Here is a 71,537-nt window from a genome sequence, read left to right as displayed (position 1 = left end):
GGCTTCAGAATTCGTGTTAAAAGAAGTAACACCGACGGAAAAATTGTGTCCCATGAGAGAGGTCCCGGGAGGAAAATATGTCCATGTCCCTTGGTCCAGACAGGATATTGTGTCATTTACAAATGACTTCCCGAAATTACGGGAAAAACCTGTTGACTGGTACCGGCAGGTTGAACGCTTTATAAAAGTTCAGAAATGTCTTCTGAAAGACCTAGATGGGTTTTTCGACATTGTGGTCCCTGTAGATCTGTGGACCGAATGTAAAATAGAAATTGATTGGCCTAATGAAGAATATCCCAGAGATGAGAAAACAGGAGCTCCCTCGCCGGATGTAATGAGGAAGTATGATCAGGTCATACAGTACCTCAAGAAAAAGGTGCCCGCAAAAGAGACAGATTGGACCCGAATAGATAGAACCACCCAAGAACGTGATGAAACTGTACATTCCTTTTATGAAAGGTTACTGCAAGTATTCAAGACTTACAGTGGTATCGATAATGTGGACATGAAAGACATGACCCATTTCAGTTACAGATTCGTGCTAGGATTAAGGCCTGAAATATCTCAATGGATTCGAGACAATAAAATAAGTTGGCAGGGAAAGCCCATACATGATGTCCTGAAATACGCAAAATATTGCGAAGATGAAATCGAAAATAAAAAGAAAGCCCTCAAAGAAAAAGTGATGTGGGCACAGGTGAAATTGGCTGAACAGCAAGAAAAACAGTTAAGTAAATTGAATTCCAGTAATAATGCTCAGAATGCCAATGCTGGGGGAGGAGGGAAGCCCCGGGCAAAATTAAGTCGGGAAGAGGCTATGAAGAAGTTCCCCTGCCACGGGTGCGGCCAGTTAGGGCATTGGAGAGACGAGTGTCCACACCTGCAGGCCGGTAATGCCCCTATAAATGGTTTAACTCCACAGGTGCAGAAAGAGGGGACAAGAAAGAACCAGCAACAGGTAAAGCTACCTCCAGTACCTCGCGCTCCTAGACAGAATTATAAGAACCAGGGCCAGCAGAATGAGAGGGCGGAAATATGGGAGGGAGAGAATGGAAGCAATGCAGCAATTCCACAGTACCTGTTAAATGATTCTTTCCTCTGTGATGAGCAAGATTGACGGGGCCTGAGAGGGGAGGACAGGGAGTGCGTACTTGGCGCCTCCTTACCGGTAGACCAGACTGGACCATACATTGAAGGGAAGGTTGAGGGAAAAGACATCACCTTTCTGTTGGACACTGGTGCTACCCGGTCCACTGTGAGAACAGTGGATGTTCCTAACCTACCCCTCTCGGGAGAAGCAATCCAAGTAGTGGGTGTCTCCAATCAAATAATAAGTACTCCAGTAACTGAGCCTATGGAAATCTCCATAGGAAACTTTAAAGAAATGCACAGATTTGTGGTCTGTGATTCCAGTCCTGTGAACCTGTTAGGACGCGATTTGTTGTGCAAAATGAACTGCACCATCTTTTGCTCACCAAAAGGCGTCGAGGTTCAGACCCCCGATGAAGATGGCTTGTACAAACTAATGTTAGTAAGACCTGATGCTGACATTAAAACGTTGTCAATTGAAGGCTTGCCTGAAGAGCTTCAGTTAAGAGTAGTTCCAGAAGTGTGGGATTTCTCAGGAAAGGATGTAGGCTTAATGGCGAATGTGGACCCAGTTAAAATAGCAATAAAGACAAATGCAGTATATCCCAAAACAAGACAGTACAAAATGAGTGCAGAAGTAAAGGCCGGAGTCGCAACTGAAATTACCCGATTGCTCGAAGCAGAAATCATAGAAGAAGTAATGAGCAGTCCCTGCAATTCACCTATCATTGGGATTAAAAAGCCTAGTGGGAAATACCGAGTAGTGCAGGACCTGCGCAAGGTAAACCAAATTGTTGTACCTTGCTGTCCCATTGGGCCCAACCCTGCTGTGATCTTGTATCAGATTCCTTGGAATGCGGAATGGTTCACTGTCATTGACCTGTGCCATGCATTCTTTTCAATCCCATTGCATCCAGAAAGCAAGTTCCTTTTTAGTTTTGAATTTGACAGCCATATCTATGTCTGGAATCGTGTCCCCAAGGGGTACACTGAAAGTCCTTCGATTTTCAACCAGATATTAAAGAAATGTCTTGAGACCCTGATACTGCCCGGAGAGTCCGTTTTGGTACAGTACATAGATGACCTTCCAGTGGCATCTAAAACTCAAAATGACTGTGTCACCGACACCATCGCCTTGCTAAATCACCTAGGAAAAGGGGGACATAAAGTATCCCGACAAATTGCAGTTCTGTAAGAACTCAGTAAAATATCTGGGGCACCAGATAGAGAAAGGGATCCGAAAAGTCACCACAGAAAGGATCAAGATAATTAAAGCAATGGACCTACCCCGAACTCAGAAAGAGGTGAGGATGTTTCTAGGAGTTGTGGGGTACTGCAGACAATGGATTGTGGGCTTCGCAAATCTAGCCAAACCTTTGATAAAAATGACCAAGAAAGGAGTGGAAGACCCAGTCAGTTGGGACAGCGAAAGCATGTCCGCATGGGTAACATTGCGAAATTGTCTATGCACCGCACCTGCATTAGGTATGCCAGACTATTCCAAGCGTTTTGAACTATTCTGTGACACCAGAGAAAATTGTGCGCTCTCAGTCCTGACCCAGGAACATGGGCTGGTCAGACGTCCTGTAGCGTATTTCTCTGCCACTCTAGATCCGGTGGCTGCTGGATTACCCGGATGCCTAAAAGCAGTAGCTGCTACTTGCGTCAGTCTGGAGCAGAGTGAGAATATTGTCATGGGACATCCTGTCACCGTATATGTTCCACATTCTGTTGTAATCCTACTGACAAGAACCAAGACCCAGTATCTCACACCTAGTCGGCTGACTAAGTATGAGAGAATTTTGATTGGTGCTGAGAATGTAACCATTTCTCGGTGCAATATCCTAAACCCAGCAACTCTGTTACCTGTTCCCCTGGATGTAGACGACGAAGGTGAAATGGAACATAATTGCATTGATCTAACAGAATTCAGCACTAAGCCCCGTCCTGACATCAGAGAAGTAGCATTGCTTGATGGGGATCATACAATGTTCGTAGACGGCTCATGTTTAAGACATGAGAGTGGGGGTCTGTGTGCTGCCTATGCTGTTGTCACGTTGACAAACACCATAGAAGCCTCTTACCTATGCGAAGTGAAATCAGCCCAAGTAGCTGAGCTCATCGCCCTGACAAGAGCCTGTACGAGAGGAAAGAACAAAAGAATAACTGTTTACACCGACAGTCAGTACTGTTACGGGGTTGTTCATGACTTCGGCCAACTGTGGTTACAAAGAGAATTCATGACTTCCTCAGGTACCCCTATCAGAAACGGAAAGGTGGTACAGGAATTATTGGAAGCTATTCAATTGCCCAAAGAATTGGCTGTGGTCAAGTGTGCGGCTCACAGATCAGGAAATGATGATGTGACAGCCGGAAATAGATACGCTGACCAAATTGCCCAATTTTGCGCCCGACACCAAATGTCCCTCCAAATTGGGTTGTGGGGTGGACACAGCTGCCAACTGATGTTGTTTGATAATGTGTCAACGTGGGATGAATTGAAAGACTTACAACAGTCAACAGGCAGGGAAGAAAAAGCTAGATGGAGTGAAAATGACTGCAGAATGAGGAATGACGGTGTGGTGGTAGACAAAAGTGGAATGCCCGTGCTGCCCGACAGTCTGATAGATCCCACGGTCCGAATGATACATGAACCAACACATATGGGAAGGGATGCCATGTGTCGTGTGTTTGACAAGGTGTTCTATAATTCAAGGTTCAGGAACTAGGCGGAAAGGCTTTGCCACAGGTGCCTAGTGTGTCAGCAATTCAATGCAGGAAAGAGGACTGTAGTAGAGCAGAGTACCATCGGCAAGGCAGTAGGTCCCTTTGTCAGAATGCAGGCAGACTTTATAACAATGCCCCAATGCAAGGGATATAGATATATCCTGGTCATAGTTTGTCTGTTCTCCCGGTGGGTGGAGGCTTACCCAGCTAAGAAAAATGATGCCCTAACTACAGCCAAGCTATTGCTCAGGGAGTTGATACCTAGGTTTGGGATCCCTGAGACGATTGAAACGGACCAAGGTGGGCATTTTGCCAACGACGTCCTAGAAGAGCTCTGTAAGGCTTTTAAAATGAAGCAAAGACTGCACTGTGCCTACCATCCCGAGGCATCTGGGGTGGTGGAACAGATAAATGGCACGATAAAGTCCAGGCTGGCGAAGATGTGTGATTCCACAAAAATGAAATGGACAGACGCTTTGCCCCTTGTGCTGATGAGTCTGAGAAGTATTCCAAATCGAAAAACAGGCCTGAGCCCCCATGAAGTACTAATGGGGAGAGTGATGCGACAAGCATGGGTACCTGGACACAAACTGCTAAGCATTACTGATGATTTGGTGCTAGAATACTGCAAGCAGCTGGGTGATCAAGTACGTTCTATCTCCCACCAGATTGGAGAGACAGATACGAATGGCCCAAGACTCCAGCACATAAGCTACGACCAGGCGATTGGGTGGTGTTAAAGAAACACACCCGGAAGAGTTGCCTTGGACCAAAGTGGGGAAAGCCGAGACAAGTGATTCTTGTCACCACTACTGCTGTAAAGTGTGCTGGTGTGCCGAAGTGGATCCATGCCAGCCACACAAAGCGGGTAACCGGAGAAAACGCGACTGAAGCTGAAGGCAGCAACGCTGAGGAGACTCCCGAGGAGAGTCCGGATCTTGATGACATCGAACTGCCGAGCACAAGTCGAGACGTTGAGTGGTACCCCGCCGACGACCAGGTTCATGATCCAATACGAACCAGGAAATATTCCTACCTAGACAGTGAGTGGGATAGTCCAGGTGAGACAGAACTAGAAGAAGAAGGTCAGGTCAGCAAGACACGCATCACACCTGATCAGGAAATAGGCCAAGTAGGGACAGATCAAGACGCCGACACTCCACCTGAAACTCCGGAATCTGGAAAGGGACAGATAGTGGTCAGAGCTGAAGTTCATGCGGAAGACAGTGAAGAGAACGAAGTGCATGAACCAGAGCAGATAGAAATAGATGAACGTGTTCAGGAATCAGACTCCAGTTCACCTAACAGCAAAGAAAACCTGCAAAGCGAACCTGAACAGGACCAGTTTGAGGACCAGGCGGAAGAAATAGATATAAGACCTGGAACTAGTCAGACAGGGAGGGAAATAGACTCTGTCAAGCACAAGCAGAAAAAAAAGAGAGTGCACGAGGAAGGCCAAGTGTCCTCGACCACTGGAAGTCACAGAAACAAAAGTACACCCAGGAACGTCAAAAGGCTAAGACTCCGAATAAAAACAGTTGAGGAGAAACTGAAAGACCGCGAAAGGGCTGAAAGTGAAAGAAAACCAGCCCGAGGCAAGTTTCTGAGAAAAAGCGACAGATTGAAGAAACAGAACAAACTGTATCGGAGCCCCGAGTGGACATACCTGGTGCTGGAAGAAATTGATGAGCCCAATCACAGTGGGAAAAGTGACGAGGAGTCCGTCACTGATCGGAGTTCGGACGAAGACCCTCCTTGAGACAAATCAGAGCGAAGCCTTGCATAAAGAAAAGAAGAGGGATTGCAAAAGCCACCTGTAAGCTAAAATGTCTGATTCAAGCGTAGCTGGGAGATCCAGATTTGGGTGTTGTAAGACTTGCTGTAAGATATGCTTGTGTAGTATAGCAATGCTAATAGTAATGTGGATAGGATTAACCGACTTTTTACCTTTCATGATAAGTAAAAATCCTAACCTGTCCCCTACTGAGCCTGAAATATTAGACACAGACGTTGCACAGACTGCAGAAACACCACGAAGCTTAGGACGACATGACAATCCAGTTAAGCAAAGACACGCACGACAGAATTTAGAAGCATCAGATGAGGGTGAACTGCACTTTCACAAGATGAGAAACCGGACGCATTTAAATGTTTTTGCTAACTTGTTAGTGCATTATGTAGAAGCTATGGAAATAGAAGACTGTTATGTCTGCATGAAGCTACCCACATCTGTAGCTGAAGGTGTGACATATCACCACTTGCCCCTAACTTACGGAATTTCTTGCAGTATATTAGCTAGCTTGTTTTATAGAAGCACTTTGCAGTACTACTATTCAAATGCTGACGTAGTGTTTTCTGAACTTCCTATTAGAGGACATCTGAACCTTGTCCATATTAAAAGCGAGGTAACCCGTTATATGGGTGAATATTTCCTGACTATAGGTGACATAGACTTAGATGAAGCACGACAAGAAAATCTGACCTGTTCTTTACAAGAGCAGGAAAAGATGTTTATAAAAATGGCAGACCGAAGGAGGGAAAAGTTTCAGAAAAAGGCAAATGATGAAAAGGATAGAATCCCTAGGTGGGCTGAGCACTTGGATAACACCTCATAAGGCGAAGCTAATCCTGCTTTGTTGCTGGATTTTGAACGGAAAGGAAATCTTTGTCTCCATAGAGAAAGGACAGAATATTATAACAATGTATTCATTGGTTCCAGCGAGTGTGAACATAATTATAAGGTAATTGGAGGTTGGGGTTTCAAAAATGGGTCAGAACCTGTGTTTCCCGGAATATATTACATATGTGGGAACAAGGCTTATTTCAAATTGCCGGATCACTGGTATGGAAGCTGCTACTTTGGCATTGTTTTCCCGAAGATATACCATGTGAATAATGCTGCTGGAAGCAATGATGAAGATACTAATGGCTTAGTGCGTAGTAAACGTGAAAGTGTAGGAGAAATCATAGGTGATATTTTTAGTGCACTGATACCTGGAATGGGGGTAGTTCTGGATACTCACAGAATTTGCAAATTATCTACAGTAGTGGATCGGTTATCTACTGACACTGCTGCTGGATTCCTGCTGGTCAATACTGAAATGGTTGCGATCAGATCAATGGTTTTGCAAAATCGCCTTGCTCTTGATACCTTATTGGCAAAAGAGGGCGGAGTCTGTAGAATGCTGAAGGCGCAACATTGTTGCACCTACATTCCTGACAGAAGTATCGAATTAAAACAATATGTGAAGAACATAACTAATTTGGAAAAAGAGCTCAAACCATTAGAGGTTGACAGTGCCTGGACGAGACTGACTGGAGGTCTCTCCTCTATAGGTAGTTGGTTTTCTAACCTAGGTAGAAACATTCTGTGGAAAATACTGATGCCAATAATTGGAATAGGTATGATTGTGTTGATAATTTTCATCTGCTGTAAATGTCAAAAGTGCAAAAGAAAAACTGTAAACAAAAGAGGGGTGAAGAGAAACATTGATGAATTAGAATTAGAAGAATTAAGGAATGAAATCTACAAAAAGGTGAAGAATCACCACTCTCATAGAGAAGCTGAAAGAAAAATCAACAATACGTTCGTTGAGATAGAAATGAATGATATGGAAGAATGAAAGTTGGCATCTGTTTCCTTTGTAGTGATGATAGTAAATATCATCAAAGAGGGGATTGATGGAGCAAGGATTCGCACGTAAAGCGACTTGCTCTCATTCATGAACCTCGTCTAATGTATAATCATACTAATCCCACTGTCCGTCTTGAATTTAGCATTTTTCCCAACACACGGGTGTCCCCAAGAGGCTTGCCTATGTGTCTTTTTCATTCTCACAAAGCTTGCACTAAAGAAATGGCTGCTTCGCTGAAATTCAGTCTGCGCATGCGTCGGTCATACCCATGTGATGTGACGCACTTGCATTCTGGAGGGAATCTGTGCTCATGCGCACTGTTGCAAACATGGCCGCTTGTCTCTCACCACGCACTCTGCCTGCTACTGCTGCTTTCGCCTATCTGTCTTTTCGCACTAAACTTTAATACTATAGATGTTATAAAATAAGGGGTGTGTTTTTATATATCACGGTATACAGTGTGATCATTTTATGCATGATTCTAATTTGTTCTCGCTTACTTTTCATGTATCGCGTCTCTGGGGCTGGGAGAATCGGGAGCCGAGCCATACTTGAGGCTCTGCTGGGCACCGTCATGTGATCGGGGAGAAACTCTACTGCGCAGAAGCTGAAACAAGCCAGCTGGCTCCTGAAGCCCAATGCGCCTGGGAAGCATCTCCAAGAGACGGGATCTTACCTTGGAGCGAAGCAACACTGTTGCTACCTACTATGAACTGTATTGTCTTGCTGTATTCCTATGTATGGGAACGTGAACCCAAGGGGCGGGTAGGCAGAAATTATTCATAATGATGGGAACATTGAATTCTAGGAGGCGACAATGACCAGGTCACCTCTCCTGACCAATCATAATGTGCGAAACTGTCACTTGCAACATTGGTGGGTGGTCTAAGGGTCCCCAAACTGTATAATTACCCTAGTGTAGCTTAGGAAAATTGTCCGACTTGTCCGAGTAGCAGACCTGTCACTGACCCTACGAACTCTATAGGTGATCCAATCTTGAGTGCGGCGGAGCACTCTGTCCATACTTTCCACAAACTCCTAGGGGTGGAAATAGTCTTAAGTGCTGGCGAAGCACTTTGCTGGGAAATTCGAAAACCCAATCGGGGTTACTGGCGGATTACTTGCAGAGAGGGGTAACGCAGGCGTTGCTTCCGAAGCTGTGGGTGTTGGTCGTACCTTGGAGAGCCCAGTCCTGAGCTAAATCCTGAGGGGTATCCTGTCCTGAGTTTCCGTGAGCTGTACCTGCTCACACTCTGGTATTCCGTTCCCTGAGGGTCCTTGTCCCCGTCTTCCCAACTGACCCGTGGCCAGGGTTGGTCTTCATTCTGAATTAGGTAATTATTAGTCTGTGGGTTTGCGTCTCTCTCTCTCTCCTTTCTTGATAAAGCACTCTTGCCTGTGATATTGCCCTATCACCTTGAAATACCAAGTATATGCGATTGTTTCTTAGTTGTTCCACTTCTCTCCCCTCCTATAGGATATCATTGATTTATCATACGTATTAGTGTGTTCCCAATTTTTCCCTTTCCTTTAGTATGGTTGCAGTGAACTTAGCAGGATAGCATAATAGCCTAGTTAAATAAATGTTATAGGTCTCGTTCATATCCCATGTCCTAGTATAAACTTTCAGTGATTAGTTGGTTCTTAATATTCTTACCCAATAGTGTTCACGTATACTCAAATGGTCCTTGCCTTAATACATAGTTATCTCTTGGTTGTGATCTTAATGCTTGATGTGTTATTTTGTATTTTGCTAATTCTGACATATTCACTTTGAAAATTCCTATATAAACTCTCAAACTTATCAGGTGTCTGTGGTCATTTTTCGGTTCATAGTGTGGACAATGTATTTTGGGTTATAAAGTGTATTTTCTTCTAGGACCCCTGTCACCTTTTCCATGCTAGCTCCTGATCCGTCTGGAGTAATGTACCTGTGGTAAGTCAGGTACATGATCAGCAGTGGTGAGAAGTCAACCCCGGATTACTCATAGTAGCGTGTATAAACTCACCCGGTTCACGCCAAACGCGAGTCATTGGTTTGAATGTGCACGCCAGGGCCCAGTGCGTGTGAGAATCAGGAAACCCAGTGACCCGGGTGAACTGCGCGCTCTATCAGTAATTTTCTGGTAGCAGAGGTAATGGTTAGGACTAGTTAAACTAGGTAGACAGGATAATTGATAAATAAGGAGATGGTAGAGGTATGCTGAATGGGTGTACAAGAGTTAGAAATGCACCTCTACGTTTTTGTGATTATATAATGAATTAATGTTGTTTTCTCTTTCTTTTTGTTGTTTTTTTTTCGTTTTCTTTTCTTTCCCTTACTTTTCTGGAAAAAAGGGGGATGTGTAGTATGTGCTCATTCTGCTTTTAGGTTCATGTATATTTCCCCTTTAAAGAATGTTACCTTTTGCATGTTCTGAATGTCATAGCTATTCTAGAATCCTGGTTGAAAAAGGCATTCTAACTATTGAAGCCTTAGGAGTATGTCGTGGAATTCTTTCTTCTATGGAGTAAATGTACTATACTTCAATTTCCTGGTTCCTGACTATCCTTGGATCCTTTGGATAGTTGGAAAAGCTTACTATACAGTGTTTTGTGCCCACGCCTTGCTGGCTTTCCTCTGCCAGAAAGTGAATGGCCTTGTGGTAAACAGATGAATGTAGTCTTCTTTGATGATTAAGAAGAAGTTTATTCCGAAGTTATTCACCCACCCTATTACCTTGTCTACCTCATGTATTTTTGGTTTCTCACAATTTTTACTACCTCATGTATTCTTGGTTGCTCACAATTATCACTTTACCGTATGTAACGTAATGTATGCCTCTGCAATCTGTTGCTCGTGTAATGTTCTCAGTTTGTATCTTTTCTGTTCCTATTGTGAAGCGCTCTGACACCTTCGGGTAAAGTCCGCGCTATATAAAATTGCATAAATAAATAATAAATAAATAAACCCACGAAATACAAGTGTCCTGACCAGCCCGAGTTCGTTCAGGAACTGCTGTTACTGAACGAACCTCGGGCCCAGAACACTCCAAGGAATTCTAAATACAACACGCAAAGGCACACCTTAAAGAAACCATTTAACATTCAATTACATTCTATTACAGTCCTGGACTCATCCCGCATGCCTGGGGTCGTCTCGCCAGCGCCGGCTGAGGAGAAGACACCAGCTCTTCGTGATGCGCATCCCTCAACATAAACAAAGGAAAAGGCAGGGCTTGTGCAGACAGACAACGTCTTTAACCAATCAGATGACTGTATCTGCCACCTCACAGTAAAGCTAGCAAAGGAATGCCGACTGCCCTCCGATGTACAACGGTGGCAGCTCGATTAATACGTACATTAAGATACATTAAGTGACATGGTTAAAAAAGTAGTGTGTAAATAAGGTGCGCAACATTTTGATAATAATAAACATGTAATACATAAATCCATTACATCAAGTTTCAAAAAGACCACCCGGAGTCTTCTTACAAGTGTCCGTCCAGGTTCTGTTCTTAAAACGAAGATTGAAGTGGGATGGCCCAGAATGTGGCGGGTACACAGGAGAAACATTTCCAGTGACAATCAGAACTTTCCAGAAATTCATCGCATCGTGAACGAGTGAAAATCCCGAAGATGCCGGCTCCTCTTTTCTATTGGCTGGGTTAATACCAGGCTCACCAGGTTCGGGGCGTCTCCCGAAGCTTCTCTGAAAGCTAGCGCTCCGATTGGCCGCTTAGTTAGGAATAGATAAGAGGTTTCCAGAAGCTCCTCGGGTTGGACGGCTCTTCTGATTGGACGCTGAGCATTGAAACATCTGGAAAAGTACCGAAACGAAGCGACTTGAGGATTATGATTGGCTACGGGGCGTGGCTTGGTAGCGCGTGGCTACTTACTGTATGTGGGCGGATTTGTTGTTATAAAAACACGCTTCGAGGGTGGTGAGTGTGCGTAGGCAGAGCTGAGAAAAGCGTAGGCGGGAGAACCGGGTCTTTCGTACGCAGCTTCGAGGCCTGTCTGAGCAGAGAGACAGCACTGCAGCGACCGAGGCGTCACTGAAAGCATCTTTCGAGAACCGCAGCACCTGGCACGCTTTTCCCAGCATTTTGTGGAGAAAATAACGCAGACAACAATTCCAGCATCTTTCGAGGGAGAGACAGTTCGGAGCACTGAAACAAAATTTACCCGGTTTTGGATAATAAGTGGGAATATCATCCCCGAAACGGATTCCAGAGCTGAGAAATTGTCAAAAGAAGAAAAGGTTCCTATTTACATTCTCTAAGACTATTCATATCCGGGGTTCCTCTAGAAGCAGTGAACATGTCGGCATCGAAATCTGTAGCCATTGGCATCGACCTGGGCACCACCTACTCCTGTGTGGGGGTCTTCCAGCATGGCAAGGTGGAGATCATCGCCAACGACCAGGGCAACCGCACCACCCCCAGCTATGTGGCCTTCACAGACACTGAGAGGCTCATTGGAGACGCTGCCAAGAACCAGGTGGCCCTAAACCCCCAGAACACCGTCTTTGATGCCAAGAGACTGATTGGCAGGAAGTTTAATGACACAGTGGTGCAGGCTGACATGAAGCACTGGCCCTTCAAGGTGGTGAGCGATGGTGGGAAGCCCAAGGTGCAGGTAGAGTACAAAGGAGAGAACAAGACTTTCTCTCCTGAGGAGGTGTCTTCCATGGTGCTGACCAAGATGAAGGAGATCGCTGAGGCATACTTGGGCCACCCAGTCTCCAATTCTGTCATCACCGTGCCTGCTTACTTCAATGACTCCCAGAGGCAGGCCACTAAAGATGCTGGTGTTATTGCTGGCTTGAATGTACTACGAATTATCAATGAGCCCACAGCGGCAGCCATTGCCTATGGGCTGGACCAGAAAGGAAGTGGAGAGCGCAATGTTCTGATCTTTGACCTAGGCGGAGGTACCTTTGATGTGTCCATACTAACAATTGATGATGGCATCTTTGAAGTCAAGGCTACTGCTGGAGACACCCACTTGGGAGGAGAAGACTTTGACAATCGCATGGTTAGTCACTTTATTGAGGAATTCAAGAGAAAACAAAAGAAGGACATCACCCCGAACAAGAGGGCAGTCAGGAGGCTAAGAACAGCTTGTGAACGAGCTAAGAGAACCCTCTCTTCCAGCACTCAAGCCAGCATTGAGATTGACTCCTTGTACGAAGGCATTGATTTCTACACTTCCATCACCAGAGCTCGCTTTGAGGAGCTGTGTGCCGACCTTTTCAGGGGGACACTTGAGCCTGTGGAGAAAGCCTTAAGAGACGCTAAGCTGGACAAAGCTCAGATCCATGAAATTGTGCTGGTCGGTGGGTCCACTCGCATCCCCAAAATCCAAAAGCTGCTGCAGGACTTTTTCAATGGCAGAGAGCTAAACAAAAGCATCAACCCAGATGAAGCTGTGGCCTATGGGGCAGCTGTACAAGCAGCTATACTGATGGGGGACAAGTCTGAGAATGTGCAGGACCTTCTCCTCCTGGATGTAGCGCCTCTTTCACTGGGTCTTGAGACAGCAGGTGGTGTGATGACTGTCCTCATCAAGCGTAACACCACCATTCCAACCAAGCAAACCCAGATCTTTACCACCTACTCTGATAACCAACCCGGTGTCCTCATCCAAGTATATGAGGGTGAAAGAGCCATGACCAAGGACAACAATCTCCTGGGGAAATTTGATCTTAGTGGCATCCCACCTGCACCTCGGGGTGTACCACAGATCGAGGTGACCTTTGACATTGATGCCAATGGCATCCTGAATGTCTCTGCTATGGACAAGAGTTCAGGCAAACAGAACAAGATCACCATCACCAACGACAAGGGCCGGCTGAGCAAAGAGGATATCGAGAGGATGGTACAAGAGGCAGAGAGATACAAAGCAGATGATGAAGCCCAGAGAGAGAAAGTTGCTGCCAAGAACTCACTTGAGTCCTACGCCTTTAACATGAAAAGCACGGTGGAGGATGACAAACTTAAAGACAAGATTAGCGAAAATGAACGGAAATTGATTGTGGACAAATGCAACCAGATCATCTCCTGGCTGGAGAGCAACCAGCTGGCAGAGAAGGAGGAGTACGAGCACCAGCTGAAAGAGCTGGAGAAGGTCTGTAATCCCATCATCACCAAGCTGTACCAGGGCGGGATGCCTGGAGGAATGCACGGTGCTGACTTTGGTAATCGGGCTTCACAGGGTGATGCCAAGCCTGGCCCCACTATTGAGGAGGTGGATTAATCGAACAGACTTTTGCACTTTTGAATGACTAATTACCATGTTAACTCATTCTTGCTCAGTTCTCCTGCCCCAAATGACATTACAAATGTGATTTCAATAGTTTAATAATTCGTTTTTCCAGCGTTTGTTGACAATATATTATACATTAGTCCAACACATTCTGGTATCTCTTACACAAATACTTATTTTGATGACCGTTTTAAATCTCAAAGGTTGTGCTTACTACTTACAATTAAGTTATTATGTTGAATTGTCTATTAATATTGGTATCCTAAGTTTTGGCATGTTGGTGAATGCGTTTAAGTAGAGATGATCTTTCAAGTATATATTTTGTTATGAAAAATACTTCAATAAAACAGCGAGACATTATAATGTTTCCACTTTTCTTATTTCAGAGTGGGTGTCTCATGGCATTAAATTGCAAAGTAGGGGTAAATGCCAACTAAGGTGTTGGGTGGGTTAGATGGGGGTGGGGATCTGTAGCTGGTGGGGTCTATAGCTATTTATTCAAGACTACCTGCTGTTATTAGCCTATGTTATGTTGCTAATGGTCATGCATACATTCTTGGATATATTTTTCTTGTGATGCTTTCTTTCTCTTTGGTGCTGCCATTGTTTCATGGTATTTTGCAAGAGGCTACATCAAATGAAGTAGCAGAGCTCCATTTAAAATGCTTCGCTGTGTTTAATAAAAAAAGATAATGCGGTTTTAGGGATACTGGACACAGCAGTTTTGCTATACGCTTCAAGGGCCACCAGGGTCATCCACTGATTGTAATGGTTTGATTCTCCACTTTTAAAGCCTGCTTCCTTCAGGTGTCCATACATCTCCAGTTCTCGTGCCTGCTTCCATTGTCCAGACAAGGTGGCATTTCTGATACAACTGCAGTGGAGCCGCACCTCTACTGACACTGCACTGTGGAGGTGTTCAATCTCTGCATGGGTCAGATTCTAGAAGCAGACCTTGGTTTTTGGACGTGGCTCGATTGTAGACATTCTCATTCACTGTGATATTGGACAGATCAGCATAAGATTGTGTGTATATGCACCACACAATACCACTTCTAGAACAAATGCACTTTGTCTGATTGAGGAAAAGCACATAGTGAGTTGAACATCTACAGTTGATATCCCTGGCCCATTTAAAGTTCAGAGATTGGAACTCTGACACCTTTTTGCATTAGTAACGCATCCCTTACAGCATAATATTGCAATATTAAACACAGTAAAAAAAATGAAGCAAATACCCTAGAACAGAACTGCACGTTCCACAAGGCATGAGGTCAGTGCACATCTTTAAGACATCTGGGAGTCATAGATTGTCAGTCTGTAGAGGTTGAAAGCACCAAAATATATAACACGTAAGTTCTTGAACTGAAAATGCAAAGCACTTCGAACTAAAACCATGCTTGTTTTGAAGGTGTCCCCAAGGAGGGCATGTCGTGGGGTGTATTAAATAGAAACTCCAATAACTCTCTATATTAAACGGAACTTTCGGAAAAAATAACACTTTAAAAATCTCCCCGTTGCTAAACGTATACACGCTAAGTGCCATTTAACACCCTGGGGGGCTCTCACCCTCCTGGCGTTTATCCCCTTACTCCTCTCCATATACGCTCTTTCGCATCTGTCCTTTCCCTTACAGTCTCCTGCATTCAGCGCCCCCCCCCCCCCCCATACAGGCTCTACACCCCTCCCCACATACTTATTAACTTCTGTCCCTTCTCCATACATGTTCGTTCACCGGCTCTCGCCGTCCTGGTGTATATCCCGCTACTCCTCTCTATACAAGTTCCTTCGCCTCTGTCCTGTTCCTTACAGGCTCTTCCTGCCTTCAGGCTCCCCCCCCCTCCCCCCCTTTACAGGCTCTACACCCCTCCCCATATTCGCACCATCCTGGTTAATATCCAGCTGCTCCCCTCCATATAACAGACCCTCCAGGATATCGCGATTTCGCGATTTGCCGCGAAATCGGCACTTTTGTAAAATTGCAGCGATTTTTACTAAAGTGCCCGCGAAATCGGCACTTTCGTAGAAATCGCGGCATTTTTACAAAAGCCGCTATATCCTGGGGGGTCTGTAAACAGTCCAGCATCGCCCAAGCAGCGGAATGTGTGATGTGATCGTCGGCAGTCGTTAACTCCGGATTCAGACCTGTTGCAGAAAACAAAATGCAGCGCCCAGTTAGGATATCTGTGCATTTACACCACCCTCTGCCAGCCTCTTTTATAAACGCTGTTCCGCCTCCTCTCCACTCGGAAAGTTCATGATTTAACACACAACACAACACGCAGCGAGTTAACTCTCTCCTCCCCCTGATCCCGAAGCCATTACACAAAAGGAGAGTCAGGATTATCTGACAGGGGGCCTTGTTATCCCTGCAGGAGCTGAATGTGTCCAAGATCAGCCAGTGAAAGAAACTGCACGGCCGGCCTGGCCCCGGAGGCATGTCCAGGCACACAGTGCACGGGAAATAAAGACACCGCGCAGCAGGTCTGGACAGGGGAATCTGAGCCTCTGCACAGCTGTCCAGGGTCCAAGCCCAGGGACAGGCAGAAGAAAAGAAACGAAGACTGCAGGCCTGCCTCCGGAGGCATGTCCAAGGACAGGCTGGGAAAGGGAACTAAAGTCACTCCAAAGAGAGCCTGGCTCCGGAGGCATGTCCAAGGACAGGCTGGGAAAGGGAACTAAAGTCACTCCAAAGAGAGCCTGGCTCTGGAGGCATGCCCATGGACAAGCTGAGAAAGGGAACTAAAGTCACTCCAAAGAGAGCCTGGCTCTGGAGGCATGTCCAAGGACAGGCTGGGAAAGGGAACTAAAGTCACTCCAAAGAGAGCCTGGCTCTGGAGGCATGCCCATGGACAGGCTGGGAAAGGGAACTAAAGTCTCTCCAAAGAGAGCCTGGCTCTGGAGGCATGTCCAAGGACAGGCTGGGAAAGGGAACTAAAGTCACTCCAAAGAGAGCCTGTCTCTGGAGGCATGTCCAAGGACAGGCTGGGAAAGGGAACTAAAGTCACTCCAAAGAGAGCCTGGCTCCAGAGGCATGTCCAAGGACAGGCTGGGAAAGGGAACTAAAGTCACTCCAAAGAGAGCCTGGCTCCGGAGGCATGTCCAAGGACAGGCTGGGAAAGGGAACTAAAGTCACTCCAAAGAGAGCCTGGCTCTGGAGGCATGTCCAAGGACAGGCTGGGAAAGGGAACTAAAGTCACTCCAAAGAGAGCCTGGCTCTGGAGGCATGCCCATGGACAAGCTGAGAAAGGGAACTAAAGTCACTCCAAAGAGAGCCTGGCTCTGGAGGCATGTCCAAGGACAGGCTGGGAAAGGGAACTAAAGTCACTCCAAAGAGAGCCTGGCTCTGGAGGCATGTCCAAGGACAGGCTGGGAAAGGGAACTAAAGTCACTCCAAAGAGAGCCTGGCTCTGGAGGCATGCCCATGGACAAGCTGAGAAAGGGAACTAAAGTCACTCCAAAGAGAGCCTGGCTCTGGAGGCATGTCCAAGGACAGGCTGGGAAAGGGAACTAAAGTCACTCCAAAGAGAGCCTGGCTCCGGAGGCATGTCCAAGGACAGGCTGGGAAAGGGAACTAAAGTCACTCCAAAGAGAGCCTGGCTCCGGAGGCATGTCCAAGGACAGGCTGGGAAAGGGAACTAAAGTCACTCCAAAGAGAGCCTGGCTCCGGAGGCATGTCCAAGGACAGGCTGGGAAAGGGAACTAAAGTCACTCCAAAGAGAGCCTGGCTCCGGAGGCATGTCCAAGGACAGGCTGGGAAAGGGAACTAAAGTCACTCCAAAGAGAGCCTGGCTCCGGAGGCATGCCCATGGACAAGCTGAGAAAGGGAACTAAAGTCACTCCAAAGAGAGCCTGGCTCCGGAGGCATGTCCAAGGACAGGCTGGGAAAGGGAACTAAAGTCACTCCAAAGAGAGCCTGGCTCCGGAGGCATGTCCAAGGACAGGCTGGGAAAGGGAACTAAAGTCACTCCAAAGAGAGCCTGGCACCGGAGGCATGTCCAAGGACAGGCTGGGAAAGGGAACTAAAGTCACTCCAAAGAGAGCCTGGCACCGGAGGCATGTCCAAGGACAGGCTGGGAAAGGGAACTAAAGTCACTCCAAAGAGAGCCTGGCTCTGGAGGCATGTCCAAGGACAGGCTGGGAAAGGGAACTAAAGAGTTACATCTAACTTAGATGTAACTCAATGAAACTCGCAATTTATGATTTTGCATGACCGTGAATGAGTTGTTTTTGAGTAAGTCCCTTTCTTTCCATTATTTTATTTCTGGCGTGCTGCAGCCTTCTGCAGTGGATGCTTAACGCTGCCACAGCCTTGTTCCTGTTTATGTAACTTGTCTAGTTGGCCATCGGACTCAATGGGCTTTACATTTTCTTATCCCACGGGGACATCCACATGTCTTGGCCGTTTGGAGACATACATTCCACGTCGTTTGATTTTTCTCCTGACTCAAAACCTTGCACTTGAATTCCTTTCTCTGTGGTTGTGCATGAGGTTTGTTTGCACTTCGTAGTCCCAGCAAGCATTGCCTTGAAATATCGTTTTTTTTTTTTGCCAGGAGGTTGTGTTGTATGCTTGATTCCATTTCCTGCATGTAATGGAGAGAACAAAGTGAAATAGTTATGCAGCAGCATAACCATCCTCTGGATTCATCATAATCCTTGTTTGCTTTTTTCAGAACACACAGCTGCTCTCCAACGATTCTTTGCTTAATGGGAAGCCAGTGCAGGTTTTTTATATCCAGAGACACTGAGCAGAATTTGGGAATCTTTAGCAGAAATCAAGCTGAAGAATTTGGAGGACCTGCAGTTTGCTGATATTGTCAGGGCTTTAAGTGGGCCGGGCCTCATGGGTGATGAGCATTGGCCAGACCCTCCAGTCTTCAAAGATGTTGGTTACTTTACAAAATATTGTGTTTTCCCTCACCTTTAACAATCATGCGCAAAATGCAGCAGTGCTAGCCAAATCATGTTGGCTGATACAACAACTCTGCTTCTCATTTAGCGCTTAAAAGATCAGAGAGCATGCAGATTACATCAGTCTAAAATGATGAACTCCAAACAGTAGTGATATCATAAAACATTTTTCCAGTATAGATGATGAAATGCCTTCCCACAAGTCATGAAACAAATGCTGTTGTAGTAAGTGATACCAATTACAGTGGCGGCTCCTCTGCTATGCGGACTACTTTCTAGGCAGATATAGACATGTGCTGGAGCAAAATGCCATCACTGATAACGCAGCCAGGCAATGGTTAAAAGGGCAGTGTCTCAGGCCATATTCTATAGGTGGGCGGGGCCGAAACGTGAATGACATTTGAAAAGATCACTAGATGGAGACGGCCTGAAAGTCACTCTTTAGGTATATATGTATTTATTTCTATTACAATTTTTTTTTATTGAACATGTTAACATTATTAAACATGAGTCTTATTAGCTACAGCTGTGTCTATGCCAATATAAAGTGTCTACATTGTAAATAAACCTAATATACATAGATTCATGTTGTTAAATAACTCAAAAAACTAAGATATCTGTGCTTGTTGTAGGAAAAGTGGCCAAATAAAATGCCGCAAAATTGCCGCTAAATTTCCATATTTGTGCCGCTAAATTTCCATTTTTGTGCCGCTAAAATTGCTAATCCATGCCGCTATATCCTGGGGGGTCTGCATATAAGACCCATCGCCTTTGCCCCGTCTCTCCTGGCTTGTGTCCACCTACCCCTTCGCCTCTGCCACTTCCCTCACAGGTTATGTCTCAGCCTCCGCCCCTAACACAGGGTACCACGTCTCCACCCCATTCATGCTCCTCGGGCTCGAGTCGGGGTACCACGCGGGTGGACGGCGTCCACATCCCCCCCACTTATTTACCAGGCGGATGCCGCCCTCCCTGCCCAAAAGCTGGACTTTCAACCACCTAACTTGGAGCGTCCCCGGCCCCCACTTCTTATTTTAGGACTTGTGCGCTGATGCTCCTCCTAGAGCTCTGTCCGCATGTCACGTCTGCCCTTGAGCACTCCCACCTCTGGCCACCTTCTCCCTGATTCCTGCAAGTCGTCTCCCGGGCAGGGGCCCCATTCTTGGGGCTAGGGGAGGTCTGGACTAACCGCTAGTTACTAGTTTATATGGAGATGGGCAAGGTGGAAGAGTTGGCTTTGTGTGTTGGGGGGTATAGAGGTTCGAGGCGTACCCGCAATGGAGTAGTGGAGGCTGAGGCCAGGCGCCTATTACGGAAAAGTCTGCCGCTTCAGCCCTCGCTATAATTGAGACGCGGTCTTCATCTCATCAAGAGCAGACTTCAAATGAATAACTTTGAAGCGACGCAAAATCACGCGTTCAATGGTCTCCCCGTGTTAAATATAACGCTGCAGGCCGGGGTGGGGTTAGCATCTCTGTGGACCCAGGTTTCACTTCCGTTTAGACTAGTTTGCGTTGCAAGCCTCTCTTTGGATCAGCGAGTACCGCGGCAGTGACGTCATTGGCAGGCGTCCATCTCTAGAGAGCTAAGCGTATCCTGCACACCTGTCACTGACTCGTCACACGAGCGGGAGCGGGGTCACGGTACCGTGTCTGCGGCCATGGTGAGTGTACCCGGGGGTCGGAGGCCATCCTCGGCTGCAGGCCAGTGTCTCGGAGGTCATCACTTGGGGCGGGTATTCCACTCCGAGTATCGCACAGCGGTCGGGGGTTCGTGTTGTTAGAGAGGTTCTCTTGGGTGAGCTACGGTGGGGGCAGAAGGGGGTTCCTGGACTCGGCAGAATGAGGGTCAGTGTTCTTTTAGTGGAGGAGAGGAGGGGCTTAGGTTTGACAGGTGAGGTTGTATCCGCCCGGCGGCCCAGTGGGGTGTGCATATGATACATGTTCTACTTCTGACCCGCATGTGATGAGGGGGCAGCTCGTAGGGAAGGGGCTTCGTCATACTCGCGGGTGGGGCGTACAGGTTCCATCTGAGCTTCACACAGCATACCCACGAGGCACCGATAACACCAGTGACCCGAGGGCTAAACCTATGCTCGATAGGAGTATATAAAGGAGAAGGTGTCGGGCAGGTTCAACCAGAGACCAGGACTTTGGCACCCAGGCTCGCATCGACTTTGGATTCCTATTGCATCACCAAGAGAAGGCGACGAGGGTGCAATACAAGTAACGCTGAGGGAAGTCTTACGTCATTACTTGCCAGTACTTTGGATACTCCAATGAGTCCCTGTGGCATTGCAGATTTCTCATTGGATTTTCCAATTTGTGTTCCTGTGAGATGTTAACTTCGAGTGTTTCTACTGGTTGCTCACCGCATGAAGTCGTTCTCATGGTTAGGACGACCACTAAGTAATGCAATAAGGAAATAGTCCCCTTTGTATTGCTTTCAACCTATATCAGCTGTATATTTTTTCACCTTCCTGTCTTTATTTTTTTACTAATTTGATGAGTGGCCCGTTCATTTTTCATTTTCATAAGCTTCAGTTTCATATTGGATCATGCTGCAAAGAGGCCAACCCAATGGCATTTTATATGTTTATAATAAGTCTTCATCTTATGTGGGGGAAGGGTGGAGGTATAAACGGTAAGCACACTAACCTTGTATACCGTATTGTTCTATCTGCTCCAGATGTAGTCATCAGGCAGGGGTAAGTATAACATTAGGTTTATTTTTATGAAACAACTGTAATATAAAGGGTCTGCCGTATCTTCCCCCATATATTAAAGTCATTTGTCAAAGGTAATACTCCAGCTTAGCCAATTATGGCACTGTACCAGGAAGTAAAAGCTTCAGCGAAACCATTCCATAAATGTTGGTCGGCATAATTTAGTTCTATTTTTATTCTCAATGTGAGAAGTTGGCCCGATATGCAACGTTCGCTATTCTAGCGACCGCTATGTATCGTTCCAACGACCCTTATGGTGTTTGGTTGTAAGTCAACCTATAGACCAGCTAACCTAGTAGCGTGGATACGAGCAGTCTAAGGCTAAAGACTCGAGAGGGCGCGTTAAGCCAGCTATTTACCACACATGTACCCCTTGAACACCCAGTGAAAGGACACCACACAAGTGTTCTGAAAATAAACAGTATATTTATTAGGAATCACAACAGCCCTGTACTCTTTATGAGGACAGGGTACTAAGCACAAACCAAATCTCTTTAGCAAATACTTCAAGTGCACGTTTAAACAAGTGTCCGAGGACACGGAAAGGTTAAGGCAAGTCGGAAGCGAGGGACTCGGGACCCTAGAGTAAGGAGGCTATGCAGGCACCGAAATGCCGAGTTACCTAGCCACGAGGGCTGCGGCTGCACAAGTCTTACAGGCGTCGGGGTCTTCGCTGACGAGCCAGGAGCCGGAAGAAAAGGAGTTGCTGGCCGGCGACCAGTGCTGAATAGTTCGTAGAGATCCAAGCCTGGATCGGAGATTGAAGAAACCTGAAAGCAGAGGGGACCAAGTTCGTACTACTAGCCAGTAGTCAGAGGGTACCAGGAAGGCACCGCTTGGCCGTCACCTCGACCAGGTGAGTGGGCGACGCTAGGCTCTGCAGTCTCACGGACCAGGAGGCGTTGTCGGCGACCACGGTGGAGGTGCGAGCTGTCCCACGAAGGATGATGCTGTCGGCGTCGCTGGGCCCAGGATGGGGCAACAAGCCTCGGCAAATCTCAGGGCCATGTGGTGGGCCTAAGATGGCGTCTTGAGTGGACCAGGAGGGTCCGGGGTGCTTCTCGAAAAGATGGAAGCAAGGGCCAGTCTGGAGCAACCAGACCGGCGGTGATGATTCTCGGGTGTCGTCACAGAAGGACACAAGCCAGCGGCTAGTGACCAGACAACGTGCTGAGCAGCGAGCAGAAGGGCCCCACGCAGATCGTGGAGATGCTGGGAGACTGCACTTCGGAGCTGGAGCGGCTCAGGGTCGGGGCTTCTCGGACCCCAGAGCACTCACCAGAGAGTTACCTCGATGGTCGTGCTGGTTTTAAGAGCGTGCAGGTTCTGATGATGGCCGGTCCCTCGAGGTCTCGTCGCACCTACAGATCACAGCTGAGCTGATGACGTGGGTAGAGGTCAGAGGTGCCAGGGAAGCCGGTTCTCGTCGAGCTGGGCCGTCGGATTCCTTGAGGAAGGACTTGCAGCAAACCGCAGAGTTCTTAGATGGTGCCCGCTGATGCAGGGTGACTACTCCTTAGCCACAAGGGAGAAATCTTGAGAAGAGTCTTGAATGTCCTTTCGTAGAAAGTATTCTTGATTCAAAGATGATCTAATTTGGAAGGGTCCCCGCTCCGGTCTTTATCCTAAAGAAAGGGGTGGGTACATGACTAGGTCCTGCCCTAAGGGTGGGACCAGGAAGGGGGGTAGTTACACCCCTCTCCCCTGCCGGACTTTCCCCAGGCCAGGGCTGTCGCCCCTGGAACTGGTTCTAACCGGCAGATGCGTAGTGAGCACCGGGGTGCCACTCCGCAGTCACCTTCTCGCAAAAGCCCTACCTACCCAGAATACACAAACCCTGTCTGGGACGGTGCGAACACCGCCCTCGACAGGAAACCCTTTGTCCAAGCGCTCCTCGCTGGAAGGACTCCCAGCAGCAGGAGGTCAGACTCGTGTCTGTGGTGGCAGCATCCATTTTGTGGAGCTGAGGCTTTCGTTAACTTTAACCGGGGTTCACAGTTACGTACATGTCGTGTCCCTCTAGAAGGGCGGAATGCTAACCTCGTCGCCAGGGTTGGTGAGAGGGCAGCACCCCGATTCGTATGACACCTTACTCGACATGTCTTGATAACGCGACACCGAAGTTACCGATGTGGTACGCGTTATCCTGGAACAGCCATTGGGTCTTTTCTCCGCAAGCTGCAACCGGCTCGGCTCGGGCCAGAACACAGTTCACACGAGCCCATGCACTCTGCCTTCAGGATTGTCAAGGCCTGCCATAGGAGTGACTGATAGGAACTCGGGTGTCCATTGTATGGTTAGATATAGAGCTACTATATCTAAAGCAAAGGGTGATTACACGACTTCGCCCCAGCTGTCATACAGCCAGTTGTGTCAAATTTAGGAGGCCAGCCAGGGGTGGCATAATACATGCTGCAGCCCCTGGCGGCCCTGGGTACACCTATGCCCTGAGTTACAGGGTCTGATAAGGTGGCCCAGTACCAATTGGTAAATGCACCTAAGGTACATATCGTAATTTAGAAAGAGAACAGCCAGGCTGTGGGTCTGATTGGCAGGCCCACAGCCAGAGAAAGTCGTAAACCAGTGAAACAAAAGCAAAAAATCTGGGTGATCATAGGATTGCAGACCCTACTCTCCTACACTCAATTTTAAATGTTTGGCCCTCTTCAACATCCTTTGGCGGTGTTTGTAAAAGTTGGTTCTAATGCTGATATGCTAGGGGCTGAAGTTGGGGTAGTTGAGCTGGGCCATTAAGCGCAGCACAGTTGTAGGAAGGTGGAGTATTATGTGGTAAAACTGGTTAGGCTTCACCATGCAATATTCTCATAAACCCCCAAAGATTGTCCTTGGATTCACAATAATAAATCCTTAGCTCAGTCCTGGTAGAGTGGCGAGAGCAGCCCGGTTTCACTAGTGGAACATGTTAAGCATTACAGAGTATGAAACACACTAACCCCAGGGAAGCCTAGGGGAGGGAATTAGGGGCACTAGGAGCAGACAGCCTCCGACATCCAATGTTTACCACATAGGCCGCTCCCAGTATAGTGACCACGGTGTTAAAAAGGGTTGGAACATCTCACAAAAAGTTATGTACTGGTCTCGCACACCACCTGGTGTCATGCTTCAACATGTGGTAAACAAGCAGTTCAGAGTACCAAAATGGACGTTAAGTATTTGACACAGTTCCAAAGAAATCCAACACAAACTTATGAAAATGAAGCAGGTTTTTATTTTAATTTAGACATCAAAGTGAACGAGACAAGATGCATATAACCGAAGTTATGGATTTTTAGAAGCAAATTTTAATCAGTGCTAGGCCATTACATTTTTCTTCCAAGTTATCAGTGGAGGCAGGCGGTGCCGGGACCCTCAGAAGTTCCTTGACCACTAGAAATGTTTCTCTGGAGGAGTTGGAGGCGTTGCTAATTCTCTTCTCCAGGAACTGAGTTTTAGCGCACCGGATGTTAAGTTTGTAATTCCTTATCGCAGCTCGATATTCGGTCTTACAAGCTACTTCCCAATTCCTCCTCCAGGCACGTTCCAGTTTTTTACAGGCCCTCCGCATAGCTCTCAGCTCTGGCGTATACCAAGGAGCGGAGCACGTTCTTTTCTCCCTCCTTCCTGCCGATCTTATGGGGAGGACGGAGTCGAGTGTATTGGACATCCATCTACAGAAATATGCTTCCGTCAATACCGGGTCCTTCGCTAGGGATGGGCGCGAGCCCTCCAGTCTAAGCGTCAAGTTCTCCACAGACAGCCTAGACCAGGGTCTTTCAGGCGCACAGACACTGCTGGTGGAGGTACTCTCCATCTCAGTTTGCCAGGCGAAGGGGATCATAAAGTGGTCCGTCCACGGGAGGGGAATCGGGGAGGCGGCTTTCATGGCAGTAATGTTTGTAAAAATAGGATCAAGTAAATGACCCTTGTTATGGGTGGCCTCTAGGTTTATAAGGTTAACCTCACAGGCTTTTAGGTCACATTGAAGGGCTGCCGCTGACCGATCTTTCTGGTCGTCGAAGTGAAGATTAAAATCTCCCAGAGTAATAAAATTTGTCGTTGAAGCGGCAAAAACCATCACTGTTACCATAAGAGAGCTCACAAAGTTTCCAATACTTCCTGGAGGGCGATAGACTAATAACCCAGACATCGCCACAATAGGTGAAATTTGTAAGGAGAACTTGCAGCTCTCACAGTCCTCCACCTCACCATTTTGGGCTCTGCATGCCAACGAGTTCTTATAAAGAATAGCAACACCTCCCCCCCCCCCCCCCCCCCCACCCCACTGGTCGGTCCTTTGAGTAAGTTAGAAAACCAGGAGGAAGGGCGTTCACTATGTCTGCTTCTGAGCCTTGCATAAGCCATGTTTCTGTTAAAAACAGAATGTCTAACTCATGTTCCTGAATAAGGAGGCTGATTTCCAATGAGTGCCTCGGAAGAGATCTACAGTTCAAAAAGGCAGATCGTAAAGTGTTCTTTATCACTGCTTGATTAGGGGGGTTACATAGTGCACAGTGTGTAAATGGTTCAGTACCCTTATGCACAAATGTGCAGTGCGAAGATTTCAGGGGGCAAAGCCGAAGTAATTCTGCACGCGAGTAAGTGGTTGCAGAACTTACTAAATTAGACAGGGTGGTTGGCCCGAAGCCAGTCCGGGCCCAGACGGGCTGGACTCTGGCAAGAGTCTGGTGAGTCCGCTGCTCGTAATCATGGCCGTATTAAATACCGGTCTAGCGTCCTTCAGACGACTAGACCGATCTCCTCAATGGCGCCATCAGGCGTTCTTTAGATCCTCCAAGATGGCGCCCAAAAGCGAAAAGATGACCTGGGACCCGCCAAGTGCGGTGAGATAACAATTATAGTGCAGCAATGGGGGCAATATTAAAAACAAGGAAGAAGACAAATGAACATTAAATTAGATACAAAAACTGGGGAATTAAAAATGCACACAGAGCCTCGCTGAAATTGCGCTGTAAAGCGCTGCACGCTCTCAGTCACTCTGCATTGCCAAGTTAGGTCGATTAGACTGCGCACGCTTCCCACTTGCCTTAAATACCAGTCTAGCGTCCTTCAGACGGCTAGCCCGATCTCCCCAATGGCGCCGTCAGGCGTCCTTTAGATCCTCCAAGATGGCGCATAAGAAATGCAAGTGAGAGCGAGTGCTGGTTTTTATTTTTCAATGTAGGCCATGGCTTTTGTAAGCTGCTTATTCCAGGGCTAGTCAATTTTTTAAAATGTGTCTGAGGCAGCTGTTTAAGGTTTCCCTTGGAGATTTTAGAATTCAAATATAATATTTTAGAAAGTCGGCCTCAAGGGTTCATGAATGTTTAAGCATCCCGAGCTCCAGCCTAAGTCTCGCCCTGGAAAGATGTTTTGGGAGTAGAAAGATTTTTTTTATAGGCCATACATTGAGCCTGCTCTAGGATTTCCGAACAAGCGGCAGTAAACGCTTGATGCCCATACAAGAGTGCTGGGAGAAAAGAAGCTTGAGTTACTTTTCTCATGCCCACTGCAGAGAGGCTTTTTAACTTGTTCAATTTTATTAGCAGTCGATTTATCAGTCAGCTCCTTTTTATAGGCGGTGAGTCTTGCTGTTTCTGTGAACCAGACCCCAAAGAACTTGTATTTCTGCACTGGATTCATTATCTTGGAGCCTATGGTACATGTATTATGTTTTTTGTGCTTTTGCCTGCCTATTATTATAATTTTGGTCTTTTCTGAGTTGATGGGAAGGTCCTTACATGTGCTGTATTCATGTAAGATGGTTAGGGCTCGTTGGAGGCCCACTTTGGTGTGATCCATGATGACTATGTCATCTGCGTACTTAGGAATGTGTAGAGATCGATTGCCTAGTCCGGGGGGGGGGAGGGGGGGGTGGAGCCAGGCATCTATTGACAAGATCTTTTCCCAGGTCTGCTGTGTACTGATTGAAAAGGAGGGGAGCAAGCACAGAACCTTGTTTCAGACCTCCAGTCATACAGACCTTAGCTGAGAGAGATGTGGGGCCTGTTGTACACCTGTACCCAGGTTTCCGAGTATAGGTATGCTATGGCTATTAGAGGTGAAGAAGGAATGCCCCAATTTGCCAGTTTCTTCCACAGTAGTTGTCTGTTGACCGTGTCAAAGGCTGCTGTTAGGTAGTCGACAAAGCAGACAAAGAGTGGAGGTTGGTCTGGTTGGGTGGCTTGGTGACAGAGGGCAGATAGAATGATTGTGTTGTCGGTTGTAGCAGCTCCGCCTCGGAAACCCGTTTGAAAGAAAGGGAGCAACTCATTTTCTTGTGCCCAATTTTCCAATTTTTCCAGAAGGATATGTGCATATGCTTTAGCTTCTAGATCTAGTAGGGCTATTAGACCATAATTGCTTGGATTTAAACGGTCTCCTTTTTTGTGAATCGGGCACAGTATTGAGCCCCTCCAGTCATCAGGTGTTTTACCAAGGGTGTATGCAATGTTGGATTAAGGGGTAAGTAGCGCTGCCCAGCCTTCTGGGGTAGATTGGAAAATACCCGCAGGTAGCCCATTTGGGCCCGGCGCCCCGCTGGACTAAATAGATTTTATTAGTTTAACAATTTCCTTAGGTTGAATTGGGATTTGGCGTTCTCCTCCGTTCAATGAGACTGTGAATGTGGTAGTTGAGAGATTCTGTGCCAGAAACTGGGTTCTCGCGTGTTTCTCCCACACAGGTGCAGGGACCACGTTTGATCTCGGAGGTCTGAGAGATTTTAAGGTGTTCACATACTGCCAGAATCGAGCTAAGGATCCTTCTTTGAGCTTTAAGAAGATCCTTTTCCATTTCTCCTCTTGTTGAGTACGCTTCAGGGCCAAGATGGGTTTTTGTGGGCATTCCATGCTTCCTTGACTGCCAGTAGATTTCAGTGTGTTGGATTAAGTTTGAGCAGGCTGGTTTTCTTCCTCAAGTTCTTCCTTGTGAGGTTAATGCTCTATTCTGGCAAAGGTTTATTTATGTATCTTAGGAGGTGGAATCGCTTTGAGAGACCCTATAGCCACGGAGAAAGGCTCCCAAGTCTCTGGAAATCAGATCCCAGATAGATAAAAGATTCCCTCGATGCTCCTGTAGTTGAGAATTTACGTCGTCAAGCCATTTAGCCACCATGGGTGAGTGGTAAGGTTGGCACTTGATTCGCTTTACCACGTTCATTGATTCTTCTTCTATGAGATAGCTAACAGAGGCCAGGAGCTAGGCTATCTGGTGGTTTAAATTAAGACGTTTTGCCAGTGGGTTGTGATCGCTTTCTGTGCGGTTTATGATGTCGGAACTCTGAAGATGATTACTTAAGCCTCTGGACATGAAGAAGTAATCGATTGTGGAGTTTTCCTTGAAGGTGGTGCGGGCTTCCGTCGGTCGGTGACCGATCAGTCGATTTTAGACCAAATATGGTTAGTAGATTGTTGAATGGGTCGTGCTTGCTATTCCTCTGTTCGACTTTGTGATGGTGTCCAAGGAATTTGGCGTTGAAGTTGCCTACCAATACAATTTCATGTGTGGGATGAGATTCGATGATTGTCTTGATGGTCGAACACCGGGTCCCCATGGTGCGTGCTTTTGAAATTTTGTGGGGGTTCAGATAGTCATAAATTGCTATCAGAGAAAAAGTCTTCTGGCTGCGTTTTAAGCTTGGACGGTCTTGTGGGCCTGCCTGGGTAAGGAGATCGAAACTATCAGATTGCTTTAACTCCTTCGACGCTCATGACGAGCTCAGCTCGTCATGATGTACACCTCCATACACTCATGACGAGCTGAGCTCGTCATGAACAATGGTATTCAGAGAATATCAGCACAGGAGGAAAATAACACTAGCATCGATGGTGTTAAGAAGATCAAAAGGCCCCCTGATGGCCGCCAGAATGGACTTGTGTGTGTTACTGATTGAAAAATGTAATAACTCGTAGATTGCAGTTGGGATCAGTAACCAGGTTTCCTGAATAGTACAGTAACAAAATGGTCAGGTAGTATACAATAGATTGAATGCAGTCAAGTCAAGTCAAAGGATTTATATAGCGCACTACATACCCAGAGGGTCTCAAGGCGCTTAAGGAGGGGTGGGGAATTACTTGTCAAATATCCACGTTTTAAGTTGCTTTCTGAATGCTAGGTGGTTCTGGGTAAGGCGAAGGTAAGTGGGAAGTGAGTTCCAGGTTTTAGCTGCCAGGTAGGAGAAGGATCTACCTCCCATGGTGGTCTTGTTGATGCGAGGTACAGTGGCAAGGGCTTGGTTGGAAGAACGAAGCTGGCGGGAGGGGGTGTAGAAGGACAGTCGTGTGTTGAGGCATTCTGGTCCGATTTCGTAGAGTGCTTTGTGTGCGTGGGTTAGGAGCCGGAAAGTGATCCTCTTATTGACGGGAAGCCAGTGGAGGTTTTTCAGGTGACCAGAGATATGTTCTTTACGCGGGATGTCTAATATGAGCCTGGCTGAGGCGTTTTGGATTCGTTGGAGTTTTTTCTGGAGTTTAGCGGTAGTCCCGGCGTAGAGGGTGTTTCCATAGTCCAGTCGGCTCGTGACCAGAGCGTGGGTGACCGTTTTCCTAGTTTCGGTGGGGATCCACCAAAATGTTTTTTGAGCATGCGAAGAATGTTGAAGCAGGATGAGGAGATGGCGTTGACTTGTCTGTTCATTGAAAGTGAGGAATCCAGGATGACGCCCAGGTTCCGTGCGTGGTCTGTCGGGATGGGTGCTTTTCCAAGGGCTTCTGGCCACCAAGAGTCGTCCCATGCGGAGGGGGAGGTACCTAAGATGAGGACTTCTGTTTTATCAGAGTTCAGTTTCAGACGGCTGTGTTTCATCCATTCGGCTACTTCTTTCATTCCTTCGTGTAGGTTAGTTTTGGCGGTGCTAGGGTCATTGGTGAGTGATAGGATAAGTTGAGTGTCATCCGCGTAGGAGATGATGTTGAGGTTGTGTTGGCGGGCGATGGCCGCGAGGGGGCTCATGTATACGTTGAAAAGGGTGGGGCTGAGTGAAGATCCTTGTGGTACGCCGCAGATGACTTCAGTGGCCTCTGACTTGAATGGTGGGAGGCGGACTTTCTGGGTTCTTCCGGTGAGGAACGAGGTGATCCATTCCAGTGCTTTTCCTTGGATTCCGATGTTTCTGAGGCGCTGTAGAAGGGTGCTATGGCAGACTGTGTCAAAGGCTGCGGAGAGGTCGAGGAGGATGAGGGCGACTGTGTCTCCATTGTCCAGTAGAGTTCGAATGTCGTCTGTTGCTGCGATGAGAGCGGTCTCAGTGCTGTGTTTTGCTCGGAAGCCGGACTGTGAGGAGTCGAGGGATTTGTTGGCTTCGAGGAAGGCGGCGAGCTGGTTGTTGACAGCTTTCTCGATGACTTTGGCCGGGAATGGAAGGAGCGAGATGGGGCGGTAATTTTTTAGTTCGGTGGGTCCGCTGTGGGTTTTTTCAGAAGGGCGCTGAGTTCAGCGTGTTTCCAGCTTTCCGGGAAGGTGGCGGATTTGAAGGAGCAGTTGATGACATCTCGGAGGTGCGGTGCTATGATGGAGTCTGCTTTGTTGAAGATGTGGTGAGGGCATGGGTCTGTGGGGGATCCTGAGTGGATGGAGTTCATCAGGCGGATGGTGTCCTCAGTGGAGATTGTGTTCCAGTCATTAAGGATGTTTGAGGGGGGTGAAGGTCCAGCAGATGGTTGGGTGGGTTGGTCTCCGGGTTGGTTGTCGAAGCTGTTGTGGATGTCTGCAATTTTGTTGTGGAAGAATGAGGCTAGGGAGTCGCAGAGGGCTTGAGAGGGGGTGATGTCGTTAGAGTTGGCCGAGGGATTGGTAAATTCCTTGACGATGTTGAAAAGTTCCTTGCTGTTGTGGGCGTTGTTATCTAGTCGTTCCTTGAAGGCGGTTTTCTTGGCCTTTCGGATCAGTTGATGGTGTATGCGGGTGGCGTTTTTGAAGGCGTCCTTGGTGCTGGTGGTTGGGTCTTTTTTCCAGGCCTTCTCAAGGGAGCGGCAGAGTTTCTTGGATTTCTTAAGATAATCGTTGAACCATGAGGCCTTCTTGCTGCCAAGTTTGCTTTGTCGTTTTTTCAGTGGTGCTAGGATGTCGGCGCTGTTGGATAGCCATAGGGTGAGGTTGGTGGCGGCTTGGTCGGGGTTTGAGGAGTGGGCTGGGGGGTTTAGAAGAAGCGATGAGGAGATCTGGTCGATGGTGATTTTGTTCCAGTTTCTTTGCAGAGTTGGTTGGGGGTGGTTGTTGGGTTTGGGCTTGTTGTAGGTAAAGTGAACGCAGCTGTGGTCAGTCCAAAGGAGATTCGTGATGTGGCTGAAGGAGACATGATTGCTGGAGGTGAAGATAGGGTCGAGAGTGTGACCTGCGATGTGGGTGGGGGAAGTGACTAGTTGTTTAAGTCCGAGGTTGTCCAGCAGGGTGGTGGAGTTGCGGTCGTTGTTCTTTTCAAGGTGAAAGTTGAGGTCTCCCAGAAGTATGTAATCTTTGGAGGGGAGCGCGTGTGGAGTGATGAAGTCCGTGATGTCCTCACTAAATTGAGCGCGGGGTCCTGGAGGCCTGTAAAGGAGGGTGCCTCTGAGTGTGGTCTTGGGGTCGATGTGGATCTGGAAGTGAAGGTGTTCAGAGTTGGCGAGGTTGACGTCAGAGCTGGTTGAGATTTGGATGGATTTCTTATGGACGATAGCGATTCCTCCTCCTGTGTGGCCGGTACGGTCCTTGCGTATGATCTTATAATCTTCTGGGATGGCAATGGTGATGTCTGGGGCGGAGGAGGCGTTCATCCATGTTTCAGTAAGGAAGGCGACGTCCGGAGAGATGGTGTCTAGTAGATTCCATGGGTCAATGGCGTGCCTGTGGACCGATCGGGTGTTGAGCAAGATGCATTGTAGGTGGTTGGTGTTGGGAATCTGAGGTGTGATCGTAGCGGAGTGGTTGACGGTGCAGAAGTATTTGCAGGAGTAGCATGAGAAAGGTCCATGGGTGTGTCCAGGAGCGGCTTGGATGCAGTTGGGGGGACGGCCGGGGTTAAGGGCTAGGAGGGTGGTGGCATCGTAGGTAATGCGGGAGGGCTGGGAAATGCGAGGGCCAGGGGGTATGGCGCTGGGCGCGGTCCAGGCGCGGACGGGCGTAGACGGGCTTACCTTTGGCGCACCATCGGCGGGGCCGCAGCGCGTGGACGCTGCGCGTGGGGGCATTGGCCATAAATGGATGGTGGAGGGGGCGGAGCGTGGGAGGGTCAGCAGCTGGGAGGCGGTAGCGGGGAGGAGGGGCGTGCCTGGGAACAACAGCAAACAAAATGGAGTTCAAAGGGGAGGCGAGGCAGGGGCAGCAAATCGCCTGAGACACCGAAAAGTGGAATAAATATATTTAAGTTGCTGGCAGAAGTAAGCAAACACAGCTAATTGCAAAGCAGGGCGGGCGGCGCTACAATTACATGCGCTATGAGCCGGTCAATTACCATGCGGGGACAGCGTTATAGTGAGCAGCTTTAAGATAACACTACGCTAATTAACTAAATGCAGGCGATACCGTGATGTCCAATAAGGAGTGCGAAGATCACCAGGCAGGCAGCAGCAGTACTGGGAGAGGAGCGAGGAGGGAGCAACCGGTCAGGAGCGAGTCAGTACAGAGTTATTCAGGGTCCAATTAATCGGAACTCCAGTTTATTATATTGTTCTTGTTAATAGCAACACAGTTGGTCTATACTCCTAAACGGGTACTAGTATATACAGATATTTACACTATTTGGTGCTCAGGGTAGGATAATGGGAGAAGGAGTGCTTGTGAACATTGTAGAGTTGAGAGTAGTGGACATGGACAGGGTGGTGGGACATATATCCATCACATTTGTATGGTGATACTGATCTGGCCTTAAATATAGGTCAGTTGTTCCACATATATTACATAGCTTTACATGGACACCGTTAATAATATAGAATTATCCTTGCTTGCAATCAGACAGGTAGTTGTCGACGTTTCAATCCCTGTATATAGAACTAGGCAAGTCCATCCTTAGGGTGGGGTCTTTTTCAGGGCTGTGATAGAGCACCTGATTAGACTTCCAGCATGTGCCTTGTTGCTTGGGAAATAGAAGAGGATGTGGGCTCAAAAGAGTTCTCAAAGAGTTGAAAATACGACCTTCTGTGCACGTACGTGGTGAATGGCACGTCAGAATATCACTGTCTGCCGGATTTGAAGACTATTTGTATCGTATAACAGATTCCTCTGTATGATGCCTGTGATAAAGGAAGGATTATTTTGCTAAATATCAAAAAAATCAGGCTGAATCGTTGCCATTACATACAGCCATCTGGAATGTCAGAGAGGGGGAATGGAAAGATATTCATAAACATTTATTCCTGCCTTGTTCATTAAAATATATTCTCTGTAACTCCTTGCATGCACAGCAAATTTTCCCGCTGTTCGTGTGAATTACATAGTGGACGGGATTCGGACGGCCCCTGGCCGTCGTCCGCACACGCCCGCGTTGATGCATGGCGCCCGGGGGCCGTCATGAGCATGCAAGGGTTCAAGGGTTTGCGGAGCTTAAAGATAGTTGATTGATGGCAGGACAAAGTGACCGGAGAGTGCAGACATCTATTGGACGTGAAAGCGGTCAACTCTTCTATACCGTATAAGAAATTCAAGTTGGTAACATTTTTAGAGGATGTTTTTGGCCTTCCTGTCAAGTGTGGTTTTAATTTTTTTTTTTTTTTTTTTTTTTTTTTTTTTAAATTATTGGATTTAAGGGTGCTTATCTAGATGTACCAATTCATCCAACCACTCAAAGATTTGTGTTTCTGTGTACAGAGGTAACATTACAGATTCCAGTTGTTACCTTTGGTCTTTCTTTCCCATCCAGGATGTTAACACTTGAACATTTTTGCAGCCCAAGTGTTTTATTAGTAGGAGGTGTAGGTGAGGTTGGGCAACAAGGTTTTAAAAGTATTATTATTACTACTAAGTCTATTATTTGAGTCATCAATACGTTAGTGTGGGAAATTTGTCAGTGGGCAGAGCTGAATTTGTCTGAGGGGTTAATTCACCATGGGAGCTAGTGAGGAGGTTTGGACTACTCAGCTAGACCTCTTTGCATGGATAAAAAAGGCTCTGTTACCCAAATTCTGCCAGTTATACCCTCCCCCAAGTTTGATTGCTGAACGCCATGTCATTCGAGTGGCCAAAACACCTATCCAAAATTTATTTTTTCATTCAGCAGTCCAGGCGTCCTGCGATATTGAGAATTTATTCCCGTTATTGGCAGGCGTTTGCGAAATAGTGCATGAAGAACGGGTCACCAGATTTTCTCATTGATGTGATCAAAAATATTGAATTTCTAAAACAGGGTTTTGATTTTGGGTTATGCCATTTCGACCTCATGGGCTCAGAACAGCAATTAGGGCCTTCATAAATGGTCATTAGAATTTTTGGGTGCTTTTTTTTTCCTCTCAAAAAAAAAGAAAAGCCTGTTGTACATCTCCTTTTCTAAGCTGGAATTTGCCTTTGGTGTTACAGGCATCCCATTTCCCACCCTTTTTTAGGCCTCACATGAGAAAGCGCATGCACTGTTGTTTGCAAGGCATTTTGATAATGTAAAGAAAGCTTCGAGCCCGCCTATCTTTACCATTGGTTGTCATCATTACTTTACTTCTCGTTGGTTAGCATGTGCAGACTTCATTTCCTCTTTGTGAGTTCGTCTCTCCCTTGGAGCAGGGCTGATGTACTGCTTCCTTCCACTTGTAGCATTTTTGAAGGGTCCTTGTTTACTTTTACTTGTACCTGCTCCTCCCACATTCTTGCTTAGTGTCCATACCATGCCCCCTCTCTTTTTACTTTCCTCGTTTTTCTCCACCCAACCCCACCACTTTGAGTCACACCAAAGCAGCAAACACTCCATGTTTTTGTCTTCTGTCTGGGCAACAGGACAATTTCGCTATCTCAGGAGCAACACTTGCTTTGCCATGGTGTCTTGAGACGATCATTTCCCTTCAAGCAACTCATGTCTTGCAAAAATTCTGCAGGAGATCAGCAACTCATTGGTTGCCATAAGAGGAAGTTTCTAAACCTGTTGCTGGGTACCTGAGATAATGGGAAACCTGAAAATAAACAAGCATTGGGAAAGCCAATTGTCGGATATTGATGGTCGGCCTTTTGGTTTTGCCAATGATTGTCTCGTTTTGATATGTTTTTTGTAAAACTTTGTGGGAGCTACCAGGTCCCACCATTGTAACAATCTTTGTGAAAAAGCAGTAATAATTTTTGGTCTCAAAAAGCGATGTCATAGTCCCATGCACTTAACAAAACTACTTTGTGTGCCGGTATACTCCTCGTGAAAGAGTGGAAGCCAGTCAACAGAGAGATAGAAATGTAATTAAAACCAATGATCTTTGTTCACTCCAGACCTAATTAGGGGCCCAGTTCTTAAAGAGTGTCATAAAATTGCACCTATTGCATATGTCCTTGCCTTAGTGAAGATCTACAGCTTTCATGAATTTACAGAAGTAGGCCAGAAAATCGTACATGTGTAAAATATTTGTAAGCTGCTTTTTAGCATGAGCAGATATGCAGGTGTAGATTTGCTCAAGTGAAAATCTGCTGAGTGTTTAGAAGGTCACTTTCCGTATAACTGCTTTTTCCCCAACCCTAGAAGAAGTTGTACTTCTGCTGTCATCCGGAGTAAACTTCGAACCTTTCTCAATCTGGGAAAAGATTAGAGACAAGCTGGCGAAAACCCCTAAAACTTGCAATTCAGTAGGTTTGATCAGACTCAAAAGGTCATTCCAACCCTGGAACTATTCTTTAATGCTACCTCCAGACCAAATATATAGATCTGCAGAGAGGTGGCAAAATTAGGGAGTTGCTAGACTTCAAACCAAACTATAGTATAATCCCTGGCGTAATTAGAAAGGCTGATAGAGCTCTTATATATGAGATTGGTGTCATAATTTGTCGCTGCACTGTGTGGCACCAAAGGGACAAGGTGATTTTTTTTCAGGACAAGTAGTTTTATGAAGCAACCTGTTCCAAGGACTAGTAGATATTATATTAAATCCACAACCCTGTGAATCCTATGTATCAATGTGAATCTAGCTCCACATATCTGGAGACAAAACTATTGGTGCCTACATGGGACAACAGGGTGTTTGTGAGCATGGAAAAGGTTTTTGCGCCCACAATTCTGTCAACTCAGATTGTTGCTTTTACTTTGAGCGCTGCACCTCAACTGCACAGAGCCATCCTGGACTGTTGCTGTATTCAGACCTAGTAGTTGGATGTCGGGTGAAACGTTTACGTTTACGTGCCGGGGGACGGTCCTTTCGCAGCTTAGTGGCTAAACTCGAACTCCCTTCCCTTTCAGATCCGCTGTCTGGACAATTATCTGGCATTTCGGAAGGAATTTAAAACTTATCTCTTCCCTCTGGTTTAGATTCTAGCTTATGTCTTGCTTCAGTCAGCGCTGGGACGCCTCTTTGCTGAGGCAGCTGTGCGCTATACAAGTTGAGTTAACATAACATAACATGCTTACCGGTGTCACCACAAATGCCCAAGAATGGAGCTGAGTTGAAACAACTGGCCTAAAAGTTTTTCCTGCTAGTGGGATGACTAAAAAGCAAAATACCATTTATATTGGTACCTTACAAATCCTTGGTCACGCTTGGCACACCTAGCATTGGTAAAGCCAATAGGCCTTTCTTAATGTGTTCATGAATGCTAATAGAATTTGTGCATCCTAGTGTTAGAAAATTAAAGCAAGACAGATTGCCGTAGCTGTTGCTTGATGGATTGGCAGCCATTGACTTTACAATATAGGGTATCTCTAGTGTTTTGTCTGCAGTAGCATTTTTGCCCATGGGTTTCTTAACCTCATTGCTTTAGTTTAGGGGGTAGGTTCGCTCATTTGTATGGCTCTGGTCCTGCAGCTCCAGGAAAGCCGTCTGGGTCTGTCTGTGCTCCTCCAATTTGCCCTGTGCTTTGGACACTGGAAACACCAGTACACAGTCAGCAGACAAGATCTCTGGCCATCTTCAAGGTAACCTTTATGGGCCCTGGTCTTGCTTCAACAGCACCTGCCTTAGTTTCTTTCACGTTTGAACCCGGGGAATGCGCCACAAAGGACCTACACAGCTCTTCTTTTGAGATTGTTCCTATTGTTGCTGTTTCCTCTTTCTTTTAGTTAATGGCATCCGTGTCTTGGAATGCAGAATAGTATATTAAAAAAAGAAAATGCAGAATTGTAAATTTGCGTGGGGCTAATTTGCCTAGATTGTCCAGACGTCTCCTCTGAAAATTCTTATTTTGCTCACAAAATAGTGAAAATATAGTATTTTAAAGTTAAGGGGTTGGTGGAAATCTTGTTTCTGAATTTTGTATTGAAGGGGTGAGGTGATCCAATCTCATGGAAAACTGGAAGTATCGCTCAGTCCGAGAAGATGTTCTAGGCAGAAGGAAAGATGTACTTGAAGCCTGTGGTATTGGCTCAAATCTAGTCCTTCATATAGAGCATCTGCGTGGAACTCGGCCTGGTATGCTAGGGCTCTGGGAAGTTGCCAACGTATAGCCGTTCTAAACTTGAATGTGAAAACTGAAAAAGCTTCAGTTGAATAGATATTATGGCTGCAGTGCTAACTCTCCTCATTGCACTGCTCATGACCTCTCACATGACATCACGGTTAGCCTCATCCATATATTCATTTAAACTGTTGAGTGATGCAGTCTCTGTTCCCTGAATGTATGTACTGGGCATAGCTTAAGGACCCGTTTAGTAGTTGTTACAGAAGAAGTGCCGAGCTTTAGTGTATGGCTTTTAGCTGGTGGTCACTCTGCTAAAGCCAGTGCTGAAGGGGGTCTTGAATGCAGTGCTTGGCTAAATAGAAATGCAGTCCATCTCAAGAGGGAGAGAGTTCTGTATTAGAGCGTCTTGGTAGCTGAAGGGTCTGTTACAAGTCCAATCTTCTTGCTTGTGGTAACCGCATTAGAGCACCAAGACATACCAGCATTAAAAGAACCTGGTAAACTGATCAGCAGACCCTGTTCAAACTTGATGATTGGGAGAGAGTGCGAGCACCCAGATGTTGAAGAGGATGTGACCCAGGGGACACGGATTCATCCTTTATGAAACTGCCCATGAATCCAGAATTACTGGAGAGTGGTCCTAGATTTCAATGCCATATTCCACACATGCATCCCCTGATTCCGAGCATGCACACATCTGGAGTAACCAACCTAACGTTCCCCACTCAAATCACAAAGGGGTAGGCAGATGCCATTAAGTTTGAGACTTACTAAACAGACATTCCTGGCTCCTTAGGAAACCGAAAGGTACCAACATTCCAGGACTGACTACAAAAAAAAGTGCTGTCATTTGAGCATGGAAAAGATCGTAATTCCTGTTTCAAGCGGAACTCTGGGTATCCACTCTATTTAAGAAGCCGTTCCTGGAATTCCTGTCACTGGATTTCAGAGATCTTAGGTGTCTGAGATATCTAAGAGCACCTAAAATATTTTCCTCGCAAGTTTCTCGGCTCGTGCAGAGAAACACGGTAGAAGAGGGGTTATGTTAGATATCAGAAGGTAAAGACCCAGACAAGCACAGTAACTAAATGACCACCATCGAATGAGTAAACAGCGAACCAAGGGAGAAGGAAGGTTGAAGTTCCAGTGTTATGTGGGAGATGGAGAATAGCTTCCCCACTGTAGAGACGGGTTTAAGTTTTGGTTTTGCTGATCAGTAAATTATCTGCTAACCACCCAGTCTTCAGCGTTGGAACCTGGAACATAAAATGCCAATTAAAAAGAAAGATTTAAAACAAAAAATGTGTGAAATAATCTTCATTTTGAAATACAGTTGATGCGGGGGCAGGGATCTGCGTGAATCAGATTTAGCAACTGATGTAAAATATGAAAGCTGGATAAGCGATAAATGTTCAAACTTGTCAAAATAATAGACGGCCATAATAGAAATGTACATCCTGTATGCTGAAAATGCTACTGATCAAAACAGCAGTCTGCATGCATTGGTGTTGCCCGTGGTTGAGCTGAGATCAGAATTATAGCAGAGTAGTATTATAAGCAATATTCAGTGTTCTGCAGTCAGTCAGAGACATGCATGCATCACTGAAATATTGTAACTCCATACTTTTATAGGAAGTAGACATACTGGGCGCACATCGGGGGTGATCAGTTAGGTTCATCTTGCAGCCTTTTTCTGCCCAGAATCCCCTGAAAAGGACAAACTGACATTTTGATTTGAAAAATCACAAAACCTATTCAAAGAATTGCTCGCACCAGATACTGTTACTTCCTGTGGTACGTGGGTTCCTTGAATAAAGATGCCAGACTTATCATACCATATCTAAATATACACCGTAGTTTCAAACATGGAGTTTGAATCGCAGCACCACTGCCTTTAAAGGATACCCTCTCGTCTAGATAATGCAGACAGTGGATTTGCCTGAAGTGCTGTACATTTCGGAGAACTAGTGTTTTGTTCTAGATGGGAGGAACGTGAATCCTTATTCATGAAACTTACATTTTTTTGGGGGGGGGGGCAAATAATGACATGCAGTGCTCTGTATCAGAAAAGAAAGAATGATTGGTGGCGGGAATAGCTAGCACTTAATGAAGGAGTGCTGCATTTAATCAAATTGCACCACCATCCACTGATGTGTCCAGCTTAGTAGTCTCCATACCGGACATATGGAAGAACTACATGCATCACTAACTAAGATCAACAGTAGAACTCTAACATACCTAGCACCAACATTCAGTATTCTAGGTAAAATAAGAAATTAAGTGAACATGTAATGGCTTGGTCTGGTTCTCCTCCAAGTGCCTAGTACAGCAACTCCCAGGGCTACAATCCACGACCTCAAACATTGCCTTCAAGAACTCTTAAACCTCCACTTGATTACAGAGAAATAGCTTTCTACTTCCTGCTCACCCTTTGAGATGTTCAACAAGAACAGCAATTGGCAACGGGTAAGCGCAAAACCCTTTCCTCCTTCGTTGGTCATGAAGATACCGCAAAGTTAAGAAACGTTATTTTAAAAAACATTCGGCTATTTAAGTGTCACTTAGATTGTAATTTCCCACTTTTCGTATACATACTAGCAATTTTAAACTCTGCACTTTATAATGCTTATGTATTTTTAGAACTGCATCTCTGTAAAACACTCCCAACATCAAAAATTGCATAATTGGTGCTATATAAATCTTCAAATAAATAAATGTGACATTTCAGTGTCCGTCGCTTATTCCAGGTTGTCAATGGTTTGAGACTGACTGTTCTGCTAAACCTCCAGCCTGTTAGCTAATACCAAGAGTGCAGTGTATGGATCAGAAATGTACCAAACATTACATGTGTTGAACTTCTTCAGTCAGTTCTGAGTTTTAATCCAACAACACTTTCTATACTACGTTTTATTTATTTTTAGGTCATACAATGATTGAGTACTATTTAGGATTCTCAAGTGCAAGGTTCTGCTGGGTAAACTGACTTCGTTAAATGCATGCTTAGATTCTTATATATTGTTTTACTAATATGTAATTTAAGGGCCTTTATCGAGTTTTCTTTGTTTAATCTGTCGAGGCGTATATTAATCTACTGACGCTTAATAAAGTGAAAGTGGTAATCGATCCGGGGACTTTGGTACTCTTATAAAAAGTATAATGCTTTTGTAGTGAGGCTGAGTAAATATGTCAATTGCTATATTTTGGATTGCTTTAACCTGCTCTGTTTTGGAATGAGATAAATGTCGTTAGCATGCAGTGAGTCGAAATGAAACATGAAGGAAGTTAATGTAGTTTATATTCAGATGAGACGTGATAACGGACAACCGTTTGGAAAGATGGCGTTAACAAATGCTCCTTCAAAGTTCTCTTGAAATGCCTTGGCCTGAGAGTAGGGAGCTTGCCATTAGTGACTTTGCTTAAATATATTAAAATAACGTGTTGCTAAGATTAAGGGAGGCCCACACAGAGGCATAGACTTGTTGTGCCTTCGATTAGCAGATTATTAAGAGTGAGGGTCTCATAAAGGCGAGTGGAATTATTTCTGTGAGGCTTTTTATTTGTGTGGCCTGAATAGCTACCCAAAATGAATTGTTATATTTTGGTGGTTGTCTGGAGTGTAATTCATGGCTCTCCGTCTCATTCCTGTCTACAGTTGTTCTATTCCTTCTTCAAGTCCCTGGTGGGTAAAGATGTGGTGGTGGAGCTGAAGAATGACCTCAGGTGAGTCCATGCTGCGCTAAGTTCAGCTGTGCAGAGCGCTGTGCCTTTAACCTGAAGTGTAATATTCAGTGACTTTATAGTCGCTGTCCGAATGATCTTCCCATGCTGACTCCAACAGTATAGTTGACAGTGTTGATTAGTTTGGTACAAAAGATTTTCAGGGCCAAGAAGCACCGCACTCCTCTGGTGACCTGCTGCTTATTACCACTGCAAAGAACATTTCATAATAAGTGCATGCGTCCTGTGAGATGCATATTAAATTCTTCTTACCGGATCACAGGACTTGGCCATTGTTACTATACAGCTCTGTTTACTGGCGGACTAACATTCGGACCTAGCTTTGGATATGAAAGTTAGCATTTATGGAGTTGTGAATGCCAGTTGTATTGGAATGATGCTGTCTACAGTGTGGCATTTGGTGCCCTTTTTAATGGTATTTGTAGTCTACTGTTCTTGTTAATGTTCTGCCATTATCGCTCCCCTGCTCAGCCCAGTGTGAATGTGTAGTGTGCTGCATGGAATGCTGGAGTGATGATGCGTGTTGGAATGTTGGGTCCCTGTGAGGTGAAGTGAGTTGAGCATGGGCTGAGCTGCAAGCAGGCGGCTCCTGGTGTGGCTGCTTCATAACGATCTTATCTTCATGTAACTTACTTCAATAAATCCACTTAAACTACATCCTACCTGCATGGGCCTAGTTACTACCGTATTGTATGTATGGACTGATTAGCGAGAGTTGGCATTTAGTAAGATGGGGGAGCTTGGGGGATTTCAGGATAACTGGCTTCTTGGTCTTGCGAGCAGTGCTGGTGTGGTTGGAAAGAGGTCCTAGAGATAGACCTCTGCCTTGGGCCCAGGGTGTTCTAAGCACATTGGGATAGCCAGACCTCCTAATACAGAGGTTAACCACTATCAATTGGTCTGCCTGGTGTGATGCTGGTAAACAGCATGAATTAACTTACTTTCTCCGTGACTGGCACCATGACTATCCCAAGTAGCTTTGAGGTGTATTAAGTGCCAGCACATCTCCCCTTTGGGTACACAGAGGATCCTGCAGCGGGGCTTGACTTCGAATGGGAGATTGGTACATGCTTCTTACGTGGTTAGGTATCTAATCTTGTTTGATGCTCTGGTAGGAACTTGCCAGTCATTGAGCCCCAACAAACCAGGACAGGTTTCTGTGTGAATATTTTTCGGAACTGAGCCACAACATCCAATATGTAAAGATTGCAGTATTCAGAGGTTACTGCGAGATGGAACGGTAGAAGTAGACTTGTGAATACATGTTTGATACAGTGCACGATTATTACAGCAAGCACTGTGGGTTTGAGTTGGGTGGCCTCAATCTCGTAAAACAGAGGAATTAATATGCCATAGGACTGTGTACTCTCAAGCCATACATTTGCCAAACGTGGATAACTGTACAACCCAACCCCCCTTCACAGCCTTCATAGGGGAATAACACCACCCCAACTTAAGTCGCGTTCAGTGATCAATGTTGGGAAATCAATCTCTTCTCTTCTCTTCTCTTCTCTTCTCTTCTCTTCTCTTCTCTTCTTTTCTTCTCCTCCTCTTCTTCTCTCCTCTTCTTCTTCTCTCCTCTTCTTCTTCTCTCCTCTTCTTCTTCTCTTCTTCTCTCCTTCTTCTCTCCTTCTTCTCCTTCTTCTCTCCTTCTTCTCTCCTTCTTCTTCTTCTCTCCTTCTTCTTCTCTCCTCCTTCTTCTTCTCTCCTCCTTCTCTCTTCAACGAGTGGTAAAGATTGGATGTTGCATTTGGGTAAGAAACCACAACATGCTGATCGTGAGATCTCTCCTGAGTAGGGGTGGAGTTGTCCAGTGTTGAAAACAAGTGATGACACCAAGAACCTGAGTCAAACGGAACACTGGGGGTTACCCGGACTCCAAGGGAGACTACACCTGGTTCTCCTCTTCATCAGTGATTGTCGTAGATCTTGCATCAGTTTCCACTGGCCCTGAATTACATGAGTGCTAATAGTTTAAGGGTGTTATATTTGGAATGCCCACCCACCCTCCAGTACTGTGTGTTCTGAGGACAGTGGATCTTTCTCATTTTAAAGTTCTAGCCAAAGTTTGTGGCGTGTAATTAGTCTTATCTGGGAGACTTTTAGCGTCTTTTGCTTGGGCAATGTAGTCTTATACGAGCATCTGAAGTTATCTTTTCATTATAAACTGCTTATACGTCCTTGTGAAAGAAGGATGAATGTTAATGTTTCCTTTCTGTCTTTCAGTATTTGCGGCACCCTGCACTCAGTTGATCAGGTAACTTCCTTTTTATCTGCAAACTGCACGCCTGCAAAGAGTTTTGTATATTTTCACTTAATTTTGTTTTTGATGTACTATTATTTTTGCACAGCTGAAGGAAGTGGTGCATGGAGGACTTAAAGTCCAGAGGTGTGCTTGTTCTGCTACGGTACAAACCAGTCATAGTGCTGGTTATTGGGCGTCTGTATATGTGTGTGTGTGTAGATAGATATATAGATAGATATATCTCTATCTATCTACATATAGTGTGTGTGTATAGATATCTACATATATCTATACACACACACGATGTCTTTTCAGGCATGGAGTGCTGCATACATTATGCAAAAAAGAAGCATAGAACTCTGGGTAGTGCCCAAGTTTAGATGGAGAACAGCTCCACCTAAACTTGAGAAATACCCAGAGTTCTCTGCTTCTTGTGTGTGTTTATGTATTATACTGTTTGCACCACTGCACCATATTGAGTCTGCTGTTAGTTAAAATAAACTTTCATGCATGAGTGGATTGCTTTACAACCTCCCATTCAGAATCCTTTTTAACCCCTCCCCTGCTGATGACGGAACCGCTCCGTCATCCGCTGCGGTGGCGCTGTGCTGATGACGGAGCGTTTCCGTCATGGCCCGCCCGACGCTCCTGCGCGGCGCGAATTCCGCGCCTGCGCTGAGCGTTCTATTGATCGGGCGGGGACATGACGGAACCGCTCCGTCATAAGCACAGCGCAACCGACGCTGGTGACGGAGCGGTTCCGTCACCAGCATGCGCCTGCCGCTCTTCCGCCCCGCCCCCTTAGCACTGCGGCGGAATAGCCGCCGCAGTGAAGGGGTTAAAGAGAGAACTCTTTAATTCTAATATCCATGCTTTTTCGTGTTTTTCTTCCCTTGCACTGCCCCTTGCAGTGAAAGAATATCTGCCTATCCTTCCCAGCTATTTTAAAAGTGGGATGAAAGTGTGAATGTCTTTTCTTGGCTCATGGCACTCAGAGGCTTCTGGGACACATCGGAAGCAATACTGTTTATTTCCGGTATCCTGGCCACATTACTGATGTTTTGATCGGATACTGTGTCTCCAGTGGTGCAGAAGTTAAGCCGTCCAGTCTCGCTGTAAGAGGATTCAGGGGTAAGCGGTATCCATACAGAGAAGCCCATTTAGATTGCCCAGGCCAGTTCACTCTTGTAGAATGTCCAGTTAACTGAACCTTTGGTGCTTTCTAGGAGTTGGGGTTCCAGTACCCTGCTCGGGGTGGTGTGATCAGAGCCCTGTTTGAGCTCTGCATCTTTCAGTGGGGAATTGCCACTGAATTTGCCTAACAACCCACTTTTAATTTCCACCAGCGGTACTAATCTTTAGGGGCTAATATGGCAACAGTTATGCTCCCGTTGGACTCACAAGATCAATTGGTGCGAACTAGGAACTGATACATACAGTTTTATGTACAACTGCGCCTTTAACCGTCGCCATCGAGACCTGTAGGGCATTGTGGTGGTTTCGGTGGTTGTGATGGTTTCTCAGATAGCCGTTGTTAATTTTTCTTGAGATTGAGAGTGCTGGTCCATCATGCTAGATGGTCGCCTGTAGGAAGCACAGTTTGAAGACGAGCCAACGCCTGTCCGTGTCCAGACACAAGTGAGGCGAAGGTTTCTAAAGTCTCAGTTGGCGCTTTTTTTGTTCGCTGAAGTCTGCTCTTACAGCAGCACAGCAGTGGTTGCTTCCGTGGTTAAGTAGATGAATGCGCTCTTTGTCCCACAAGGATTTCCTCCGATCATGTTGCTCTGGTACCCTACGTTAGCTAGAAGTGCCTGTTTACTCTCTACCATCCAAAGAGTACAGAATCAACACCCTGATATCTGCCGTCAGAAGCCATCGCCATATAATAAATACCCTATCGGAGAGCTGGGTGCTCTGATTAAAGTTTGCAGGGCCAGCAACAGGCCCTGCACTGAGAAGTCACCAACTAGATTTGGGGACATGGGCAGCAAGAGGTCTAATGTTCCCCAGTCTCACATGTACCTCCCAGGAGCGGAGAGTGGACGTTCAGCAGGTGATGGAGTGCGCCTTGTTTCCTGCCAGTCTGTTCAGGGTAGGCAGCCTCCTGATGAAGGTGGGCGGAGGGCTCTTCATATCAGTGCCCGCCTCTGCAATGCTCCCTTTCATGACTCTTGAAGATGACATCATATCTTGTCAATGCCGGATGCTGCTCCCGATGACTGTGCCCACAGCTGGTATGCACCTGCTTGAATGTGCCACGCTGGCCCCTCCCTCCCACCGTCTGTCAGTGGAGCTCAGTCAAACGCCTGGAACATACTCCCCCTGCAGCTGATCACAGTGGATGACTTTTTTTTGGGGGGAGGGGGTTACTCGATGTAAGCGCAATTGGACAGCTCAGCATGTTGGAATCTTCCGGGCGCCCCCAGTTACTAATGCCCACCAGTACGAATCTTGTTTATTATGTACCTAATGACGTTTTCTGGTTCAAATTCAGTTTCAAACAGTGTTAGCCGAAGGTTTCCGGTTCTTGGCACCGACACTTATTTGTCAACACCGCCACTTATGATAGTCTGCCATACGGTGGCGCCTTTTGTCTAATTTAGGAATAAGGACACCAACTGAAGTTTATTAATTCATTATTCATTAAAAGGGACTCTTACCTGCCGCGTAGGCCATTCTTATATTGTTGGGCGCCTGGGATTGTCAGAGTTGTCGCTCCTGTAGGAAGTGTGATGGTTAGCATTTGTGTTGATATGGTCATTGGCAGCGCTGGCATGACAGCGGGTGGTGTGAGCTTCAGGGGCCTCATGTCGAGGGTCCTGGCACTTATTATTTTGCAAATTAAGCACTGCAGAGATCCATTCAAAAAGTATTCAGTGCTCACACCAATGAAGAGCACCGCCTTGATGCCCTTACGGGTGAGTAGTCTCAATTTACAAGCCACTTGATTGATTGATGACCGTTTCAGACCTCCATCTTTCATCCAATCCGGAGATACCATTGTTCTGTAATGCCGTCTGATTCTACCATCTTAAAACATGTATCCTAATCGGCTGTGGCCTCATGGGTTCCAGGAAGCTGCGGCTGCTTCTGCTTTCTCCCTGGCATAGATCTGCTTTGTGCCGTATGTGGTCAACTTGTAGGTGTTGTCTTTAACCCTTGCTGCTACCCACAGTCCATCAAGACATTTAAGTTACAGAGGCTGTTTGTCTGTCTAGCCACAAAATCATCCTGACTTCTGGGAGACGACAAGCAATAACCACATATTTAGAAAGACCCCATCAATGCCACCACACAATTTTTAGGTTGAGCGTAGGCGGTGCACGAATTGTTTCTCGAGGTATAAAGTATCTGCTCTGGAGGCTTTCAGCATGCAAATTACTTCTCATTATTTCCTTCCTGTGCCTTTCAAGGTGCTTTGTTTTTCAGAGGTCAATCCTTATTATTTGTCCCTCCTTCTGCTCAGTTGTTCCCTCCCATGCTACTGGCCCTCTTACATATCTAATTTTGCGCCTTGACATATACTTTCAGGCACTGTTTTTTGCATCGGTATCTGGGCGTAACACCAGGCACATGCCTTCACTCGCTCTGTTCCTCTTTACCGTCACTTTTGCATGCTTTGGAGCAGGGGTCTCCAAACCGGTCCTGGAGGGCCGGATCCATGCCAGATTTTTTGGATATCCCCATTGAGATACATGTAGTTATTTTAAAAATCTGGCATGGATCCGGCCCTCCAGGACCGGTTTGGAGACCCCTGCTAGAGTGTCTTCATTTTTATTTTCTGATTGCTCACAAATCTTTCGTAAGACCTACAAGTCTGACACAAGAATCCCATCACTCTGTTTAAAAAAAAATAAATCTGTAGTCTATGGAAGATGTGACAAATTTTTACCAAGTACAGATTGTGACAGCTCTTTGAGAGTTATGAGGTTAATCCAGACGACTGGCAGCCCCTGAAATCGAAGCTTCTTCCACAAGGCCTAGAGGTGTTTCCTGATTGTAGTGACTTGATGAATACAATTATTTCTTCATGCTGGAGTGACCACGTCAAAAACTACATCTATGTTTTGTGGATTATAAGGGGTGATCGACAATGTCAGTAGACTCATTTTCTGGAGCAAATTGAAACAACAGGGTCTACCAGAATCAATCTTGAAACCAATGATGGATCTATATACCGACCCCTGAATGCAGGTAAAAATTGCTGATGGCCAGAGGCTCCCCAGGAAGATCTACACCAGCGAGGGTTTAAAGCAAGGTTGTGTCTTGGCCCCACACTTGTTCAACCTATTTATGGCTGACTTAACACCAAGGCTAGACGTGATGAACTTGCACCCTCCGTGTCTGGGTACTCTGCCATTAACACACCTATCCTATGCGGATGACGTCGTCCTCCTAAGCCACACACGAATCTTCTTGCAATGAGCAATTTACAAGCTAGCTGACTTCGCCAAAACAAACTTTATGGAAATAAATACTACAAAAGCAACTCATGATCATAACTCAGTCTTCATAAACAAACTATGTTCACAATCAATAGCGCGAGGTTAGTAGTGGTGAGCAGTTATAAATATCTTGGGATACATTTGGATCAAAGATTCTCCTTTTTAAAGGAGAACAAGGCCGTACAAAACAATCATTTACAATGCACTAGGTCTCGCATTTGCGAGAGTTGGAGCTATTGGCATTGTAAATGACAATGCCTTTTATTAATTTGTTTTTAAAACATGCAAGCGGCGCATAAACACTCACTTTGTACGTGTAGTCCTTGCTTACGAGAAGCAAGGATGGCCATAAAAGAGACTGCCAGCCTTGCTTCTCATACTCGTGAACTATGAGTACAAAGTGCTTGTTTACGCACAGCTTGCAGGTTTTCAAACACATAAATAAAAGGCATTGTCGTTTACAATGCCAATTGCTCAAACTTTCGCAAATGCGAGACCTATTGCATTGCAAATGCTTGTTTTAAATACCATCCAACCTACCATGCAGGCTACCAAGCTTACACAAGCTGGACTACATTTAAAAGGGCATTTTTACCTGTCAAAGGGTTATGCAAACAGGTTTCACTGCAAGTGTTCCACTGCAGCAGCCCGGCTACAAAAGGTAGGACTGAAGCCATGTTTCTCCAGCTACTGTAGTGGATGGCACAACAGGTGCTGCCCTCCACAAGCAGCATTTAACTTCCAGGTACTAAATACACTTTCTACACCATATACTTGGGTTCTTACAGGAAAGTTAAATGAGCCAATTAGGAATAAGCCAATTTAAGTATGTTTAAAGGGGGAGCAATGGGACTCCATTTCTGGTTAGCAGGGGTAAAGAGCACAGAGTTCTAAAGCAAGCACAAATCTAGGGTCCAGCAAAAGACGAAAAATCTGGGGTGACTATATAGAAAAGGCAGATTTCCGACCAGCTTATGACCTTGTTCAGGAGTCAACTGAGGCCTACTTTTGTGCCTAGTTAAGCAACACGACCGAGCAATAACTGGGAAATATTTATAAAATATTGTTAAGCAATGCACTTCATGCTTAATTTTGTACAAGGCCATACAACACACATCAAGCAATGACGGAAATGTAAAGGTGTTATTGCTTAAGTGTAATTTATGCATGCTATGAAATCAAGCCATCTATATTTCCCAAAGCAATGACTGTACTTTTTATCCAGTAGACACAAACGTTTGCTATAGCAGCAAATGCTTCTTATCTGATAAGATGACACTTATAGGCCTTGTAACACCACAAATAAGTCCAGCACATACCAGGACCAAAGACCAGCAAAAGGTACAGTTCATTTCATTTGAAAAGGAATCGTTTGAAAATCTGCGACATGTGTAGATGAGTGGCCTGCTCCCATGCGGATTTTACCAAAAATTGTAAATAGTATTGTTGTATTTACATTTATACCTTACTACGGTGCATCTTATTGTTTATACAAACATCTCTGAGTTCAGCAGAAGCAAAATACATTTGTGCTGTAAACAGGTGGATCTATTTCTCCTAGTTACTTGTTATACAGTAACAATGCCTGAAGAAGAAAAGTATCAAAGACTTAAGGAACGTTCACTAATTTGAAGGTTCTACCACTAGTAGCGCTGTGCTCCTCTCATGGGGGATATATTATGTGCCAATTAATTTTGCCAACTGTTGAGTCCTTCATTTTATTTCAATGGTTGATAGTACAAAACATAAATGGATGCAGAATCAGAAACTCGCCTCCATGGTAAATCATAACCTAAGCTATAGCCCCACCTCTGGCTTTCTAAAACTAAGCATTAAGCCACATCAGGGGTATGTTTTTGTGAGGGTTCATACACTTAAATAAGGCCAATATGAAGCTATAAACACAATGCAGGTGTCCATTTGCACAAGTACATTAAAATCCAGTGTTATCTGATTCATCCACATTTCCTTGCCAAATCGAGACCTCATCAGATTCAAGACATTTGAGTTCTAGACCAGTCTGTGAATGTTGTTTCAAAAAGGAGGTGCTGGTGTAAAGTGACTATTGGCGTCCCATCACATCTCGCACCAAGAACGACAGCATCAGCAACGTTTTAGAATGCATGTTGCTGGTGAATGGAAGAGGTGCAAGACTGGGTAAAGGAAACTTTTTTTCCCGTCGCTGGGAGACCCTTTAAGGTTTTTTTTGGACCGAACAGCAGCGGATCAAAACCACAGAAAAAGCATGTTTGGGGGCAGTAAGAAAAAGCACTAGATTTCATAACACGAGGAAAACATGACATTTGCTCGAATGTTTTTTTGCAGATGGCTTTAGCAAGAACTAGGATCAAAAAACACAATTCTGAGACATACTCTGCCCACATTGGAGCTTCAGTCCCATCTACTTAATTTTCATATACGCTTATTTGCCATTCTCGCTGGACAGTCTCTAAATCTGGCTTCTCTGGCCTTCGTGTATCCCCTACCTTCTCTTTTCTTCAAGAATGACCCCTTTCCTCCAATACATTAACCTTAAGAGTCGCCATGAGCCCAATTACAGTTGAAAAATGTTGTGTGCACTCTCTGATTAAACCCACACACCAATCCTCCCGTAACCACACGGGTTGCCCCCTAACCTCTCTCTCCGTTGGCTAACTCTGCCCACATCCCAATCTTTGAACTGCCCCTTAATTTATATCCTGCACACATGGCTAGTCCACTCTCTTCCCACCTACACCATACCACTCTAAGCTCCATACCTTGCTGTTGGCGCAGGTCACGCTCTGCAGGGCACCGTAGAAGATGAGCAGCAGCGACATGATCATCAGGCTCCCGTAGGCCAGCTCCGTCCCCTCGAGGGAGGCTGGCAGCAGGGCAGGTGCGTTGGAAGCTGTAGGTCTGAGTCGTTGATCAGCGATGGCTCTGCCGTGGCTGAAGGTTCGTGGGGCTGTGGGGTAAAGAGAGGGAGGTGGGACGGGAAGGTGCTGCCATCGAGGCTGTGTGGAGCTCTGCATTAGGGCCCCGGGCAGGTAAGCGACTGCTCTTTCAAGCTCCGCTGCTTTTTGGTACCGGTAAGGCCACGTTACCTAAATAATTAGGAAGTGACGTCCCTCCCGGATGAAGTTCACAACTTTATCTAATGCTGAACATAATTAGTAGAGCCACTTTCTCTTTTCTAAGCGCCTGTGTCCCTCGCCCTTCCAGTCTTCTCAGAGTCACGGCGCCTCATATCACCTCATGTGATAAATATAGGAAGACGGTATTTGAAGAAAGTCAGCTGCGCCGGTGATTTTAATAAAGTCCCCTGCAAGGCCGCCTTCGTCTCCCCGTTATGTGTATAATTAACGAACCAAGCGAAAATATTAATCCCCGCGTCAAAAGGTGAAACTTGTGTTGGTTTTAAAAGGTTAGCGCCTCGTCATGGGCACCTGGGCTCATACCTTGTGACTAACAAATGAGGATCACACAGCGAGTCATGAGCAGCGCCACGAACACCGCCTCATCATCGGCCCTGTGCGCGCCTAGGATTGCAAGAGTAGGTGCACAGAAGTCTACAGGTGCCAATGGGGCTGCAGCAAACAGCGCGCCCCCCACCCCAGAAAATGAAGATCTGAAGCCCATAATGTTAACCCATCTGGGCACACACACCTATTTTACGGTACATTACATCCCTACACACAGACTCTTTCAGGAGTCATGCCGGGAGTGGAGTGGCAGGAGGGATAAAGGCCAAAAAGTGAAACTAAATAGTGTGTTGCGCTTTCACTTGTGCGGTGGCGGCCGTGCGCAAGCTAAATCTCCAGTCCAGGTGGCCTAAGGGAGACCGGGCAGACAAACCCTGCTTCCAAAGAAGCGGCACACAAAACCAACGACTATAGATCTCGCCAAGGCGAGCAGCGCATGCGCTGCAACGCAGGCGAGACCTAAAAAGGTCAACGCCCTAACATTCATGTTCTGTAGTTTATCAAAAACCCTGAAAGGCTCACTGTTTACCCCATTACTAACCCTTATCAAAGCTAAACTGCTTCCCACTGTTGCATACGGAAGTGTTCGGCATGGAAAAAAAAGCGTAGTCCGTTTCCAAACACAGCGCGTACTTTAGCACATGTTCTGTTTGGAAACTGACTACGCTTTTGTTAGTAAAGTGCGGGGCAGACTGTGGCCTTTTGTTTAAGTATTGCTGTTAATCGGAGCCCGTGAAGGTGCTCTGATTAACAGCAGTACTTAAACAAAAGGCCACAGTATGCCCCGCGCTCCCACAAGAACCACAAGCCCCACCAGCCCCGCACCTCCTTATCTGCACTCCGCCTCCTTACCTGCACTCTTTACGCCCGCTCCACTGCATTCAGAAGTGCCTGATGTTCGCGTCGCTCGCTTCTTTAAAGCGGCCAGCAGCGTGACGCTCTCCCGCGACGTCCTGTGTGAGTCATTCTGAAGATGTTTGTTTTATGCAGCTTGCAATGGAAGGACCTCACTCTTTTACGTCCTTTTCCCTTGTGTATCTTTCCTCCTTTCGAATTTTCATTTTATTCCTCACTTGTCTTCTTTCTCATTGGTCAGGGACATCTGCAGGATTGCATTGGATTTGCACACAAGGACCCCTGAACATGAGCGAAATTTATCAATGGTCTTGTGTGCTGTCAAATTCGACCCAACCAGCATTCTCCAAGGCTTCATGAAGTTTCCTCCATCAAGTGGGTAATTCCCTTTTTGTTTCTCTTTGCAGTACCTCAACATCAAACTGACTGACATCAGTGTCACAGATCCAGAGAAGTACCCACACATGGTAGGTTGCAGGACTCTCCCTGGCTCACGTTGTATTTCGTATGAAAGGGTGATGCATTACCTAGCCAGTCTGAGCTTCACTGCATAGATGTTGGTGCACGGCTGCTGACCCCACAGTCTGTTCACTTCCCACCTGAAGCTACTACAGGGCAGTTCTCCCTTTGCTGTGGCACAACAATCAGTGTCCCCCTTTGGCAATGTTCCATTTAGTTACTGATTTTTGCTTCCATGAGCACTAGATTGAAGTTGTTCATTTCTTATTGCCTTGTCTCTGAGGATCTCCCTCATGTCATTCCTTCGTGTGCAGGACAGCCACCCTACCCCTTTTCCCATAACTCCCCCGTAGAGATATCTTATAATTGCAAACCCTGTGTAGAATAACACCTGTGGAGTTAAGGCAGTGAATTTATGCATATAAAAGTGACCTTCTTCCAATCTTAATTCGTCTCTTTCCCTGCACCCTTTCCCCTTAGCTGTCTGTGAAGAACTGCTTCATCCGTGGCTCTGTTGTTCGATATGTGCAGCTCCCGGCAGATGAGGTGGATACGCAGCTCCTGCAGGATGCAGCCCGGAAGGAGGCCATGCAGCAGAAGCAGTGAAAACTGCAACATGGACTGTGCTTTACGAGTGGAAGGGGAAGAGTGGATCGGTTGTTGAAGAAAGTGTGGTGAACTGGCAAAACAATGCAAAGCTATCAAACTCCAGAACCGCCCAGAAAAGGGCTTTTTTCCAATTAGTTTAAAGTCATTCAAAAGCAGGAAAATGCTTCAATTGTGGTTTTTTTTTTTTTTACAGGTATCCGTAGTAAATGTGTTTAAGATGACATTTATAAAAATAGGTTTTGTACTTTAAGTTTGCCAGATGTGTGTACATGAATCACTGAGTTGGCATCAAAGAGTGTTGGGCCCTGTTAAGGAATACAGGATTCTGTAATTTGTTGCTGAGCAATAAGGGTATCTGTGTGCAGTAGGAGTTTGGTCCTTTGTCTGCATAATTTATTTTTACAATTTATGTATTCAGGAGCCTATGTCCTTCCGATTTGAGCAGAACTGCTTTAGGCATTTTTGGAAGTCCTGGCAGCCTTTGAAACCAAGTTTATAGAGCATTGTGTCTGCAATGTGTGATAGTTCTGATCACGAAGTCTGAGTTAGTGTGGAGACCTCCCAGACCTTGTCTGATAGGGACACTTCATGCTTCTTCTACACCGTTCTATGAAAGACATAGTAGTTTCTTTGGAGCAGTGAGAGGCGGTGGAATGAGTTCTGGCAGAGGATTTCTAACTGAGGCTTTGGTCTGTTTTTAAACTTTTATAGCCACCACTGGTTGATGGAATAACCTTGGCAGTACCTAGAGCTGACTCCTAGCCTATTATCAGGTTATCTTGACCAGTGCGGGAAGAATGCTCCTATACAGAACAGCTTTTCTACTTCTTGGATGAGTTATGCTTTTTTTGTAAGTCTTGACAATAAAGGCTCTTGGATTTTGGAAATTCTTTGTTTTTGTTTTGCTGTCCTTGAATCTCCTCATCCTTTTATTTTAAGGTTTATGTTAATTCCGGTTTATTTCACTGAGGCTTTGGACCACTATTTGAAGCCGATGTCTTTGTTCTAGTTTAATTGTGTTCCTTATTTTGTGCTTTAAGCAGAAAGAAAAAGGATGCACTCATAAATTTGTTCTCTTTTTTTTTTTCATTAAACAATAAAACTTTTTAATTTCTACTCAAATGAGTAGACTTGTGTGAATATACTTTTTGCTGATCGCAGAGGTTCTACCTTTTTAAAATAAACAAGATTCTAATCTTCCTTTAGCCATTGAAATTAATAAGATGTACATGTTACTGTGTTGCAAAATCATTCTACTTCTTGTTGGAAATTTGAACTAGTGATCTTATTTTTCACATGTTGATGTGGTTTCCAAACTGCACAGTGTACAAGTCTCAAGGGTAGGAATAGGGTGGTATGAAAGTAATGACTTGATTCCCACGGGATGATTAAATGTTGATGGATGACATCCATTGGAGAGTAATCTTGGATGAGTGATTTACAATTTGGCAGAGTGTTATTTGGCAAACTTACTACTATCCTACGAATCAACACCCGAGGCCCCTATTCTCCTGGGCTTGGGAGTTGAAAACCAAATTGGAACGGTCAAAATCAACGTGAATAGAACTTCCATTAAAAAAAACTGAAAGTTAAACATAGATAGCCTGAAGAGAGTGCTACTAACCTCCTCCTAACAGGACCCAAATCCTGAGAGTTCCTTGCAACCGCTCCTAGGTCTTCTGCTTAACTGCCTAATAGCAGTGAAGCATGCCTCTGACAACGCCAATCTAATTTTAAACCAATAAATTGACGTAGCGGTACTAACAGAATCTTGGCTCACCGAAACTTCATCGCCTTACATTGATCTACTTGTTCCCCCAAACTACAGCATCGTGAGACTAGGCAGAAAAATAAAAAAGGGGGGAGGTATCGCCTGCATTCACTGCTCCGATCTCGCCATCACGCAATTAAACTCTAATACTTCTGCGAATATCTTGCTCTTTCCATAAGCAACAAAGCTAATCTTCCTTGCATTTTACACACCTTTTACCACCCTCAAGGTAAGAAAAACACCACCTTCAATGACAGCCTAATGGAAATCATGTCTGCAAAGGCTTCCCCCCAATCCAATGATTTGTTCCTGGGGGACTTCAGTCTGCATTGGGAGTTTATTAACGATAGCCAGGTCAATATCTTTAAAGAATTCCTAACTGAACAAAATCTCACCCAAGCCTGCACTCTCCCAACTCTCTGCAAAGGATCTACTCTAGACTGGATCATCTCTAGGGAAAGGGCAGTCAATATAAACTTAATCTCTCCATGCAATTGGTCAGACCACCATTCTATTAACTTCCAAATTCCAGGAGTTGTAAAGGAAAGATCTACACAATGTGTCAATCCAAAGAGATAAATTGGAGAACTAAAAGACCTAGACTATGAGAAACTGGCTGCTTGTTGCGAGAAGGATCTTCTCCCGCCCTCTAACATTACGAGTGTCTGCAAACTCACTGAACACTACAATGCAACGATGTCAGACGTAATAGATTCAGTTGCTCCTCTAAAACTGAGAACAATCACGGATAGAGACAACAATCCTTGCTTCGGTAGTGCCCCGACGAGCAAAGAAGAGAGCTGAGACTAACCAAACGGAAATGGAGACAATACCCATCATCCCTCCAACTAAAACTACTAACTAAGAGACTCAGAAAATCATATAACAAAAGCATTCTCAAATCAAAAAACGACTTATTTTGATTGGAACTGGAGAATGTTCAAAACAGACAACGTAAACTCTTTGAAATGGTAAAGGTGCAGTCAGTAAAATAGGCCAAATCCTCTAAAGAAACAACAAAACCCCTAATAAACTGTGAGGAATTCTCGTCCTGTAAAATCATTTACATTTAATTGGGAAATGAGCTTAGAGCAGCCGCTTTAAATCTACCCTCCCGATCGGCTTCACAAACCGATGAACCTTCACACTCCCTTCAAGCAGTGCCCACAAAATTAAGCTAGTTGGTCTTCTTTCAAGTTATATGACAACGACCTCTCCAAAATCTTCTCGTCGACCAAGCCGAATAACCACCAACGATCCTCTCCCTTCAAAATTCTCAGAGACAACCAGCCAATTTGTTGTCCCCATCAGCTCCACGATAATAAACGCCTCCCTCTCTCAAGGTTCCATACCAGACTGCCTACAAAGTGGGCAAGTAATCCCCATCATAAAAAAAACATCAAATAATTTCAGCCCAGTATCCAATATTCCCTTAATAGCCGAAGTGCTAGAAAAATGTGTGCATCAAAAACTGTGCCAACACCTCTCTAAATGTAATCTTCGTACGGCTGCCAATCGGGTTTCAGACCAGACCATAGTACAGAAACTACAATACTTCATATAGTGGATGACGCCTTGCTAGCTCTAGACCAAGGCAAAGCTTGTATTTAAATTTATCTGAACCTTTCATCTGCGTAAGACACCGTAAACCATGATAAACTGCTAGATCGACTCGAAAGCAGGATGGGCTTGTCTGGTTCTGTCCTTGAATGGTTGAAATCTTTCTTGGAGAATAGATCACAAAGATTTTTAGTTAACCAAAAGCTATCATTGCCGTCCCCTATTATGATTGGTGTACTGCAAGGATCGACTCTTTCCCCACCTCTTTTTAACCTCTACATGGAACCGCTGGCTGAGTCTACGACACGCCAACATCTTGTTTCATAGGTATGCTGACGACGCACAGATCTACATTAAAATCTCTTCACTGGAGAAGATCAAGTCAATGAATTAAGCGCTAAAGATGGCCATTCAATGGCTAACAAGTAATCCACTTAAACTAAACGAGCAAAAAAAGTGAATTCTTATTATTTCCCCTATTCCCCCCCCCCTCTCCCAAATCTCTTCTGAAATAGAGGAATGGACCACACTGATCACCGCGCTTAACTGCAACCCGACCTTAGTGGACTCCCCCAAATCACTAGGAATCGCGTTGGAAAAGAACCTGAATATGCAAAGCCACATCAACTTGATGGCTAAAAACGCCCAGTACCACCTGAGTTGTCTTAGAAAACTACGAGCATATTACGGCTCGCACGGAAAAGGCCCACGCTATTGAGCGCCCTGCGGAGATAACAAGCCGCATTTCATGGTTAAAATTCAATCGAAGTTTCCCGCCAAGCCCACGCTAGAGACGCTAGGCTGTAACGGTCTAAATTGTACCGACCAAACTGGGTAGATACCAATATCCTTCCTGACGCCACGCACCAAACTGCAAGGCGATAACGGCATCAGCTACTTCGGAACCTGAATGCCCACTGAAGTGTTTTCAGCCACGTCCAGCCCACCTTGCCTCGCTCGTGGCTCACTCGACCAATCAGGCAAAGTTCACTCTAGTCCTGAAGATGATCCCACTATTTTTGGAGATAGGGATCGAAACGTTCGTCGACTGTTTTGCAGTACTGCTCGTTTTATGATTTGCAATTTTCACTGCAGTTACTGTGGGTTTTGTGCTTATTCAAAAATTGTTTGCATTGTATTATAAGCCACCCTGCTCTCCTTGTTTGCCTGTTAATTCTTTCTCTTTTTTCCCCTGTATTGTCTACCTCTGACTAGGTACAGGCTTGTGCCCAGTTACTCATGTGCGACTTGTTTCGCCCTATTCTGTTTATACCTAAAAATTGTTTTCCAAAATAAACGCTTCTAGGTCCGGCTGGACACTGAAGAAGGAAAAACACAGCCTTTATTTCGAGTCTGTGCAAATTATTTCTTTAAATATCACTAAAACCTAGGACCTTTGTAAAATAAAAATACCATACGAAGCCAGAGTACAACTTAAACTGGCCTGTCTCACACATAAGGCACAACATTCAAAAACATCGGTATACCTTGCCCAGAAAGTGATGATATCCTGAGGAGGCAGGTACTCCAGAGGTGTAAAAGATCTTGTGCTGAAACCGCCCGCTTCCAGAAGAAGAAAACATACAACCGAGCTTTCCAAGGCACTGCACCCAGAATCTGGAATTCGCTACTGCCAAACATTAGAAGAATACCATTCCAATCAAAATTAAAGAATGAAGCTATCCTCTTTCTAATGGGGAAGTTCCTACCATAATTCTTTACAAAGAATCAACTAATTAATCTGTCGATCGAATAACCTTCCATTTGCTACAGATTTATAATTTAGGGCCCTACAATGACTTCCTGAACAGATTTCGTTTCGGGATATTCAGTCCTTTCCGGGGTCCCCTTTCTCGTTAAGCTACTGAGACAAATCGCTCAGAAGGTTCCAGTTGTACCCCATCCTTGTCACCAAAACTGTAAAGACGAGGACACCAGTATACTGAGGAAGGTGTATTGCAGGAAAAGCAGTACACCAGATGGAAGGACATCGCAGAAAAACAAACACAAGTCAACTCCCCAACGACATTCTTCCAACTGACAGCTTCCAGCTGGTGTTCTAGCACACCAGCTGATTACATGACATTTAGAGGAGGGTAGGGGAGCCTGTTCGGGAAAGGGTGGGAAGGTTCTAGAAGTGAATACCATCTTAACCCATCTCCTCCCTCAGGGAAAGAAAGGGACGAAGGCGAAGGCAGGAGGGCAAAGAGGAAGAAGGAGAAGAGATTACCACAAATGAGTGAAAATCCATACAAGCTACCTTGGCCACAACAGTATGAATAATGGGAAGAACAAATGACTCCATGAAACCCATTCAGTAGCACTCAAAATCCTTAAACCATGTTGGTTTAACTATCATACAACCTCGTCTGCTCATACTGTTTTCTTCTGTGACATTACCCGTAGACGGACTCTCCCATCTTACAGGCTGATTTGAAGAACTATCAACCTGTACAACTTCTGTCTCCCTAGCTCGGTTGGCTGAACTATCTTGTTGCTCCACCTCTAGAGTTTGGGGTGAGGATATATCAGTCATTTGGCTGTATATCTCCACCCATCTTGTCTCTGTCAGACTCTTCTTCATACATCCATTCAGAACTCTGTTTACTGTGTACCCCTTCATCTGGCACACACTGATCTTGTCCCTTAGAGGTGCATAACTCATCTTTGTCATTTGCTTCACAATCCTTTTTCCTACACAGCGAAAGCGCGGACTCGTGCCACACCTTCCCATCGCTAAGTAAAGCTGAATTGCACAGAATTTTCTTCACAACCAAATGCTGGATATAGCGGCTCTGCCCTTTCTCAATGAACCCACTACCCTTGACTCTTACCAAATCACCAACAGTGAGGTTAATTGGCTTACACTAGTATTTCTAATCGTGAAGATCCTTGCTCATACTCTAGGCATACAACAACTTCTCTTTTCACCCTTTCAGGAGACCACTCAACTCCCTTAGCTGATTCTATCCAACATTATCTTTCGACATGGGATTTCTTCCTCATTAATTTAAGTGGACTGAAATCCAAAGACTCGAAAAAGCGTGGAGGAACAGCCAAACCCCTGAAGCACGCACACCCTACAGAACTGCCACTACAGCACACCACCAACTCATCAAATCTATAAAGAGGAACTTCATCCAGGACAGGATCCTCTCCAACTCCAAGGAACTCTTCAACATCATACGAGATTTCACCAGACCGCCCTGCGTCCTAGGACCTCTGCAACAAACTCCGCTCTTTCTTCCGCCACAAGATCAGGACTCTGACAACTTCGACAAACTGAACCAAGGCACTGACCCAACACCTCCCACCAGCAACTCTACCCAACCGACCATCCTCTCCTGGACCCCAGTCACCACAGAAGCCACCATAAAGGCCATGAGGAGCATACACTCCAGAGCACCCACTGAACCCTGCCCGCTGAACATGTTCCACCGCGCCACCTCCGCCATCTCTTCAGGACAACAACGGACTATCAACTGCACCCTAGAAACAGGTATGCACCTTGACGACGGAAACATGCAGAAGTCCAACCCCTCCTCAAGAAGTCCTCTGCAGACCCAATGGACCTCAAGAACTACGGACCCATCTCCCTCCTCCCCTTCACAGCCATAAGTCGCAGAGAAGATTGTCAACATCCAGCTAACTTCATAGAATCCAGCGACATCCTCAACACATCTCAATCTGGCTTTCGCAGCAACCACAGTACCGAGACCGCCCTCCTAGATGCCAAGGACGACATCCGCACACTCCTCGACCAAAGGCCACACTGCCTCATTCTACTAGACCTTTCAGACGCATTCGACACAGTCTCCCACCGCACACTAGCCGCCAGACTCCATGACACTGACAAACAGGGAACTGCCATAGACTAGATCCGCTCCTTCCTCGCTGGCTGAACTCAATCAGAATTATGCCCTTCTTCTCCGAACCCACAGAGATCAGAAATGGAGTACCCCAAGGACCCTCCCTCTGCCTCACGCTCTTCAACATCTATATTGTCCCCCTTGCAGCCATTGTCAGAGAATACATACTCCGCATAGTATCCTATGCCGATGACACCCAGCTCATCCTCACCAAGGAACCCCACATCACCAGGCACAAGTTCCAGAAAGGAATGAAGGACGTCGCAAACTGGATGAGCAGCAGCTGCCTGAAGCTCAACTCAAAGAAAATGGAAATCCTCATCCTCCGATCCACCCCCTCTGTGTGGGACGACACCTGGTGGCACCCCGCCCTAGGCAACACTCCCACAGACCACACCAGCTATCTCAACCTCATACTCCACTCCTCCCTCACCATGAACCAACAGATCAATGCTGTATCCTCCACATGTTCAACATCCTCTGCATATTCTGCAAGACCTTCAAATGGATCCCCCCACCTAATCCAGGATGACTGTCACCCACGCACTCATCATCAGCAGGCTGGACTACGGTAACGCCATCTGAGCCTGAATCAACAACTCTCTACTCCACAATAACCACACTTTCAGAATGCCACAGCCAGACTTGTCCTGCGACATCACCTTCGAGACCTCCACTGGCTCTCGTCGAAAAAAAGAGGGACTTTCAAGTTGCTCACACACGCCTACAAAGCCCTCCGCAAAACCGGACCCCAATACCACAACGAATGAATCTCCTACTCCCAAGAGAAATCTCTTCTCCGCTGACCTAGCCTTGGCCGATATCCCCACATCCACAGAGCCAGAATGGGAGGCTGATCCTTCTACATTGCGGCAAAGACATGGACTGAACTCCCCCCTCCGCATCCGATGAAGCACCACACTGCAAGCATTCAGGAAGAGCCTCAAGACCGGGCTTTTCTGATGACCGGAGCTGCTCGAATACCCCCCTCTCCCCCAAAGCCTTGAGACCCTCACGGGTGGGTAGTGCACTCGATAAATCCCTGATTGATTGATTGAAGCTGTGCTCTCACTGAGAGTTTCTTTATACGCCCATACCATTTTATCCAATTCGATTCTACAATCCAATCCATTATTGTTAGCTAACTGTTCCATACCTTTAATCACCTGGTTAAAATGTTCCACGGCACCATTACCAGCTGGATGGTACACAGAAGTCGTTTTATGTACAATACCATTCCTTTCAAGTTACTTTTTGACGTTTTCTGAAGTAAACTGCGGACTATTGTCACTGAAAATGTACTTAGGTAAACCTTCTCTAGTAAAGACCTTGTCAAGGAACTTCATTATGTTCCCTGAATCAGTCTTGTGGAGTATGTCTATTTCAGGCCACTTGAAATGATCAATAAGTACAATTTTGTAGACCTGTTCACCCTTCTCCCAAACAGGACCTATCAAATCAAGCCCTACTCTCCCCACGGGTCTATCTGGACTAGGCAAGGGGTGTAACATTGGCCTGAACACAGATTTTGATTTGTCTGAATTTTCGCTCTGTACACAATTTCTTACTTTCTTTTCAATGGCTAATCACAACCAGGCCACCAATACCAATGCTTAACTCTGGCTTACCTAGAGTTTTATTGTTACGCAAGTGTCCCTCATGACAAATCTCTAAGATTTTCCTCTCAACACTTCCAGGGGTACCCAATTCTTAGTTACTTATGTATGTCCTTCTTTCCAGGCATACCTTCCTGTATCATTTTGTTCACCTCTTGCAGACTTTCGTCCTGTTCAAGTCCCCTTTTCCACTCTTCCTTTGTAATGCTGGGGAATTCCTCAATGGTATTAGCAATGCAAAACTCCTCCCCATGTCCTCAACAAGATCACTCAGGAAGAGTAAACAGACTAAGAAAGTCAGCCACAACATTCTTCACACCTGGTAAGTACTGCACTACATAGTCAAAATCTAATAATCTCACTGACATGCGAGCTGACCTGGGTGACGTAGTGAGCACTCCTTTAGTGGTTAACAATCTTGTGAGTAGTTTATGATCAGTACGTAGCAGCACTTTCTTACCCCGCACATACTGTTAGAAATGCTCCAGTCCCCACATACACGCTAGTGCTTTGCGCTCTATTACAGAATATTTCTCCTCCGTAGGCGTTAAGGAGTGCGAGGCAAAATCAATGGTATCTTCTGTACCAAATTTGTTCTTTTGAGTGAGAACAGCACCAATGCTGCTCCCACTGGCATCCGTTGTGACAATACTTGCTAAATTGGGCTCACAACCTTGTAAAGATGGGGCATTACAAATGTTCTCTTTAAGAGAAACCAGCTTTTGGACAGGAGTCCATTCAAATTTATTTTTAAGTTATAACTGTTCTCATGCATGTTTTGGATGAGGTCCTTCACTAATTTGGAATACAATTCCACCAACTCCAAGAATGCTTGCACTTCATCTTTGGGCACAGGAGCATCCCTTATGGTCATCAACAATTATTTTTTGGCTTAGTGCCTTCCTGTGTTATTTTGTGACCCAAATTCGTCACCAGTTTCATTGAAAATTTGCGTTTTTTGTATTCAGCAGTCGTACCTTTATTGTGTAATGTGCTCAACACTTTAAACAAATTAGTCTTGTACATCTTTATTTCTCCCCGTCACCAAGGGATCATCGTGGAAGATGAGCAAGTTATCAATCCCTTTGATTATCACATGCATTAGTCTTTGGAACATCGCTGCTGCGAACGCTAATCTGAAAGGGACTCTTAAGTCGGAAGCATCGAAACTGTGAATAAATACTGTAAACTTTCTACTGTCTGGATGCAGGAATACCTGGTGGTTGGCTGCAATGAGGTCAATGGTTAAAAACCACCTCAAGTTTTTAGTGAGAGCCAGCATTTCGTTAATCTTGGGCAAGGGATACTCGTCACCCCGGATGTACTGATTTAAATCACATAAGTCAATGCACAGACACAGTTTACCATTAGATTTTCTAGCTACGACCAAAGGCGCAATCCACTCGGATGACTGTAGGTTCTATGACCCCTGCGTTGTGTAAAGGTTCCAGTTGTACCCTATCCTTTTCGCTAAAACTGTAAAGACAAGGACACCAGTAAATTGAATCAGGTTTATTGCAGGAAAAGCAGCACACCAGATGGGAGGACACTGCAGTAAAACATGTGTCAACTCCCCAATGACATTCTTCCAATTGACAGCGTTCAGCTGGCGCTCTAGTACACAGTTGATTACATGACAATAGAGGTGAGTGAGCGAGGAGGGAAAGGATGGAAAGGTTTTAGAAGTGAATACCATCTTAACTCCAGCCTTCACAACATCCACACACGTGTGTGGCTTATTTCTTGCCTACTTCATTGAGCCATAAATCTTCCCAAATTGCTCTTTTCAAAATTGTACAAAATCGAACCACTGCAGCGCACCAGTTTACTATTCACATTTAAATTTTGGCTTTTTTTTATCGATGTCAAAGGATGCCACTCCTAGCTTTTATCTGAAACAATCTAAGCGCATACATTGGTTGCTTATCAAGAGCCAAACAAGGGAGGAGCTTAGTCTGCCCATTTTTCAGAGGATTGTGACATGTTCTTGAGTCTGCGCATTCTCAAGCACTTACAATGTCTGCCTAGGCTGGTGGGAATCTTTTACCTAAATTTAGTGTCCGCAAAAAATCTCTTTGCGGATCATGTTCTGGGGGGACTAATTTTTTAATACACTAATCCCTTCAGTAGAAAAACTCAGCAAATGCTTTCATTATTTAGTGTGCATCAGTTATTCCAAAAAACACACAGTATCTGTGTTGTAGAGCAACTTGCCATGTTGTTGTATTCTAGAAACATTTAATTGCTGAGTCAGCCAAAAGCATCATTATCATTTAGGTGTAAGGCAGGTGCTTGATCACGCACATGTGTTCTCAGTTGTATGCCTTGACCCCTGTAGTCCCGAGCCCAGCTTATCTTCCTAACAAATGTTGACTGTCTTTAAAGTTCACCCTGTACACCACTCAACCATTTTTCGGCCAGGGTTGCGCTACATTTGGATAACATACATTTGTGCACAGATAGGAATAACAATCTCGAAGTGGCACCTTGCATGCCACCAGCATGAAATCTCCCGGCTAGAATCTTGAGAGGGGCTTCACTCAGGATAGCTCTTAGATAGATACTTTTATGTGAGATCACTGTATCGTAGTCCGTGACCAACACGCAAGGCCAATCAACAAACTTTTCTTTTTGGCTAATTTCTAATATTGTGGATGTATTCAGTTGTGCCTATGTTGCCTTTTTTCCTTAACCTTTTTTAATTCTACCTCCTCACACGAGAAACCCAAGTCAAGTCAAGTCAAATAATTTATATAGCGCGCTACATACCCAGAGGGTCTCAAGGCGCTTGAAGAAGGGTGGTGAATTATTTGTCGAATATCCAAGTTTTAAGTTGCTTTCTGAATGCTAGGTGGTTCTGAGTGAGGCGAAGGTGAATGGGAAGTGAGTTCCAGGTTTTAGCTGCCCGGTAGGAGAAGGATCTTCCTCCCATGGTGGTTTTGTTGATGCGAGGTACAGCAGCAAGGGCTTGGTTAGAGGAGCGTAGCTGGCGGGAGGGGGTGTAGAAGGAAAGTCTGTGTTGAGGCATTCGGGTCCGAGTTCGTAAAGTGCTTTGTGTGCGTGGGTTAAGAGGCGGAATGTTATCCTCTTATTCACGGGGAGCCAGTGGAGGTTTTTCAGGTGACTAGAAATGTGGTCTTTACGCGGGATGTCTAGTATGAGTCTGGCTGATGCGTTCTGGATGTGTTGGAGTTTTTTCTGAAGTTTTGCGGTGGTACCCGCGTATAGGGTGTTACTGTAGTCCAGGCGGCTCGTGACCAGTGCGTGGGTGACGGTTTTTCTAGTTTTGGTGGGAATCCAGCGAAATGTTTTTTTGAGCATGCGAAGAATGTTGAAGCAAGATGATGAAACGGCGTTGACTTGTCTGTTCATCGAGAGTGAGGAATCTAGGATGACGCCCAGGTTCCGTGCGTGGTCCGTCGGGATGGGTGCTTTTCCAAGGGCCTCTGGCAGATGAGAACTTCTGTTTTGTCTGAGTTCAGTTTCAGACGGCTGTGCTTCATCCACTCGGCTACTTTTTTCATTCCTTCATGTAGGTTGGTCTTGGCGGTGTTCGGGTCTTTGGTGAGAGAAAGGATCAGTTGAGTGTTATGTTATGTTATTATATGTTATGTTATTATAACTTTTATATAGCGCACGGCTACTCAAAAAGAGTGTCCCGGCGCTTTTAGTAAGGCAGGCTGCAACACAATAACATAACTCAGTTAAAAAAGAAAAAGAACGGAAGGGAAGATAGCAGATAAAAGAAAGCGGCCTACTGGGTAAACAACCAGGTTTTGAGACCTTTTCTAAAGGCAAGTAGGCTGGTGGCACCCCGAAGAGAGAGCGGCAAAGAGTTCCACAGCTGTGGGGCCAAAAGTCCAAAGGAACGACCTCCCAGGCGGGCTCTCTTCACTCGCGGGACAAACGCCAGGCGCAAGGATTCCGACCTCAGAGAGCGCGACGGATGATAAAAGACAAGTCTCTTTTGGAGGTACTTTGCTCCCACCGCATGGAGGGCCTTATAGGCCAAAGTCAAAGCCTTAAAGGCGATCCGTTTGCGGATTGGAAGCCAATGCAAAGTCTGCAGCAGGCCCGCAGCATTGGCACGTCTATTCAGACCAAAAATGGCTCTCGCGGCAGCGTTCTGCACCACTTGGAGCCGCTGAAACAGATACTCTGGCAGGCGCAGGTAAAGAGCATTCGCATAATCTAACCTGGAGCCGATCAGAGCCTGCACCGTCCGCTTCCTATGCTCCTCGGACAAAAGGGGAAGAAACCTCCGCAGCATCCTGAGGAGGCCGAAGCAGGTGCCCGACACCCCGAGGATCTGGGATTTCAGCATTAGCCCCTTGTCCATCTTGACCCCCAAGTTCTTAGCGATTTGGGAAGAACAAGACGGAGGGAACATATTGATGGGCCACCAGACCTGCCAATCTGGCTCTGTGTCATACCCAAAGAAGAGTACCTCGGACTTGTCGGAATTGCACTTGAGGCTGTTCAGTTGGAACCATTGAAAAACAGCCCCAAGGCAATCCCGGATACTCTCCCTGTCAAAGTCTCCTCCTCTCTTACACGAGAAGAGGAGCTGGGTATCGTCTGCGTAGGATACGATCTGGGCCCCAAACGACTCCGCCAACGCCGCCAAAGGGGTCATGAAGATGTTAAAAAGGGTCGGGCTCAAAATAGAGCCCTGTGGGACCCCGACTCCCAGAGGCGGCATCACGGCGGAATCTGGCGAGGCCCAGACCGTTTGCCGGCGGCCAGCTAGAAAGGAGGAAAACCAGCTGAGCACCGTCCCCCGCAGACCTATCTCATGAAGTCTTACGAGAAGGCCGTCATGGGGGACGGTGTCGAAAGCCGCCGACAAATCCAGCATCACCAGCATGGCTTTGCCCTCAGAGTCCAGAACCCCTTTAATGGTTTCTGATACCTCAAGGAGCGCAGTCTCTGTGCTGAGATGAGGACGAAAGCCCGACTGGGTGGTGTGCAAGATCTCATTTGTCTCAAGAAAATTGGAGAGCACCGCCTGAACGTGCTTTTCCACAATTTTCGTGAGCCAGCAACAGAGAGATAGGCCTATAGTTAACAGGGGCCTTCGGATCTAAACCAGGCTTCTTAAGCAGCAGGATTACCATCGCCTGCTTCCAGGCCTGCAGAACCACTCCCTGGCTCAACGAGAGATTCAATAGCGGGTTCGCCAGCGGATTAATCACCTCTGCAACTTTCGCCAGAAATTTAGCAGGGCACGGGTCCAGAGGAGAGCCCGATTTAAGATTGCCCATAAGGGCTAAAGAGGCAGGGGCAGAGAGAGGAGGAAACACGCCCAACGTCACACCTGGCGAAGCCAGAGGAGGCAAGATGGCCTCAGGGTTAATCGGGCCCGCAGATACAGCTGATGGAAAAGAGTCCTGTATAAGTGTCATCAGCGTAGGAGATGATGTTGAGGTTGTGTTGGCGTGCGATGGTCGCGAGGGGGCTCATGTAAACGTTGAAGAGGGTGGGGCTGAGTGAAGATCCTTGTGGCACGCCGCAAATGACTTCAGAGGCCTCTGACTTGAACGGTGGGAGGCGGACTCTCTGAGATCTTCCGGTGAGGAACGAGGTGATCCATTCCAGTGCTTTTCCTTGGAATCCGATGTTTCTAAGGCGTTGTAGGAGGGTGCTATGACAGACTGTGTCGAAGGCTGCGGAGAGGTCAAGGAGTATGATGGCGACTGTTTCTCCGTTGTCCAGTAGAGTTCGAATGTCGTCTGTTGCTGCGATGAGGGCGGTCTCGGTACTGTGTTTGGCTCGGAAGCCAGACTGTGAGGGGTCGAGTGATTTGTTGGTTTCGAGGAAGGCGGCGAGCTGATTGTTGACTGCTTTCTCAATGACTTTGGCCTTGAATGGTAGGAGCGAGATGGGGCAGTAGTTTTTGAGTTCGGTGGGGTCAGCTGTGGGTTTTTTCAGAAGGGCGCTGAGTTCGGCGTGTTTCCAGCTTTCCGGGAAGGTGGCGGAATTGAGGGAGCAGTTGATGATGTCTCGGAGGTGGGGTGCGATGATGGAGTCTGCTTTGTTGAAGATGTGGTGAGGGCATGGGTCTGTGGAGGATCCTGAGTGGATGGAGTTCATCAGGCGGATGGTGTCCTCAGTGGAGATTGGGTTCCAGTTATTAAGGATGTTCAAGGGGGGTGAAGGTACGGCAGAAGGTTGGGTGGGTCGGTCTCCGGGTTGGTTGTCGAAGCTGTTGTGGATGTCAGCGATTTTGCTGTGGAAGAACGAGGCTAGGGAGTCACAAAGGGTTTGAGAGGGAGTGATGTCGTTGGAGTTGGCTGAGGGGTTGGTAAATTCTTTGACGATGTTGAATAATTCCTTGCTGTTGTGGGCGTTGTTGTCTAGTCGGTCTTTAAGTGCAGCTTTCTTGGCAATCCGGATCAGTTGGTGGTGTGTGCGGGTGGCGTTTTTGAAGGCGTCCTTGGAGCTGGTGTTAGGGTCTTTTTTCCAGGCCTTCTCAAGGGAGCGACAGAGTTTCTTGGATTTCTTAAGATCATCATTGAACCAGGGAGCGTTTTTGCTGCCTAGTTTGAATTGATGTTTTTTCAAAGGTGCTAGGTTGTCGGCGCTGTTGGTTAGCCATTGAGTGAGGTTAATGGCTGCTTGGTTGGGGTTCGAAGAGTGGGCAGGGGGGGTTTGAAGAAGCAATGAGGAGATCTGGTCAATGGTGATTTTGTTCCAGTTTCTTCGCAGAGTAGGTTGAGGGAGGTTGCGGGTTGTGGTCTTTTTGTAGACCAAGTGAACGCAGTTGTGGTCCGTCCAATGGAGAACTGTGGTGTGGCTGAAGGAGATATGTTTGCTGGAGGTGAAGATGGGGTCGAGTGTGTGACCTGCGTAGTGGGTGGGGGTGTTAACAAGTTGTTTGAGTCCGAGGTTGGCGAGATTGTCCAGAAGGGTGGTGGCGTTGCTGTCGTTGCTCTTTTCCAGGTGAAAATTGAGGTCTCCCAATAGGATGTAGTCCTCGGAGGGGAGGGCGTGTGGGGTGATAAAGTCAGTGATGTCTTCACTGAATTGTGCACGGGGTCCTGGTGGCCTGTAGAGGAGGGTGCCTCTGAGTGTGGTCTTGGGGTCGGTGTGGATCTGGAAGTGAAGGTGTTCGGCGCTAGCGAGGTTGACGTCTGAGCTGGTTGAGATGTGGATGGAGTTCTTATGGACGATGGCGATGCCTCCTCCTGTTTGCTTGGTACGGTCCTTACGGATGATCTTGTATCCTTCCGGGATGGCAATGGTGATGTCTGGGGCTGAGGAGGCGCTCATCCATGTTTCTGTTAGGAAGGCGACGTTCGGAGAGCTGGTGTCTAGTAGATTCCAGAGGTCGATGGCGTGTCTGTGGTCCGAGCGGGTATTGAGCAGGATGCATTTTAGGTGGTTGATGTCAGGTCTCTGTTTGGTGTTAGTGGATGAGAAGTTGGTCTTGGTGCCGTCATACTTGCAGGAGTTGCATGTGAAGGGTCCATGGGTGTGACCGGGGGCGGCTTGGGCGCAGTTGGGGAGTCGGCCTGGGTTGAGGGCTAGGAGGGTGGAGGCGGCGTATGTAATGCGGGAGGAGTGGGTAGGACGGGGACCAGGGGGTCGGGCGCGGTCCAGGCGCGGACGGGCGTAGACGGGCTTACCTTTGGCGCACCTTCGGCGCGGCCGTAGCGCGTGGACGCTGCGCGTTGGGACATCTGTCATAAGTGGATGGTGGAGGGGGCGGAGCGTGCGAGGGGCAGCTGGGAGGCGGGAGCGAGGTGGAGGAAGGGCCAGGGACCATAAACAAAATGGCAGCAACAACAACAAACGCTGCTTGGGGCACAGGCAGTGGGAGTAATGGGGCGCTAATAGGGCTATGTCTAGTCAGGGTAGTGCAGCAATTGAGGAGGAATACAAGCGCAGGGTCAGAGCGCTGTGAGAATATGCAGGTAGCACACAACACGCACGTAGTCAAATAAATGCCCACAACACGCACGTAGTCTAATAAATGCCCAGTAGTGCGCGCTAGCGCTACAAGTTAATAATCAGAGGTCAAGCGATTGCAAAAATAGTAATAGTTAATGTGTAGTAAAGCGCTACTATGTATCAATTCAGTGCCGAGTTGAGCGCTACAACACCACGGGTATAAGGGGAGGAGCTAAACAAATGTCCGCAGGTTCACGCTAGTGAAAGAAAATGCCAATCCGAGTTGGGCGCTATGATGTTAGAGGGAGTATGCAGGCAAGCGCTACGATTTTATATTAATGCAGAGTAAAGTTAAGCGCTACGATACCATCCGTTTCAAGAGAGGAGGCGGCGAGGGGAGCAACCGTTCGTTTAACAATCTCCGCGTCCCTCTGTATGTCTGTGGCAGACTGTGTGAAGCCCCTCTGAAGATTCTAGCTGGGAGATTTCTTCCCCGTACCTACTCCATTTGCCCAGTTCACGATTCAAAGTGCTGGGAGTTTTATATTGTCTGCGTAAAACCTGAAGAAGGTGGTTGGACCTGTGGATACCCCTGAAACACGTCGCTACTTGGTCGTTTTTTATAAAAAAATATTTTTTATGTTTAATCATGGTATTAAAATGTATTGCTCTATAGGATAATATCCTCAATCTTGATAGAGTGCTGATTTTCATAACCAATGTGCACTTTGTTCTTAACTGCAATAGAAACCTTTTTAGTGGTTCATATTATCCTATGAGTATCTTGAATGTATTGTGTTGACATTGTTTTTATATGTTAGAGCGGATTGCTCTCTTTTATCTATTGATTAATTCTTTTTATGATGAATTTCTGAAGAATTAATGAAAAAACATTGAAATATTTGATTGATTGGCTAATGTGTAATGCTCCTGACGTTTGAGTGAGTTGCAAGGATTTGGTGTGCTATCATTGTTTCCCAAAGTGATCAATTTGTTTAGACAATCTGTTCATTTGTACCCTCCCATGAGGACCGGCCCGTTTACTTTGGTTGTTACACGGTAACCTACATGGAGAAAATAAACAGACACAGCCTCCCCATAGACACATGTGCGGTTGGCGTCCCAGCCAATCGCAACTCTGTCATAAAACCAACACCCCCCCGTCCTCGCCATACTCCCCTCCCCAACCCCCGCC

General features: G+C 46.1%; 2 protein-coding genes across 3 annotated transcripts; both read left to right on the top strand.

The window, feature by feature from the left end:
* Positions 1 to 11,386: 11,386 nt before the first annotated feature.
* LOC147717903 (heat shock 70 kDa protein-like) lies at positions 11,387 to 14,060 on the top strand. Its single transcript, XM_086924672.1, has one exon. It carries the CDS (start codon positions 11,754 to 11,756, stop codon positions 13,689 to 13,691), a length of 1,938 nt encoding a protein of 645 aa, XP_086780798.1. The 5' UTR covers positions 11,387 to 11,753; the 3' UTR covers positions 13,692 to 14,060.
* A 6,090-nt stretch (positions 14,061 to 20,150) lies between these two features.
* On the top strand, positions 20,151 to 54,755 carry LSM2 (LSM2 homolog, U6 small nuclear RNA and mRNA degradation associated). 2 transcript variants are annotated; one of them, XM_086924671.1, is made up of 5 exons: positions 20,151 to 20,277; positions 41,471 to 41,538; positions 43,783 to 43,813; positions 52,973 to 53,032; positions 53,505 to 54,755. In XM_086924671.1, the coding sequence occupies exons 1-5, from the start codon at positions 20,275 to 20,277 to the stop codon at positions 53,628 to 53,630; spliced, it is 288 nt and encodes a 95-aa protein (XP_086780797.1). In that variant the 5' UTR covers positions 20,151 to 20,274; the 3' UTR covers positions 53,631 to 54,755. The 2 variants fall into 2 exon arrangements, with proteins under 2 accessions (XP_086780797.1, XP_086780796.1); XM_086924670.1 differs by lacking the exon at positions 20,151 to 20,277 and adding an exon at positions 40,733 to 40,792.
* The last annotated feature ends 16,782 nt before the right edge of the window (positions 54,756 to 71,537 follow it).

The sequence above is a fragment of the Lissotriton vulgaris genome, chromosome 5 (genome assembly GCF_964263255.1).
Source record: "Lissotriton vulgaris chromosome 5, aLisVul1.2, whole genome shotgun sequence".
Classification (NCBI taxonomy): domain Eukaryota; kingdom Metazoa; phylum Chordata; class Amphibia; order Caudata; family Salamandridae; genus Lissotriton; species Lissotriton vulgaris.
Note: the sequence above shows the minus strand (reverse complement) of the source record. Positions and strands in the feature narration are given on the sequence as shown.

What these genes read in the sequence shown, in the direction of transcription:
- LOC147717903 (XM_086924672.1), top strand. Translation starts at nt 11,754, where the DNA reads ATGTCGGCATCGAAATCTGTAGCCATTGGCATCGACCTGGGCACCACC.
- LSM2 (XM_086924670.1), top strand. Translation starts at nt 40,748, where the DNA reads ATGATTGAGTACTATTTAGGATTCTCAAGTGCAAGGTTCTGCTGG. An exon ending in CAAGTGCAAGGTTCTGCTGG is followed by an intron (nt 40,793 to 41,470) that starts GTAAACTGACTT and finishes TCCTGTCTACAG; the next exon opens with TTGTTCTATTCCTTCTTCAA. An exon ending in CAGAGAAGTACCCACACATG is followed by an intron (nt 53,033 to 53,504) that starts GTAGGTTGCAGG and finishes CTTTCCCCTTAG; the next exon opens with CTGTCTGTGAAGAACTGCTT.